The sequence below is a fragment of the Fundulus heteroclitus genome, chromosome 5, assembly GCF_011125445.2.
Source record: "Fundulus heteroclitus isolate FHET01 chromosome 5, MU-UCD_Fhet_4.1, whole genome shotgun sequence".
NCBI lineage: Eukaryota > Metazoa > Chordata > Actinopteri > Cyprinodontiformes > Fundulidae > Fundulus > Fundulus heteroclitus.
This window is the reverse complement of record NC_046365.1, coordinates 34,682,628-34,754,266: the sequence shown is the minus strand read 5'-3', so window position 1 is coordinate 34,754,266 and position 71,639 is coordinate 34,682,628. Positions and strand designations below refer to the sequence as shown.

General features: G+C 39.6%; 5 protein-coding genes across 20 annotated transcripts in view; 3 read left to right on the top strand and 2 right to left on the bottom strand.

Moving 5' to 3' along the window:
- sorbs2a (sorbin and SH3 domain containing 2a) overlaps window positions 1–460 on the top strand; it is an 86,607-nt gene extending 86,147 nt beyond the window's left edge. For all 16 annotated transcript variants that reach the window (XM_036137476.1, XM_036137472.1, XM_036137483.1 and 13 more), the window contains one exon: window positions 1–460. This exon is cut by the window's left edge and continues 1,057 nt beyond it. The gene's annotated coding sequence lies outside the window, so the exon portion shown is untranslated.
- A 6,351-nt stretch (window positions 461–6,811) lies between these two features.
- On the top strand, window positions 6,812–22,899 carry LOC105923499 (PDZ and LIM domain protein 3). The gene is made up of 7 exons (XM_012859501.3): window positions 6,812–7,093; window positions 15,759–15,910; window positions 16,530–16,614; window positions 16,706–16,893; window positions 19,372–19,499; window positions 20,327–20,438; window positions 22,244–22,899. The coding sequence occupies exons 1-7, from the start codon at window positions 7,001–7,003 to the stop codon at window positions 22,431–22,433; spliced, it is 948 nt and encodes a 315-aa protein (XP_012714955.2). The 5' UTR covers window positions 6,812–7,000; the 3' UTR covers window positions 22,434–22,899.
- A 14,847-nt stretch (window positions 22,900–37,746) lies between these two features.
- Window positions 37,747–42,905, bottom strand: npy2r (neuropeptide Y receptor Y2). Its single transcript, XM_012859321.3, has 2 exons — window positions 42,859–42,905; window positions 37,747–39,022 (listed from the first exon to the last, which is right to left on the bottom strand). The coding sequence occupies exon 2, from the start codon at window positions 39,006–39,008 to the stop codon at window positions 37,914–37,916; it is 1,095 nt and encodes a 364-aa protein (XP_012714775.2). The 5' UTR covers window positions 39,009–39,022; window positions 42,859–42,905; the 3' UTR covers window positions 37,747–37,913.
- Window positions 42,906–52,602: 9,697 nt separating this feature from the next.
- On the bottom strand, window positions 52,603–54,995 carry LOC105934042 (lecithin retinol acyltransferase). Its single transcript, XM_012873854.3, has 2 exons — window positions 54,501–54,995; window positions 52,603–53,099 (listed from the first exon to the last, which is right to left on the bottom strand). The coding sequence occupies exons 1-2, from the start codon at window positions 54,984–54,986 to the stop codon at window positions 52,944–52,946; spliced, it is 642 nt and encodes a 213-aa protein (XP_012729308.2). The 5' UTR covers window positions 54,987–54,995; the 3' UTR covers window positions 52,603–52,943.
- A 12,754-nt stretch (window positions 54,996–67,749) lies between these two features.
- Window positions 67,750–71,214, top strand: fgg (fibrinogen gamma chain). Its single transcript, XM_012873881.3, has 9 exons — window positions 67,750–67,922; window positions 68,019–68,066; window positions 68,154–68,340; window positions 68,503–68,587; window positions 69,253–69,383; window positions 69,711–69,844; window positions 69,982–70,166; window positions 70,301–70,578; window positions 70,710–71,214. Exons 1-9 carry the CDS (start codon window positions 67,860–67,862, stop codon window positions 70,895–70,897), a joined length of 1,299 nt encoding a protein of 432 aa, XP_012729335.2. The 5' UTR covers window positions 67,750–67,859; the 3' UTR covers window positions 70,898–71,214.
- The last annotated feature ends 425 nt before the right edge of the window (window positions 71,215–71,639 follow it).

The window sequence follows — 71,639 nt, the reverse complement described above, 5'->3', positions numbered from 1 at the left end:
CCTTGTGCTGTTAGGTTGTTGATACCTTGAGGACTGTAATGATTGATCACATTTCCAATGTGGGATTTATTTGAAGATGCAGGATGAGATAATTTATGTATTGCTGTCAGAGTGAGTAGGTAGTTTATCACTGTTCATGTGTGCGTATTATTTGGAATATTTGCCATTTTCCATCTTAGCTAAATGAACACCACCTACTTGTTTGTATTTGTTTTTCTTATTTTCTCATTTATTGTTTCACAACGAATGGACACTGACAACAGAAACCATTGTTAAAGCACCTTAAGATATGTTATTCATCATCGTCCTTCACGTCACTGCTTGTCATTCACTACGTCAGCTGGTGTGAGCACACTTTGTTTTATGTCTGTGGGGTTTTTGTAAGCTTTTTGTACGAGAGCTGTACTTCAGCCAGCATCCACTGCTTTATAAACTCAGCTGTTTTTCACCCACCATCACATTTGGTTTCTTCTCTTTCTTCACATTTTTTATTTGTCTCTCATCTGTAGGTGGTGCATTCGATTTTCACTCAGAAGTCAGAACCTCCTCAGTTTTAAAGGCAGAAAATCAAATGTACCAATTGCTGCCTGACAAATTCTTAGGTCTTGATGCAAAGTTCATAAAACCTAGTCAGAATTGCAGGAATAAACGGTTTATTTGCAACCAGAGGTGGGCAATGCAGGTTCAGAAAGTAAAAAGCCTGTGCAGAGATTAGTTCCAACCACTTGCATTCCCTGCTCCACAGCACAAACCAGGACTGATGTTTAAATCACCTGGTTAAGTGAAGAGGATGAAGGAAAACTAGGCAGGGGTTTTACTTTCTGAAGCCAGATTTACCCTCCTCTGCTTAAAGGGGACATGGCATGCTTTTCAGTTCTTCCTTTTCACATTGACACCATTCGGTGGTGGTCTATATGAAGTGGAACTGCGAGGGTTTGGTCTGAATTCCTCATTATTGTTGCCCCACAGCCCTTCTTTTGACCCTGTTCTGAGGTGCTTCTGACAGCAACTCATTTTGGTGCTGTCTCTTTAAATCTAAAGCAGGCACCCCCCAGCCCCCCTCCAGCTCACAGAGCGTTCCACTCCGCCCCTAATTGGCCATTTTTTTTGTAGTACGCTATGGGACGGTGTAATGTAGGTTTATACACAACAACCAGACATTTTGACTTATCCACTGGTAGCTTCCGCATCCTTAAGCTTGAACTACAAAATCAATCCAAGTAATAGAAACACCGGATTTGCGGAACTGGTTAGCCGGAACTCCACGACCTTGTTTAGCAGTTCTGGAACAAATACAGTGATGTAGTTGTTAAAAAATAAAAAATAAAGTTATAGGGAATAGAGAAAACTTAACAGTCTTGAAATGTATGAACCAAACAGAACATAAAGATATCTACACAGCACCTGGAAAGACTAAAGTCCACCTTTTTGCATTCCTGGAATTTCGAATTACATACGAAAAAAAAAACGTATTTTACGGCTTAAAAAGTTGATATGCATGGTATGTCCCCTTTAAGGTAAGGATTTCAATACCACTATTTTTTAGGTCTGGAGAAAAAAGGGGATGGGACAAATTGAGTAATGCAAGCATTCCCCTACATATCTTATAAATTATAGTTTTAAGATTACAGTAGCTACACCTCACTGATACATAAAATATATATCTGTTAGCAGGTAGTGACGTTGCAATCAATATACAGAAAACAAATAGGCTTTTTTTAATTTCCTATGGGTCAGCAGTTGTGATCGCATTAGCAAGCGTGTTCCTTTTAATGTTTGAAACAATACAGAAACACAGAAATACGTTATTAATTCCAACAGCTAGCTGCATAACAAGCAAAAAAGTGTTTTCTGACTTTGCAACAAGAACTTCGACTCGAGTATTGTTTTATTTCCAGATTTGACTTCTGAGGCAAATCAAATGCAGAATTTTAGCTGAGCTCACTGGTGCATCTAAATGGGTTTAAGAGCCGGAGAGGTTTTGAATTTGAAGTTACTGGGGAGGCAAGTTAATGTGGGGAATTGCTGCCTTATTTATCATTCACTACTTTTATAGCCATGTACATGTAAACCTCTTCTGTGATGCAAAAAAATAATAATTTATGCGTATGTAGTCTAGAAAACAACACATAGAAATATGATAGTGTGCAGAGAACATAAAGTTTTCAGTGTTTAGACCTCCTGTTTGCCTTTGATAAGAGCAGAACAGATTATGACTCAAAACATACATTGGATTTCTGATGTTTTCAGCTGTAATAAAATTATAAATTGTATGATACTCATAGTGGAATCCAATTTAAGTATTTCTACAATATTGTAGCACTTCTTGGTGGTCTTTTGAGTTAAACTGCTAATAAAACCAGGCTGGTAGATTTTTGTCCAATAAGCTTGATAAATCAGCTTTACTGTTGACTGAATTGGAATGTGTTTAAAACATTTTGATTTATAAAGTTGACCCTCATTATAAACACGACTGACAAACATCTTTTCAATGTAATATAATGTTTCAAGTTTAATAGTTAATATAAGTTAATATTTAGTTGTATAACATTTTTATGGTACAGATTATCCTTGTTTTGCTATTTTTCCATCAAAAACCTGATGAATTCTGGTCTTTTATATCTGGCAAACTTGGACATTTAAATTAAACTGCATTGTGATATTTGACCACATTTAATTAAAACTACTTTTTTGAGGCCTAGTTTCAGTTTAGTTGAATAATTTTTAATTAATAACGTTTGGTAATATCAAGTGTTGATCTGATCTCTTTGTAACCCTGTGGAAAAACATAATGAAGCATTTAGAGACGATGCCTGACAACCACTGGACGTATATTTTAGTCGAATGTGTGCATTCGACCTTAAAGTGTTGCACTTTAAGGTCCTTCCTTATCTATGCCACATCTTGGATCCTGTTCTAAATCTGGTATAATTAGTACATTTAAAACCAATATGCCACATAACTGTCAAAAGACTAAACCTTTCCTGTTTTGAGTCAGTTAAGATTACTAAAGTAATTTATTTGCTAAAACTGTCTTTAAACTGTGTGACTAGGATGAAATGTTTTGGGTATGTTTAGGGTCATTGGAAGACCCATTTGTGCCCAAACTTTAACTCCTAGGCAGATGTGTGAAGATGCTGCTTCAGTATTTCTGCATTATGGTTATTATTTTGTGAAGTGCACCAGTCCCTCCCGCTGCGAAGCACTCACATTGTGATGCTGCTGCCCCCATCCTTAGCAGTTAGCATGTTTTTTCTCACCCTTGTGAGCTTCCCCCTTTTTCCTCCAAATGTGACAAGGTCATTATGGCCGAACAATTATATTTGAATTTAAACACAGAAACTGATCCGTAAACACCATGATATTTTGTCATTTCCATCCCGTTATTCACTTCGTTTTTATACATGTGTAAAATAGTTTGAAGAAATGAACACGACACTTCCAGGCGTCTAGAAATGGTACCCAAGGATGAACCACACTGTGGAGGTCCACAGTTCTCTTCCTGAGCTTCTTGGGATTTTCCCACCATGTCGCATCAGGAAGTTAGCACTGCAAGCATTAAAGGAACTATCCCTGATCCGGCAAATATTCAAACCACGAGTGGTTTCCCCAGGAGAAACCCTCCTTCTCTCCCTCCTGGTTTCCTCTCAGTCGACATGCACGAGACTGAACGCACTCAAGCTGCTACTCAAGCTGCACAATCCGCCAAAGGAAACAAGGCTTCATCAAGGGACTGCTCTTAATTTTTTTTTTACATGAATGTTAAAATGGTAAATTACCCACCAGCCCCTTTATTAGGTACACCTGTCCAACTGCTCATTAACGCAAATTTCTAATCAGCCAATCACATGGTAGCAACTCAATGCATTCAGGCATGTAGACATGGTCAAGACGATCTGCTGCAGCTCAAACCGAGCATCAGAATGGGGAAGAAAGGTGATTTAAGTGACTTTGAACGTAGCATTGTTGTTGGTGCCAGACGGGCTGGTCTGAGTATTTCAGAAACTGCTGATCTACTGGGATTTTCACCCACAACCATCTCTAGGGTTTACAGAGAATGGTCCGAAAAAGAGAGAATATCCAGTGAGCGGCAGTTCTGTGGGCGGAAATGCCTTGTTGATGCCAGAGGTCAGAGGAGAATGGCCAGATTGGTTCGAGCTGATAGAAAGGCAACAGTAATTCAAATAACCACCCGTTACAACCAAGGTCTGCAGAAGAGCATCTCTGAATGCATGACACGTCGAACTTTGAGGCAGATGGGCTACAGCAGCAGAAGACCACATCGGGTGCCACTCCTTTCAGCTAAGAACAGGAAACTGAGGCTACAATTTGCACAAGCTCACCAGAATTGGACAATATAAGATTGGAAAAATGTTTTCTGGTCTGATGAGACTCGATTTCTGCTGCAACATTCAGATGGTAGGGTCAGAATTTGGCGTCTACAACATGAAAGCATGGATCCATCCTGCCTTGTATCAACGGTTCAGGCTGGTGGTGGTGGTGTCATGGTGTGGGGAATATTTTCTTGGCACTCTTTGGGCCCCTTGGTACCAATTGAGCATCGTGTCAACGCCACAGCCTACCTGAGTATTGTTGCTGACCATGTCCATCCCTTTATGACCGCAGTGTACCCAACCCATGATGGCTACTTCCAGCAGGATAATGCGCCATGTCATAAAGCAGTAACCATCTCAGTCTGGTTTCTTGAACATGACAATGAGTTCGCTGTCCTCAAATGGCCTCCAAAGTCACCAGATCTCAATCCAATACAACACATTTAGTATGTGGTGGAACGGGAGATTAACATCATGGATGTGAAGCCGACAAATATGCAGGATCTGCATGACGCTATCGTGTCAATATGGACCAAATTCCCTGAGGAATGTTTCCAGTACCTTGTTGAATCTATGCCACGAATGCTTAAGGCAACTCCGAAGGCAAAAGGGGTCAAACCCAGTATTAGCAAGGTGCGCTTAATAAAGTGGCTGGTGAGTGTATATTTTTATATGTGAATGGCCAACACCCAACTCGTTAGCATTTCTGCTAACGACACAACCTTCTTTAGGATTGCTCTTTAGCAGAGAAAAGTCATCCTGGGTTGTTGCCAGTTTGCTGCTTATTCCTACTATTAAAAAAAAGCCTGGACTCACTCAATCGTGCAATTACTTAGTCAATTGTTATCAAATTACGTCTTTTAACTCGATACATTGCGTAAAAGCCTTTTTTCTTAACCAGACTAAAATAAATGCATGTATAGCTTTTATAATGAAACATAAATCTCCATATATATTCCCTATAGCATGGGCATCCTTCTGTTAACACTATTACCAAATGCTGTCATAATAGATCGGTCGAAAGCTCAAAAAGGATAAAACTGTTTACGGCTTTAAGGCTTCACCTGCTGTCCTTTTAAACAGCTCCCTGAAAATAATTTCATTTGAGTCTTCTTCTCTGAGTAACAACCTTCACACTAAAAGAGAGCGGTGGAAACCACCTGGTAGCAGAAACTATGTTGCACAGAGTGATCAGAAAAAAGAAGGAATTCAAGGTTTAGGGAGATAACGGTAAAAGCTCACTGTTGTTGTTTTTTTTTTTTGTTTTTTTTTTGGAGCATTTCTATCAATAATTTTAAATGTTTAACAATAAGTTACCATCACCTTGAAGTTAGGAATGGATTAAACTAAAGTTTGAGGCAACTTAGGACAATGTTTAGAAAACTATTAACGTTACTGATTCGTAATTAGATTTGGATTAGTAAAAAATGTCATTGCATACAAATGTTCAAGTGTTTGCACTTGTGATCAAGTTCCCATGGCACACCTGTTATAAAATAGCAATTGTAAGATATTTACACACAGGTGCTCCTAAACTTTGCTAAGAAAATGTGGCCACTTGAAAAAGTCAGATTTAGTCAGGAGAAACAGAGGAAGGGGGTTGGATTCTTCCACTCTGTGGCTTTAATATTCTCATCCTAAACATTCAAATAAACAAAATGACCCGCACTGAAAATATTTAGAAAAGATGTTGAAAGCTCCGTGCGGATGTTGCATATTTCATGAATAATGTCATGTTCTTTATTTTTACATGGGGAACATCTGTTGCATAATGAGAGCCTGCAGATCTGAGGTAGATCATCGTTTATTTACTTTTATACAGAACAAAGAACAAAAGTATGTTTTTTTTTTTTACGTTTCATGAGGCTTTGATAAAGATAAAGGCATCAAGGAACCAGCCCTCTGATGGTTCCAATCAGGGTTGTTGCACGCTAGAGGAGATAGTTTTTGTAAAATGGGAAATATCTAATTTAAGTCAACATAAAAGACATGTTCTGATAAGGGCAGAGAACGAAACGCCAAAAATAGCTGTTACTGAACAACCCACGTCTGACAGAAACTTGTTTGCTGTTAAAGACCCGGGTTAAGAGGCTCCATTCCCATCCAGATCCAAAGTGACTGGAATGTTCCTGCGAGGCCTCCAGGACCCCAGAGAGGAGCTTTGCCTGCAGAACCAAATAAGGAGAGGAGCAGCTGGACGCGTGAAGCAGAGCAAGAGGAGGCCTGCCAGACCTCCAGCATCTCGGGATGGACGCATTGGCAGCAACTGGCTCCTGGCCGAGGCTGGTTTACGTCTCCACTCCTGTTTACAAGTAACCCCAAAGGTGGAGAGACTCCCGGGGCTAAACGGAGGTCCGGAATAACACAAAGAACCATAAAGTTGTGTTTTATGAGTTAAAACTCGCGCTTCTGTTGTAAAAAAAAAAAAAAGAAAAGAGAAGGAGAATTAAAAGGCCTTAAGTCAGCTTGAGTTGTTGCAGACTGAACTGCGTTCCTAAAATCTGAGCAATTACCTCACTCCGGGGGTGGGCTCTGTCCACTCCCCTCCCCTCTAAGCCTCCCCACAGCACGGTTCAAAATCTCCATCACTTTGAAACGTCTCTACTCTGTAACTGGGATCCCGGCCGTCTGCTGGCGTCCTAACCGCTGGGAGATATCAAAGGGCCATGCCTCTCAGTGTCGTGCTGGATGGGCCGCCCCCCTGGGGTTTTCGGCTGACGGGAGGAAAGGACTTCAGCCAGCCGTTGACCATCTCCAGGGTGAGTGACGGGATGTGGTAAAATGTTCATTTTTGGAGGTACGCATAAGTTGTTTTGTGATACCAGAGAGAGTTCTCACAGATGTTCTGCATTGTGCATTTAAACCTGCGTTTCCCCACTGCGGGGGGGGGCCGGGGGTTCACTCCAGAGGACTCCCAGTTCGGTTTACCGTCAACATTATCTTTCCAGGACGGTTCATTCTAGAAACATTCCTGCGCGGCTTGGAGCCTGCACCTGTGCCACAGCAGACGTGTGTGTGGCTTAGATACAAATAGCAGCTTACGTTGCTCCCTGGCACGTCCATATGTCAGGGTCTCATGGAGAGGGCTTTTGGATAGAAACTATTTACAGAAATACATGCAAACGCTGAAAACAACGAAAACCTAATAATAAAAAAAAACAAAAGTCTTGGAAAAACAACGATAAGAATGAAATGTTGGATGCTCGGCATTCCTGTTTACGCTGGGAGCCGTGTGAGGACAGAGATATCAGATTTGGACAAAGCTGGAATGATGACGGTGTTTTATTACATGAGTTATGACAATGCGTCTGACCAGAAGACAGCAAAATCCCACTTTGGCATAGCTCAGTATAGAGCAGCTTATCGTCGTAGATAGGAATTCATAGAGAAGCTGCATGAGAGAAAAGGGGTTCTACTTCACAGAACCAAACTTTCAGGTCAAAATGATTTAGGTTCAGTGCTTTGAAAAGGGGGTTTACCCCCTTACAAACCATGAGGAAATAGGAAAAAAAGCAGGTTTTAAGTTGTGATCTCATTTATTAATTAAGAAAAAAGCCATCAACACCAACTTGGTTCTGTTAAAAAGTAATTACCCTCTAAACCTACTGACTGCATATGCCATCCCTGGCAGCAGCAGCTGCCATCATGCAGTTGCACTAACAGAACATGAGTAATTAACATCGCTGTGGAGGAATGCCACCCAATCTTTTTAGAATGATTTTCATTTGAGCACGGCCGGTTCTAACAAACTTCCACATTATGGTGACTGGATTTAAGTCCAGACTTCGGTGCTTTTGGTTTATCCGAGGTGGATTTGCTGCCCTGCTTCTCTTCAGTGTCCTGCTGCTGCACAACCAAAGTCTGCTTGATGTTAGTTTAAGGTAACAAATCGATGGCTGGGCCTTCCCTGGGATTTTCTTTTGATGGAAAACAAATGTCATGATTTTGGCAAAAGCGAGTCGTCCTGGTCTCGAAGCAGCAGAAATGCCCCAGACCATTATACTACCGCCACTATGTTTGAATGTCGGTTTGATCCTTTTTTTTTCTTTTTTTTTTCAAACGCTGTTGCTTTTGTACCAGATGTGACGAGATGGACACCTCCCGACAAGTTCCAAGAACAAAAAACTCCAGAGAAATGCTGTATCTGGAATACAGAAACATCGGCGTGTGAATGAATGAGTGAATGACTGATTGTGGTGTAAAGTGCTTTGGGGTTGAGGCCATTTACCATTTAAAGCGGTTATTAACCACTCTTTACCTGCATGTTCTGCCTCGCTCATATTTTAAGTCCACAAACCACAAAGGCAAACCGTCTGAACAAAAACAGCGATGTCTCCTTTTGTGTTGGGATTAATTTGTGAACCTAATCCCCCAGAGTCGCAGAGGCTAAAGGGAGAAGGGATGAGTAATCCCGGACTCTGTTGGGGTTAGTCCTCATCTATATTTAGGGAAAGACCTCAGGAACTAAATAAAAGTGTAGCTATATGGCCGGCTGCACCCAGTAACCTCACACCTGTTGTGTCAGTGGACACTAAGAGGCCTATATGAGGGCAGTGATGAGAGAGAGGCCTGAGATGGTTAAGAAATAGAGAGGAGAGAAGCGCACGGAGGTTAAAGGATGACGTGATTTAAGGAGCAATTTTTTTTCCAACCTGTTGGAGGAAAACAGAAAATTCTCATAGGCTTTTTTTTTTTTTGCAGCTGCAGCAGCAGCGAACTCTCCAGCTTCATTCAAGCACAACTGAATCCTGCCTCTCCACTCGCTGCCATTTTTGGTCAGGAACATCCTCTGAATGACTCACTGGCGTCCCGGCTGCTTGTGGAAAGTAAACACCAGACGATAACCATCTTGTTCTTCGGCAAACAGCAGTCTCAGAAGGCCACACAGCCATCTGTTTATGCAGAAAGCAGCATTTTCCTCATCACATTCGGTACAGACACTAGATTGCTCTTTTCCTCAACCCATTAAAAGCTTTAGACACCGGCCCCCACGACCAAACTGCACAGAGGAGAGGGTCTAGACCAGGGGTGTGTGCGACCTACGGCCCTTTTGACCACAAAATGAGACTCTTCACTTAAAAATGCTAACTTTAGCAGCTTCTCCTAAACAATAAACACTGATAGTAGAAGGAATATTCTATTTTTATTAAGTATTTCTTTTGTTTAATAGGTTGCTTTTTTCTACAAACTTCGAATATCCCATTGAATAAAATGTATTAGACCTGAAAGCAAAAACAAAATTGTTCTTTAAATAAAAAAATCTGAACAGATTTTCTGCAGTAGGTATTATAAAAACAAGCTGGTCCATGTTGAAGAGACCTGTTGCTTTTGTGGCTCTAAAAAAACTGATTTGAGCTGAACCAAAAGCGAGGCGTACAGAGTTCCAGCAAGCACTGTTGTCTAGTAGCAAGAAGGTCCAGGGTTCAAATCCCAGCCTGGGGTCTTTCTGCATGGAGTCTGCATGTTCTCCCTGTGCATGTGGAGGTTTTCTCTGGGTACTCCGGCTTCCTCCCGCAGTCAAAAAACATGACTGTTTGCTGAACTGGTCTCTCTCTAAGCTGCCCCTAGGTGTGTGTGTGTGTGTGTGTGTGTGTGTGTGTGTGTTGAGCTGTGAGTTTATTGAATTACATCCTTTGTTTCTGCACATCAGATGTTTAAACCTGAATTTACATCAATTTCTACACACAACGGCCATCTTGACATATTGTCTGATTATGATGTTTATTAAACTATTCTGGACAGTTCTCTCCGAATGAATGAAGTAAACTACAAAATGAACGGACGATTACCACGGATCAGAACTAAATAATCAAGTTGAATTTATAACTTATAAATAGGTAAGACTGAAAATTAATGAACGTATTTAATAAAAAAAATCATCCTTTTATGGTTTAAAATTTTAATTATTTAAATGGGATTTACACATTATACATTTATTATCCATATATGTTTCTAGTCACTGCCCAATTGTGTATTTTAACTCATTATAAATAGTGAAAATGAAGAGGCAGGGAGGTTTGTGAATGGGAGGTTTGACATAGAAACACAAGTACAGTATATCTATGGTCTGTAGAGGGATTTTAAATAAATGACATCAGATGCAGTATTTTACCACTGAGCTCTCAGTCTGTTAGAGCTTCACGGGTTTCACTGCTGCCGCTCTGAGCCATGCTGCAAAAAGAGTCACTGAAACCTCTTTTTGAGCGCTGACTCACAGAAACATACTGTATATATCTTTTAATTATGTGCGCCCCCAACCAACCAACCCACACCACATGACGTAGAGCTGATTTAATGATCAGGGTCTCTGCCACTAGGTATAATTTACGTAGCAGAGGAATTTTTTATTATTACATTTTAAACTGAGTTAGTTTTTTGATTGAGTTTAGAATGATTATAAAAAACAAAATTTGCATGGAAATGCATCAAAGCGGCTGTTTTTAATTAAAAACATGTTTCACATAACTTGTCTATAATTAAATTGGGGTTGGGGGGGAATGAGTAAAAGGCAAATATGAAGAGAAATAAAGTTCACAGACAATAAATCAGTGGAAGAGTCTGTCAGCAACCTTCAGCTAATACTCTCCTGTAAATTACTGCTCCCTCTTGGCACCACAGATCCTCCTCTCTTCACTTTCATCCACGGTTATTTATAGGCGGACGACCAAATCTTAGTTTAGTGTAGCGGTCTCTGTGTAGCTCGGTGCGCCATGTCCAGTAACGCAATATGACCGAGGACGGGTCACGCTCTGTGCAGCATCCGCAGGGATGGCAGCTTCAGTTTGAAGGTATTCTTTGATGCCGTGCTGCGAATACTCTATGATCTTCATCACTTCCTGGCCATCGGATTACATGTTCCATCTGGATGCCGTCACCGCCGAAGCTTCAGTTTCTGCCGTGACAACAGACCCGCTGGTTTAGGCCCGTGTTGAACCCTAATCAGGCTGATGTAGTCCAGTAAGGCCTCCTGTCCCGCTGCTGCATCCCAGTGAGCCGCCACCGTTTCGCTGACGGCCATCTTCCAAGGAAACATGCATAAATCGTCTGAATGGTCGGGCTTCACAGCGGAGTCTGGGTTTTGTATGTCGGAGACGTATTCGGGTCAGGTGAGACTCGGGGAGAGGAGATCTCATAAAGCTGTGATCCCAGCAGGAGAATGGAACAAGGAGGCCCCGCCAATGAAGAACGGTATAAATTGACGATGTGCCACTGATGAAGAACAGACAAAGAATTTACAAAAGATCTCCGCCATCTTGAAGGAATTAGAGGACAAAGTGCACAAAACGGCGTCCAGCAGAGCATTTGTTATCTGGATATGAAACATGCGTATCTCATATGTCACTGAAATCCCCAAAATAACAAGAACGACATCTTAAGGAAATAAGGAGGCACGGCATCAGTCCCTCACTCACTCATACATACTTGCAGTTTAGAATATCAAATTAACCTAAAATGAATGTTTTTGGGCAGCGGGTACCTGGAAAAAATAATCTACATCATTTTCAAAGCTTTTTTTAAGGTAGAACATTAAAATGCGTTTTCTGCAGTGACTTGCCTTGTGTGAGTGCGTATGTACACGCCTTAGAAAAGCTTCATTACCGGAATTTCAGGGGGGAGACAAAAACAAAGTAAATTCAATTCCATTCAATTAAATTTTATTTATATAGCGCCATTTCATGAAACGTGTCATCTCAAGGCACTTTACAAAATCAAGTGTAATCATATTATACAGATTGGTCAAAAATGTCCTATATAAGGAAACCAGTTGATTGCATCAAAGTCCCGACAAGCAGCATTCACTCCTGGAGAAGCGTAGAGCCACAGGGAGAGTCGTCTGCATTGTCCATGGCTTTGCAGCAATCCCTCATACTGAGCAAGCATGAAGCGACAGTGGAAAGAAAAACTCCCCATTAGCGGGAAGGAAAACCTCCAGCAGAACCAGATTCAGTATGAGCGGTCATCTGCCTCGACCGACTGGGGTTACAGAAGACAGAGCAGAGACACAACAAGAGAGACAAAAAGCACAGAAGCAACCACCAGCAGACCTGCAGTCTGAGAGTGAAGTGCTCTGTTAGGAACATACGGGGTAATCAGAGCTCTGATGTATGGTGGAGCTTGATTATTAAGGGCTTTATACCTGAGAAGAAGAATTTTGAATTCTATTAATGAACAAATGTGAATTTGTAGAATGTTACATAAATACTTTATGAGCATCAATTCTCAAATCTTTGTACCCATTAGATTGGAATTTGGTCTTTGGACTTTGACTAGGCCATTCTAATAAATCAATGCGCTTTGGAAAAAAAAAACAGTTTTTACCCAGGATTGTCCAATATCCACCGATCTAGTTTACGTATTATCATCTCTGAAAGCTTCTCTGTCTCTGCTGAAGAAAAACGCTCTCGTAGTATGATACTGCCACCACCATGTTTAGCAGTAGACGTTCAGGGTGATTAGTTTTATGCATCAAAAACAGCTTCAACACCTTGGGCATAACATCTAACCAGAACAGCTTCTTCCACATGTTGCTTCATTCCTGCAACTCTCTACTAAAAGCCAGCCCGTCAGTTCAGGCAGACAGACGTGTCTTGGTAGGTTTTGCTGTGCCGCGTATTCCTGAATAGTGTTCAGCGGGATGTTCAAAGTTTGGGGTTTTGTTTTTTACGATCGCTGCCTTTTAAACATCCGTACAGCTTTATCCCTGGCTATTTTGTTCATCGTCACTAATGTTCTCTCTGATAGACGTCTGACAGCTGTGCATCTGATTAAATAACAATCGCGTCTATTTCCCATTTAAAGGCAGTTGTTTGCACTGGATTTTATTTAGGGGTGTCACGTTAGAGGGAACTGAACATTTCCCTCCTTCTCATGTGAGGTTGTTCTATTTTGTGACGATCTGTCACACAAAATCCCTAAAAATCACATTTAAGTTTACGGTTATGAAGCGTTAATGAAAAATTAGGAAACAACAAGCAGCATGAATAATGTTGAAGACAACCACCTCCTTCTTTAGTCATCACAACGTATGTATTGACTTTGATGGATCTTGAGGATTACACAACAACAAAGGAGACACTTGATAAGTTTAGCCTGCTTTGTGGGGGAGTTGAACACAAAGTTAATCAAAGTTTTTTTAGGGAGGATATGTAAGATCCTGATTCCAATATGACTAAGCTTTAATAAGTCACACAGAACCAAAACATTCTGTATTTATTTTCATCAGTTTCTCCTGGCTGTAAAAAATTAGTCCAGAGGTCACGGTCTTCTCATGACCCCTCCAACTCTTGACAGCCGCAGCCTTTCTGAGTAATGCATGCCGTATTTTTGTTTGCTGCTGAAACCCCGTACAGATTTGATCTTCTGTTATTGTTGGGTTTGTTAATATTTCATTCGATTGATAAAATACTGAATAACCAGAAGTCAAAGATCAATGTTATAAAGGCCCTGCTTTGACGGCAGATAAGACGGATACCAAGTGATTTGTAGGGTTTTTAAAAACAGAAATCTGAAAAGCACATTTTTATTATCCATGATGTGAGTTCTCCAAAACAGTGATTTCATAATCTATTATTAATGACTGTGTAGTTATTATTGGATCTGCCTTGCCGGAGTTACTTTAATAGTTAGAGATGCTTCGTAAAAACATAAATATGAAATGTTATTTCTAACTAGGAAGAGCAAAAAAAACAAAACAAAAAAAACCAAAACAGGATATATCATCATAAGACCAATTTTTGGTTTAGTAAAGCTCTGTTGTCAATGAATGTGTCTTGGTTAATTTATTTTCCAGTTTAGCACGGATGAGTAAAAGGTGTAGTAAAGTGATTTAAAGCGATCCCCTGCTTAACATCAACACCTCTTTGGGGCAATGTGGTCAGATTGAACATATCACCTCTGATTTAGTTTTATCAGAGCAGAAAGTTTGGTATGGTATTAAAATATTTGTCATCCTTGCTAATATTATTTGGGTTGTGGGTTTCTCCTTTCTATTTCCCCATCAAAATGCACATAAATAATAAAGGCAAATAAATAAACCAAGCCAGTCCTTTACTTGCTGGTGCCCTCATCCAAAGGACGCCTTCCCAAATTGTAGCTTTACATAATTTAAAACTTACAGGCTAACATGTGCAAAAACATGTAGACGGGATGCATGCAGACACAAAACACATCATAAACCCCACTATAGTTTATCTCCAGGGAGATTCAGACTTAAAGTAATATTACAGTTTTTACTAAAATGTTTTTTTTTCTGACTGGGACTAATATTGATGTTATAGAGCCTGAGACTCAACTTGAATCTGTTGGAGAATCTGAGGAAGGGAGCAAAAGATTAGGGTGACGGAAGGGAGGCCTTCCAACTTCAGAGACTTGGAGTTCATCATCAAAGAGCATATACCCGACGAAACGTGCAAATGTAATGAACAGAACCAGAGGACCCAGGAATCAGCCAGACAAGACAGGAAATGTTTAAAGACAGTGTATTAAAAGGAAGGCGATGGTTTAGAACCGGGATGACATAGGCAGGGAGGATGACGAAGGGAAAAACACAGTCCGAAAGACAGTCCAAATCAGAATCCTAGGGCGGAGTCAGGGTAGATAGAGGTCAGGGAAATGGGCAGGTAATCAGGTAAAACAGGGATCAGACTGGCTCAGATAATCCGGAGGCAAAATCGGGTCAGATCACAGGTAGGAAGGCAAACACAAACCGCTGGACTCGCCTCATCGAATGGCTCGAAATGATCTGGACACAAAGAGTGGAGTGAGGCAGGTATAAGTAGAGGAGTGAACAGGTGACCAGAGTGAAACTAATTACTGGCAGCAGGTGGAACTGATCTGAGGAAGGGAAGAGGCACGACCTGATTGGTTAGTGAGTGGTGGCTGAGAGGCGGACTGACCTGACTGATTACTGGCTGGTGACAGAGGAGTGAACAGGTTAAATAAAGAGAAGTCCAAAACTAAAAAACTATGACAGCAAAAAGCTGTTCAGCAGTTATAAGACAGGTTTGGTTGCTGTAATTTTAACAAAGACGTTTTTTTTTTCCACTGAATGTTTAGAGAAGTATGAAAAAATGTTTTACTTTTAATGTAAAACATTAATAAAATCAGATGTTTCCCCCCCCCCCCCCAAAAAAAAAAACTGCCGACTATTTTATGTTGTTTTATTTCACTGCCTGTCTCATTTCCTGTCAGAAATGTTATTTACCAATTAAAAATGATTTTAAAACAAAATTTGCCAGTTATGAATCATGTTGGTCTGAACCATATTTGTTTCCGGTTTGCAAGGCGACCGGTCGCACCATGCTTTGCGCTCAAGCTCCCTGGATAGGACACACACCGAAAAAAACAACAACTTCCACTAAGAAAGGCTACGTGTCTACTTCTTCACATCCATCTGTTGTAATCTGTTCACCTGGTCCCCTCCAGGTCACTCCCGGCAGTAAGGCATCCGGCGCCAACCTGTGTGCCGGGGACGTCATCGTGGCCATCGATGGAGTCCCGGCGGCAGACATGCTGCACAGCGAGGCCCAGAGCAAGATCAAGGAATGCTCCCAGCAGCTGTGCCTCACCGTGGAAAGGTGAGAAACACAAACACTGACGTAAAGAAACACCTGCTGTCATATAAACGCATGAAATGCAGCCAAATACTGTTTGTGGAGGAGTTAAACAGATTATGTGAAGGTATTTGATTACAATACATCCTGAAAGGACCTCGTTTACGGGCTTCGCATTGTGCCCCAAGATTACTTTTGTTGTTAGGGCCATAAAAATAAACTGAATTGAATCAGGAAATATTGTTCCAGCCCAGTCTGTCAAGGGTGTTAACTGTCCTGAGAGGACAGCGGTTTCAGGATATAAGCTGAAGCTCTCAAGGTGAACTTTAACAAGGATTGTTGTATCAGTCCTCATGCCATATTGATTTATTTATAGATTGTACTCATTCCTTTTTATGATATTACAAAAAAATAAGCAATGAAGAGTGATATTTTTAAGTTGTTACAGTCTGAATTACTAATGTTGTTGTAACTAATGCAAGAAATAAGACGCTTTAAAGAAAATCCAAAAGAAGGCACCAGATATTTAATGTTCTGCTGCAAATAGAACGTGGTTTAAACTCTGTTATGGGTTCCAGACACATCTGGCTCTAACAGATTGATAAAACGTGTTACTCTGAGGGGGTTTGTGTGTGTCTACCAGGAACGAATCAAGGCTGTGGTCCCCACGGGTTGTGGAGGAGGGACGAGCTCACCCGTTTAAAATAAACCTGGAAGGAGAACAGCAGGTTTGTGAGAAGTATCCCTCCGTCCTCCGCTCCATCATGAAATAAAAAAAAAAAGAATTCTAAATTATTTCTTTTTTTCTCCTTCCTGAAGGAATATAAACCGATCGGCACTGCTCACAACCGAAAGGCTCAGCCGTTTGTGGCAGCAGCGAACATTGACGACAAGCGGCAGGTGGTCAGCACCTCCTACAACACTCCCATAGGCCTGTACTCCTCAGGCAACATCCAAGACGCCATGGAGGGCCAGATCCGAGGCCTGGTCCATCAGAAGCCAGAGAGGTGCTCGAAATTTACTGTAGAGGAGCTGGCAAATCTGTTACGAACAGAAAACTCTCTGAAATAACCTGAAACTGACAAAGTCTAATGGAAATCCACAGACTAGAAATTACTCTTCCATATTGAGTTAGCTGAACTTATTTAAGTGATAAATAAGAAATGCATGGACGATAAAGTTGGTGCCCTCTGTTTGAGATGTGGTGTTGGCATCTTTTTTGCAGGGTTAAAATATCTGCACATGGCAACGGGTAATCTGACCCCGAGTAAACTCTGTAACCTATCTCAGGTTTGAGCCACTCTTTTAGATCTTTGCTTCAGTGCTCGGTGGAATGAAGGTCATAAAGCGGGTCATTTCCAAACAGTCCAGGGCTTTCTCAGCCATTCTTGGTGCTTTTAGCTCCATCTTTCTGGTCATTACCCTGTTGGATGACCCCCGACCTGGGGTTGAGGCTTTGCGTTCTGACAGTGGCCACTATTTTTAACTCCAGGAGGCCTTGGTAGTCTTCAGACTCCATTGTGCTCTGCGCATATCCAGCGCTTTCTGCGCCCGATGCAGCAAAGCAGCCTCAGAACACCAGCCAGCTTCCTCCTTGTTTCCCCAAAAAGGAACGGTCTCCTGGGAACTGATGTGACCGTCCAAAAACCTGCAGGTTTGTGTCATCGGTTTAAAGGATATTGTCCCAGGAACGTTGAGGTTTCGTCAACAAACGTTTTGGTGAATTCCTGTTGGATCTTTTTGGTCAATAGTGGGTCTGGGTCTTCTGGTTAAATGTGACAGATGGTGTGATCAAAATCAGATATACCCTGACCTTGGAGTTCAGCATCACTGGTCGGACCGACCTAGGGTTGCAGTTCTCATCCACAGACTGGGAGCTTAGAGTCAGTGCTGTGAACCTTTTACATTTCAGTAATAATGGCAACTTTATGCTAAATATCATGAAGCTGACTGCTTTTTTTTTTCCTTTCAATATGACTGTCCACAACCTTTTTTCAGAGCCCCCACAGACTCTTCTTTGTTTCCTCAAGGAGAAAGTTTCTACAGGTTCCCATTGAAGAGGAAAGGATAAACGAGAATGTTTTTTTCTGAGAAGGGAGGCAGTTCTCCTAAAGATGTAGCCATAAACAAAGAATGAAGAGGAAAGCTGAGTGAAAAGCCAGAATAAAAATGTAAAATACAAAGATAAAATACAAAGAGATAAAGAATCTAAAGCTGGGAATAAGCTGTGAAGAAGAAAGTGAAAACTATGACACGTAGCCTTGAAAACCTTGACTGGTTATTTGTGTACTTTTGAATAAAGTACAATCCACATCTCAGTTATTTATTTTTGTTTGAAAATAACTAGATTTTAGTTATGCTCGTGAATTACAAAAATTTCAAACTTTTGCTGAATTGTGTTCATAGTTTCTTGTCAACATACCTCAGATAAACCAAATCTGTGAGCCTCAATTTTAATGTGATTTATAAAATAATATTTGTGTTAAAAGGAACCCAGTTTGTGATCATATACTTTCAATGACCACTCCTTCATTTCAAACCACAGAGATTAGTACTGACTTTAGTCTCTGTGACCCTTTGAAACAAAGCATTTGTAGTTTTGTTTTTTTTTTTCATATAAAGCTCAGTTGAGGAGCAGCTACTCTATGCTTACTGTGGTAATTAATAAGCAAATAAAAAAAAACTAGGGTGAAAATAGGTAATTTGTTACAGAACATAACTGCAGGGTGTGGTTCACTTTAGACTCTAGGTTTGAAACTCATAAAATGACTTTGAATGCATTCTTTAAAGCTAAATAAATCAAAAGTGATTAACAGTGAACGCTCTGTGTACAACTGAAAGCTCTGGAAGTAAATCAGGATTAAAACGCTCGCTTTGGTGCCACCTTAAGGCCAAATTTTGCATCTCGATAACTGGAACTTAAAACTACGAGCTTCGCCACGTTCTCAGGGGGATTTTATCTGGTTGTCATGAATAAAGAACTCTGAGAACAGCAGGCAGTGAAGAGTCGGTCTTTTTAAGCACGAGACAGAAAATACAGCCCACAATGATTTTCCTCTGTCAAAATAGAATGCGATGCATTTCAATAATCAAGAGTCTTTAATGTTATCATGTGAAAGTGAAATTCTTGGTGAGAGACCGGCCCAGAATTCACGTATAACACACAGACACAAATCAAAAGACATCCACAGAAAAAACGGAGAATGAGCATTCATAGAGCAGACCTTCAAAAATGCAAAAACACAAAATTAAAAATAAAGAAATGTAATTGTATTGCAAACAATTAGAGGTATTCATCAGCAACAAAGAATTAAAAATGAAATGTATTGCTTCAAACTCTTCTTGATGAGAATAAAGTACATAAAAATATGATGACTGATTAAATAATGAGGTTTATAAGGCCGAGTGTGATCAGTAGAGCCTCCCTCATCTTTGCAGTCCGTATTTGTGCCTAAATCTCTCTCGTCTCTGAATGTTCTGCTCAGTCCCAGGACGCTGACCAGCATTGAGGAATCTGACGTGTACCGAATGTTACAGAGAGACCAGGACGACCCCCAGGAGCCCCGGCAGTCCGGAGCCTTTAAGGCCCTGCAGGAGTTTATTGACAGTGATGGTGAGATGATGCGTTTCCTTCAAATCATCGAAAGCATTTTCATTTCCGGTTTAATTAAGATGCGTTAATGCCACTCGGTTTGTGATTTGATAGGTCTTCTAAATATGTGAGAGTTTTTAAATTAAATCTATTAATTATTTTAAGTTTTACTCATGCATTGTTTTATTGGTTATTACTTGTATGGCTTATTTGATGAAATCAAACGTGCCCATGAACATATATAGAGTTGACTTTCACAGATGCAAATCAAAACCTTTTGTTGAGGTCTATATAGACACCTTTACATGTTCGATTGTTTTATTAACAACTATTTGAAGAAATAGTTTTAGGATTTCTTCCTCAAACCACCAATCATTTAAACCACATTTCCCTTTTTTTTCTCCTTTAACCCCATAAATGTTTTTTTTTCCAGGAGTTTATATACAGTGTTAAAGAGTAAAAATAGTCTCTAACAGTAATTAGATGATTTATTCTGGACTGTAAACATGAACCAATAAAGCCAAACAATGTGCAACTGAAACACATTCTAATGTGTCCTCCTTACTAATCAAGTGCTGTGTTCTTAAAGTTGGTTATTATGTCGACACAAAAGCCCTTCCTTGTGTTTCCTTGGTTGCATGGGGGAAAAAAAAGGTGTCCTGGTTGAGTTTCCGTATGAAATATGCTTAGAGCCCCAGAGGACGCACCAATTAGGATTCAAGGGGTCATTGTGTGTTCCTGTTCTTGAGGCGCTCCTGCCGTATATGCCTCAAGTGTTTTTGTTTTAATTTATGTGATGCAATCACAAAAGCTTGTTTTGCTGAGAGGTTTCTGTCTCATGCATGCAGGCACTCGACCCATTGTGACTCGCACAGTGAAAGCCCCCACGACCAAACCCACTCCGCCCACAGGAAATCTGCAGAAGCTGCCCGTCTGCGACAAGTGTGGGAATGGGATTGTGTGAGTACAAAAAGATCAAATCGTCTGTGGTTGTTATTAAGACCCAGCGCGGGACAACAAACGGGCAAAAAAGATCAGCCCTGTGACAATGTCACACCGGTAATAGCGTGTAGAGAGAGGGAGTTACATGTACATGTACAGTGATTTATTGCTTGTGCTTATGTGTTCTGCTTTAAATTTACCAATAAAGATTTGTTTACATTCTTGCAAATGGTTTAAACCAAACATAATATATTCATACTTCATTCCAAAACTTTATAAGCTGCTAGCGCTTCCTCCTCATTGCGTTATACTATGTCAGGGCTTCTATTTGACAATCTGAAAAAACAGGCTTTTCAGTATCCTGTATGTATGTGCAATTTGGAGGTGTGCGCAATTCTATATGTGTTTTTGTTTTTTTGTTTTAAAGCTTGTTAGTGTTGTTGTCGCTACTTAGTCAGCTTGGGTTGTTGGTTTCCAGCCATGGCATGAAGCCACTTTGTTTTGTGTGCATTTGTGTGTGTATGTGTAACTTTATGGAGAAGCTACCAGTGCTAAAACCATGCTCCCCGTGCAGTTTCAAGGACCAGGATGTGCTGCTCCCATGATACCAAACCCCCACAAATCTCACCGCAGATGTTTTATTTATGCTCAAAACAGCCGAGAAGCTTTCATGGTGCGTCATGCCCGAATGGGGAGTGGAGCCTTGACGATGCACCCAAGAAACCTTTGTCAAAGCTCTACGGAGACTTTTCACATTTGGCAAATGTATTTGGGGTGCTAAATCAGGGCAAACCTGTTTGCACGTGCTGCTAGTTCTGAACCTGGACACAAAAGCAGTTGTAATAAAACAGCTAGGCTGAGCAAGAAGCATCTGTCGGCACTGACAGGGTATTTAAATTAACTATTAGAAGTCTATTTAGAGGGCAAACTGCCTGCATTCATATATACAGTATTCATGTGAAATACATCCATGGCCAACTTCTTGGCATCTTTGGTGACCAGGACATGTTTATTATCTCGGTTGTGTGGAAAAATGAAATGTCTATTGAAAGCTGGCTTTTTTCATTTTGTCACCTGAAAAAAGAAAGAAAAAGAAAGCAGCCAGCTTTTCGTCTGGCTTTTTGAAATATGGGTTTCAAAACTTTCTTTTTTGCTCTTATAAAACTGCGAGTTAGTAGAGTTATCTACAGTATCTATGTAAAATAGTTATATATTTGAAAGCATATCTAACTTTAATCAATGCTTTTTATCTTAAAATGCTGCACCATCTTCCTGTTTCGCAATCTGCCGGATTCCTCATTTCAGACGTCTGAATGAAAAGTATATTTTCTTTGAGCTCTAAAGAGAGGAAGACTGCAATCTGCCGCAAAAACTGTGCACCAATTGTTCCTTTCAGCTAGGCTTTATAGATCAGGTGTCAAGGGAACACAAAGCAAGATACAAAACATTAAAAGTGGAAAGTTTGGGAAAGTAAAATAAGATAAAACATTAAAGAAAACATAGATAATGACTCCAACGATGAGGACGATGCCTTAAAAGAAACAATCTGACAAGCTTGTTTTTCCAGTTTCTTTGGTTTCATGAAAACCTTTTTTGTTCTATTAAAATCTCCTCTGTGTGAAGTCACATGTTATCCTTTCTGTCTCATAAATATTACAGAAGCCACTGTTTTACATGACTTTTTATTCACTTACTGCAAAGTAAATGTGGTGAATTGGTCAATTAAAGGACATAGAGCACAAACATCAAAGGTCTGCCTGTGAAAACTTAACAAAAGGAAATCCTTTTTGTCGATCTCCCCTTCTCTGTGTTTGATGCTGCAGTGGGACGGTGGTGAAAGCCCGAGACAAATATCGCCACCCCGGTTGCTTTGTGTGTACCGACTGTGACGTCAACCTGAAACAGAAAGGCTATTTCTTCGTCGAAGGCCAGCTGTACTGTGAGATCCACGCTCGAGCCAGAATGAGACCGCCGGAGGGCCACGACCTCATCACCACATTTCCCTCTGCGTAGATCCTTCCCCTAATTAGCACAGGCAACAAACACTTCGGCAAATCCTCTCAGGTCCTACATCAGTTTCATGTTTTCTTCTGCACTTTGTTGTTGTTGGTGCAAAATAATCAGAGCCGTGTGACGCTTCCCTATGTAACATTCTGACCAGTAAATCACATTTAGCAGCTGATAGCGGCACTCTGTCGTCATTTAAATGGTGCAATGGTAATCGCTATAAACAACCTTTTGTATCTTCCAGAAAAGAGTTTGGGGAGAAGTTTTATCCCATAGCATCCATAAAAATATATTTAAAAAAACAAAGCAATGAATAGTATGTATTAAAGCTGTCATGCTGGCCTGACAGTAAATGAAACAAATGTAAAAATCATATGTAAAGAGATAGCTAATTTCTAATTTCTAGCTAAGGCCAAATGTCCTGAATAACTAATGATGAGCAAATCCCCTTCATTAAAGTTGTTGCAACTTACAAGCTGAAGAATTTTTCTTGTAGCTTCCAACTGTTTGGTTGTGTCTCTAAGATGCTACAATGTTTGACATTAAAATGCAATATATACTCCAATTTTATTTTAAAAGATAATGTACACTTCTTTAACTTACTAAATAAACTGAACTCAAGTGCAACAGAACAACTGTGATAAAACGTACTTATACCCAGAGACAGTTTGAATGCACAGCCTCACTCAGCAGCCAAACCCTTTTTTTTTTACATTCTGTGTTATTTTTCCCAAGTTTTATCCCTAACATAGTCACATTCTACTGTTATGATTTACATTTTACAAATTAAAAACATTAATTTATCTTAGGGGTAGACAGCAGAACACAGTCTGTCTCATGCTTAGTTATTCTTCCTCTTTTAGTGAGAAGTCAGAATTTGCGTTCCCATTGATCAACAAGTTGCCCAAATTGTAATTACAAAAATAAATTTGTTTGATGAAAACACGGCAATTTCGAAAAATACTCATATTTTTCGCAACATTTTTTTTTGCACTAGGATGAGGTGTTTTTTCACCCATGTCGAAATTGGTATATTTCGCAAAACTGCAATGGAAACAGTTTATTTTCGCATTACACGAGTCACATGATCAACAACCGGATGGTACTACTGGTGAAGTAGACGAAGAAGACCACAGGAAGTAGTAGCAGGATGGTGGCGTGGGATCCAAGAGGAGATGGCATATGTTTTACATTTGGCCCCTGGCAGGTATTTGCCAAACTGTTGCTTTGCACTCTTCACAGGTTTCATGCCGCTCAAACATTGTTAAAATTGCGTGCTTTGTTTTGCCAGCATTGCCTCTGTGGCTTCGCATAACGTCATGTCGCTCCGGTGTGGCACCTGTACACAGGTATGTCATGTAAATGTGTTGCTCGACCTGCCGCATTCGTGCTCAATGTGAATTCATCTTCAGGAGTGGTTCATAGCAACAGTGATAGAACAGCACAGTTTGTGCTAGACTTTTAAAACAGTAAGTGAGTAAATTTCTAGCGTTCATCCTTGCCTGCCTGCCTGCCAAGTTTTCTGACCAGGTTCTTGTTTCTGGATTTCCCTGCTCTCGCCTTGCCCTTGTCGAACACCTCTTTAGCTTCAAGTTTTCTGAACACAACCTTTTCTGTTCTCACAACGTCGTTTCTCGTCAAACCCTTGGATTCTGTCAGCAATCACGCCACAGATCCTTCCCAGAACTACTAAAGCGAATCTGCACAGAGTTGCCACTGAACATCTGCCCAGAGTTTCCTGTGTTCTCCTGCCTAGATCTGCCTGTGATTACCTGCACCAGGGTTCATCTTTAAATAAACCTTTTTAAATGCAAACACCGTGTCTTGCTTGAATATCAGTTCTCTGGTTTCTCTTAAGGTCTTAGAGAACCTTGCTTTCTTTCCTGGGGCACTGTCATACTTGAAAAGGTAAGAGGCTATCCACATACTTTTCGCATTAAGTTTGGAGTATGAAATTACCATACCATGATATTAGTCATTGTAAGTATTAAGGGATGCTTTCAATGGAACTAATGATTAATGCAAAACCCAACACTGTTATCCCCTCTGCCCCAACCTTTACAGATTCATCATCTCGCCAACCTTGGACCCTAGTTCATGGATAATGGTTTTTCCCAACCAACAGACCTCAGAACATCAAGACAGGGAACCTGACTTCTGACACTGGTCCATGCAAAAACCCTTACTGAGTAAGGATTCTAGCCAAAGTGGAAGTGTGTCAGCGGTCGCCATGATAAGTTCTGTCCAAATAGTGCAGTCAGTAAGAAAGGAGGTGGGAAAATGAACCTGAATGGTTCCTCTCGCAGATAGTTTAGCCTAGGAACCTTGAAACGTTCCTTACTGGTGCTAAGGAACTACAAGGTATCCCACAATCCTTTGTATGACATGACGTATAAGCATACAAGCCCACCTTACAGACATCAACTAAAATGTCCAGAGAGAAGAGAGTGTGCACTTCGTAGTTCATGTTCGGAAGGCTGTAGGCCCGGATTTGACTCGCATCATCCATGAGCGTTTCCGTCATGTAATGATGAGTCGGGGTTAAAGGCTGTCTGAAAACAACACACCAGCCCCAGTCTCCTTTCCCTCCCATGATGGATTTCTTACTGTTGACCCCATGAAATGTAAAGGGCTTGTACTTGTACTGCGCTTTTATTGGTTCAATTTCACACTGACTCCCCGGCTGCTGTCAGAGAGGAAAGCTTTAGGTGTTCCACAAGTACGACCTGCTTTCAGTGGGCACCTCAGTGACAGCACCCCGCTGTTCCTCCAGGGTGTACTCAGGCTGAAAGGTAGACTGCCGCTGTCTTTAACGCATGAGGTGGATGGATTGACACTTCAGAGGCAAAACTTAACAGCTTTCAGTGTAAAATGAGAGAAACCCTCGATAAATCCGCAGATCTCATAAAGCATGTCTGCGTCTGAAAAGCAGAAGTGTCCTTTTTCTTTTCTTTTTTTCCCCCTTCAGGTGTGGTTCAGAGTTTGTTAACAGTAAAATTATATTTCGGTTTGACTCGCTCCGTTCATTGTGATCCTTAATATTAATGCCGTGGCTCTTCAGTTTTTCTGGACTTCCTCGGAGAAAACCTATTCATTTCCCCACGCCCCTCGGCCAAACACTGAATAGCAGTGTGTTCACTCAAAACTCCTCTCGTGTCAGCTCGGTTTGACCCGGCTGTTGAGTAGGCCCGGAGAAACCCGGGTTTGGCCCTGAAAAACAAAAACTACTCCTGAAACACTCATAAGGGGGCAGAGCCGAGCCGGTTGAACTGGGGCTTTTATCTTATTGCATTTAGTTTATGTTTTGTGTGAGGTTTTCTGCTTTGTCAACCTACCTTTTATATTTATGCGTGCCACTCAAATTTAGTTGTAGCAATACAATGTCAAATAAACATCCTTATGTCCTTCTAAATGTTTGATGAAGCAGTCTGCATGTCCAAGTGCTGGATTTCATACAAAGTTGGACATAAACAGTTTAGTCCCTGTACAGTCGGACATTTACGTTGAAACTAAAGAAGTCTAGTCAAGGATTTACTTAGCTTATGCCTTTGTTAATGTAATGTTTGCTTTTCCAATGTAATATTTTCTTCTGTAATGTTTATTTTTCTGTTCATGTACAGCACTTTGAATTTTCTTGTTACTGAAAAGTGCTAGATAAAAAAATCCCTTGCTTTGCTAAAAATGAAACACCTGAATTCAGTGTTTTGCAAATATTTTTTAGCAATAAAGTGCATTGAAGTTTCAGTTTGTGCTACATTTCTAAAGATGGGCAATGTGACTTTGATCAAATAAGTTGAATCAGCTCCTGAAGTTTTTGTAAAAGTAACTCGAACCAAACATCTTTTTGGCCAGAAAAGAATAAACAAGCATTATCGGCAATGCATTTAGTCAGTTTATCAGTATGATTATTTGTCAATTATTTAGTAATTCTATAAATCCGCTGGGAGGTAGTGTGTCATTTTATTTGTTAAATTAAGAAATATATCAACATTTCTGATCTCTTCACATCAATATTGACTCTATAGTAGGAGCTCACCAGTGAGAATGTCTTCTTTTTCTTCTTCTGCTTCTCAATCTCAAATCAATATGCCTCTCTTCTGTGTTTTACTACTGACTCCATCTAATTATTGCACAATCGAGTACATTCAGACAAAATCGATGCTTTACTGAAAAAGGGGCATTAATCTAATATTAATATATATGGGCTTAAAGCCAAAAGAGTTTTTGGAGGAGGATTTCAAGCGATTTTATCCTTAAAAGCTCACAAACAAGATCCATTAGTGATGAGGGGAAAATTAAATTTACTTTCTAGGCTTTTGTTCATTTTAGTAGATCAGTGAGTGGACTGCTCCCATCCTGAGGGTTAGCTTTGTATAGGGAGCAGCTGCTCAATAATGTCGGACAGCTAAAGAAACAATTATTGACTCAATGCTGAATACGCTATCAATAGCTTTCTAAAAATGGAGAACGACATCTAATGTCTTATTCCCTCAGCTCCTCACGTACATGCAAAGTTAATCAGTGAGGACATAGTCAACAGGAAGAGCTCTACAAAACCTGAACACTGGTGTGATCACTGTAAAGAGTGGCCATTAAAATGCTCAAACAAAGACGAGGCAGGATAGGGGAGGGACAGCGTTCTTCGGTTTTCCAAGAAAGCCCGTTGCAGTTTCCTGTTGTGTCCATCTGCTCTTTTCTCCGTGTACAGACTCCTGCATATGTCAAGGTGCAATCTAGATGACAGATAATTACATAAAAAAATGTCTGTTTTACCTAAACACACCGATTGTTAAAGCCAACCTGTTTGTCTGTTTTTTTTTGTTTGTTTATTTGTTTTTTTAGCATGCAGAAAACTCAGATCTCTTCCTTTTAACCACTAGCTCAAACTATTTCAGGATAGAAGATGCCAACTAGATTATATAGATAAAAACTGTCTGCCTCCTGAAAATAATTCATACTATAACTAAAACAAGCTACCTTGATGACAATGACTCCCACAGAATAATTTTCAGTATGAACGGTGGGTCAAGCAATGGATTCTGCCTTTTCCCTGACCCTATAGACCTGTACAAGTCCTGGATGAAGGCCCCGATGATCCTCTCTGCAGACCTAATAATTCATTGTAGTTTTACCCGTCCTTTTTTATAGATGAACCAAACCGCACATTGATGGACGAACACAGAGCTGGCTGAATGACGACAGTTTTGCAGATGACTATGGAAGAATGTGCTTCTTGAGTTGCTGCAGGAAGAACAGTCTCTTCTGGGCCTTTCTTCCAAACAGGGTCTATGTGTGAGGACCAGCTCAGGTCCAGAGAAAGGATGGATCCTAGCACCCAGAAGAGATCCACGGCAGACATGGTGTTGTTGAGGAGGATGAGACATGGTGGGACAAGTTCTTTGTAAGTCCACCGTCATCTCCACAGTGTTGAGCGGGTTAAGCCCCAGGTGGTTCTGACTGCACCAGTGGGCCAGTCGATCCACCTCCTATCTGTATCCTGAGTCAGACCGATGATAGTGGTGTCATCTACGAACTTCACAGACCGGTCTGCTGAGTAGCAGTCATTTGTGTACAAGGAGATGAAGAGTGGGGGCAGAACACCCCTTGAGGGTATCGGTGCCGATGGTACTTGTGCAGGAGAAGATGCTCTCCAGCCTCATCTGCTGCTTCCGGTCAGTCAGGAAGCTGATGAACCACCGACAACAAGAGGAAAAGCCCTGGGTGAGCTTCTGGGAGAGGATATCTGGGTCGATCGTGTTGGAGGCTGAGTTGAAGTCCGCATACACCACAGGTGTCAAAGTCCAGTCCTCAAGGGCCGGTGTCCTGAAACTTTTAGACGTGTCCCTGGTCCGACACACCTGAGTCAAATAATCAGGTAATTCAGGACTCTGAAGAACCTGACTGCATACTGAGGAGCTAATTGTGCCATTTGATTCAGGCGTGTGGTACCAGGGAACCTCTAAAAGTTGCAGGACACCGGCCCTCGAGGACTGGAGCTTGACACCCCTGGCATACACGATCCTGGCATACTACGTCCCTGAATGGCTGACGTGGTGCAGGATGCTGTGCAAAATGCTTCAACAGCAGTGACTCAAATGATCTCATGCCCACAGACATCAGGGCAGGATTTCAGGCAAAAGGGGCACTGACATCCTTTTTTCGGTGGTCTTTAGTGCAGGTAGGGGGTCTTGGGGGAGAGGGTTGGAGAGTTGTTCATGGGGGTGTAAGTAGTCCTCTTATGTGGGGGTGACATTGAATGGTTGGTTTTCAAACCCACAAACAAAACTGCCGAGGTCATGAGCCAGTAGTCGAATCAATTACTGCAACGTGTTTTCACGGGTGTGCCTAAAAAGTGTCATGATTTGGGTTTTTGTTTGTTTGTTTGCCTGTCGCCTGTGTCTGCATGCTGCTGTTCTGCCAGTTTCTCCCAGAGTTCCAGCCACTCGCTCTGCCCGTTCTGGTGGATCCCCGGTCCACATCGCCTGCATCAGGTTCACCACTTTTTGTAATCATTACAAAAAGTGGATCAGACAGTTGCAGCTGATCCAGAATGCTGCTGCCTGCGTCCTCACTAAGACTAAGAAAGTAGAGAACATCACCCCAGTTCTAAAGTCCTTCCACTGGCTCCCTGTATCTCAAAGAATAGACTTTAAAATACTTCTGTTAGTTTATAAATCCCTGAATGACTTAGCACCTAAATACAACACAGAGTTGTTATCAGTGTATCAGCCCTTTAGACCACTCAGGTCTTCTGACTCAAATCTACTCTGCAGAACCAGAACCAAATACGGAGAAGCAGCATTTAGTTTTTATCCTCTTCTTATCTGGAACAAACTTTTAGAAAACTGTAAAAGTGCTGAAAGCCTGAGTTCCTTTAAATCAAGGTTAAAAACCAGTTTTTTCTAGAGTTGCCTTTAAATGTTAATGTTGAAAGCTTGTAGTCCATCTTGTCCTATACTGTATCTGTCCAATGCAATGTGCTTGCCTCTGCAATGTTTTCTATGCTTTTCTGTTTTTTGTTTTGTTGTACAGCACTTATTACAATCAATAATCTTATTACTGAAACATGTTTAATAAATAAACTTGCCTTGGATTTTGATTTGTGTTTTAGTCTTTAGCTTTTCTTTGGGTAGATCCTTTCACCCGTAGTTTAGTTTCTCATCATTCTAGGCATTTTTTTCTCAGTAACCTTGATCCATCTTCATCTGTTGATTTGAAACACCAGATCCTTGTACCAGCAATCACTCTTTTGAGCACTTAAGTATCCTCAAGCTTCCAGTGAGTTTCTGTGAGATTTTTCAAATCTGTGTTTCAACTCCTGTAAGTTTTATTTTCTAAAACCTTTGCTGCAACTCATTGGCCTGTCGCACTGCATTTGGGTCCTCACCACAGCAAAAACTAAATAAGATAAAAGTGAGCATCATGGTGTGAGAGTGCATTTCTTCATCTGTTCCTGGGAAGCTGGTTAGAGCTAAAAAAAAAAATGGAAATACTGGAAGAAAAACTACTGGAAACGTTTTGGCCATGATAGAATGGCCTAGTCAAAGTAAAATCCTAAATCCAATTAAGAACCTGTTGCAAGATTGAAAATTCACAGATGCTCTCCATTCACTTTGACTTAGCTTGATGTGTTTTGTGCAAAGACTTCTTGCAGAGACAAACCCTTGAAGCTGTAATTGCAGCAACAAGGTTTTTTTTTCTCCATAGTAATAACCTAGGAGGTGTGAATATGTGAATACCACCCTTCAGATTTTTATTTGTGGAAAAAAAAAACAATGCACCACTGTGTTTTCCTATCACTTAACATTAAAACAAAATACATTGAAGTTTTTGCAATGTGACAAAACGTGAAATTCAACACAATCCAGTAGGGTATCAGTGTTTTGTGTATTATCAAGGTTTTTCTGTCGATAAAATTCTCCCTCTTAACCCCTCACAATTATAGCAGACCAAAAACAATGGCTCTATGAATGCAGTCACATAAAAGCTGCACAGATTAATTATGTTTATGTATTCTGTCGTGTCATCCACTTGAAACATCTCAAAACAACGCTGCTATGAGCCTCCAACGAGGGCCGTTCAATATTCAAAGACCACTAATGATAGTGGCCTTTTACTGTCATTGGGAGGTAGACCCTCTGAGAATGCGCAGCGGATTCTCCTCTGACGAGTTATTGCAAAACCACATGCCGACGCCAGGTGGGTCACATGACTTTTTCAATCATAGCACCCCCTCTGTTTGAACCGTGGCCAGAATACCTTGTTCCTTTTAGGATTTCATGGAACATGTGTGCCGGCACTGTGACCATACCCGGGGGAGGAGGGAGGCACTGTTTTGTAATCTGTAAGAATGTTGCTGTTAAAAACTGGTTTTGGTTGCTAATATTCTATGAAACCACAATCGTAATTGCAAGTTCAACTTGTGCAACACCGCCATCACAGAGAAGTGCTTGAGAGCGATATTTTGGTCGGCTGTTATACTTCAAAGGCCATGTAATCAAACGCTGCATGTTTTTGGCCAGTTCAGCTGATTTTCACAGCCTTTTTTTTTAGCTTCATGTATATGAAAAGGACTTCTAAATATTCACAAATACTCTGAACTAAGATTATTTGTAATTAGATAAAAACATAAGATGCTCGCTGGTGATATATATCCTAGTGACCAAGGAAGCTCCAGGAGAGTAGTGATCACATTGTGGTGATGGGAGGAAAAGAACCTCTCTGGAAATTGGACCTTGACCAAAATCTATATTGCCTTCAACATTTTTATATTTGTTTCTTCTTTTTTTTTGTACCAGTGTTGTGCAGCGCTACCACATTTCGATCAATAGGGACCCAATAGGGAGAAGCAGCACTCTTCTCCGGGCTTCTACTGTCTCGTAATTGGTTGATGCTGACTGGATCTGTCAGTAGGCTCCGTATTGGTGCTACAGTCCGCTGCCAGTTGTATGGAGGTGAGGGGAGGGGGGTCACTTCAAATATGCTTTCATGCCTTCCCGATGTCCAGCAAGCATTCACGGTGAAGCCAGCTGTGTCAAGAATAGCCTGCAGTTTGACCGCCTGCTGTGTCCTCTAGCATGCCGTGCACCTACCACTGGTCACCTGCTGCCATTTTATGAAGTCAAATGCTTTAAAGGAAGAAAAAAAAAAAGTAGATGCCCTCGCATTGAGACATGTCCAACAGCTTACTTATTTCTGTTTCCCTTGTTGGGGCTAAATGACTGTAAAATTTCCCATTTTTTTCAGGTATCTTAAAAATCCTGTTTAATTAAAATTTTGTTGTCTGCATTTAAATACAAGGATCCACCAGGTTGCCCAGCAGACAAATGTGTGCAGAAAAAAAACGTGTCCCCACCTGCAATGGATATCCGGTAAAAGGATGATAATCCTTTTTTAAATCGTGCTATTAAATACAGGCCAGCCTAAGGAGCTTGGGATTGGGCCCCCCGGCAGAGGAGGGAGAGCAACACTGATTCCTCCTTCAAGGAAAATACCATGAGAGGAGACTGCAGTGACGCAGCTGACCCGAAAACGATCTGAATGCAGCGATTTGCATGTCAGCTGAACCCCTCAGTGACTGTTTCTCATGGGTTCTCCTGAGCTGCAATGGTTTCCTTACACTAACCTATTTAATAAAGACAACTGCTGTGTGCTCACGTGCCGTGCAGTCCTCTAAACAACTAAGATGGGGGGAAAAAAAAAAAAAAGACCATGTGTGACGGTGGCTGTATATCAGCTTCCAGACAGCTGGGCCAGCATCGCTCTGAGTGAGAGGTAACCCTGGCGAGCCTCCAACCTGACGACTGCAGAAGAAAGCAGGAGCTTGTCGGTGCGTGACACCTGTGCCAATCAGAACAACCCTGCAGCTTCTCACTGAACTAATTTCCACCAACCGCCGCTGCAGCTGAGCACCCACACATCTTTGCTGTGCGAAGGCCGGGCGTTCGGTGCTGTCAGATCACTCATACATGTTGGAGTTCACCGTGGATCGTGTCTTTTCATTCACAATGCTGGAAGCATCAGTAACCGTAGTCTGTAGAAGTCAGTCGCTGAAGTGTGGTTAGGTTCTCCGTGTAACTGAACCTCCAGTCTCGTGTCATAACAGTAAATTGGACCAAATTAATAAGCCGTTAAGGAGTGGCTGAAACACAAGAACAACACAGTCGGTACAGCAGGAAAAATAAAAGTAAAAAAAAAAAATTCCTATTGATAACAGTGAAGATTTTGCACAAACACGGATATATTTGTTGAGTCTCTGTGTGCAGAGCATGCTATAGTAGCTCATCTGTTGGATTAAATCACACATGCCAGTCTTCGCTCCCTCCTTAGCTCACATAACCCCGTTGCTGCTTCGCACTTCTTCCTTTCTTCCACCACTTTTGATAGATACTGATCTCTTACAAAGTTCTTTTTTTTTTGCAATCTTAAACTCGTAATGATTTTATTGCATGAATTTGCATAATGAATTAGTGGTGTTGGGTAATTTCCTCAAGACTCCACAATCAAGAAATAGTCGGGACAAGAGATGATTTTTTTGTGCTAAATAGATCCTTTTCAAGATAATTCTTCTTTCACTTGAGATTTACTGTGTAATTAGATGATTAATCTGATGGAACAAAAAACTAGAGCAGCCATGATGGGGCACTACAAAATTAATTTCAAGAATAATACGCACTACATGAGATTAATGAAAGTATATAAATCATTTACTCTTCAAACACAGAATAACAAGCGACTCAATTCTAAGATACAAACTTAGCCTGAATGATCAACAGAGCAATCATTAGAAATAATGTTAGATTCAGAAAGACTTCCATATTTTATTTTATTGTGTTCTCGTGATTCTTTACACTCTGTGGACCCTGATGCAAGAAAAGAAAAAAAATTGTACATTTGTAAATCTGTGAATCCTGAAATCATGTTCTAAGAAGTAATCGCTCACCAAAACAAAACAGCAAAACAAGCTTAATGTACATTAAGCTGCCGTATAAAAGTTTTTTCTAAAAATGCGTCAAGTGTTTAATATCTCTAATCTGATACAACGTGCACTCTGACTTCTGCTGTCATGAGTCAAGTCAGAAAATCTTGACCACTTTATCAGTACACCTTGCTGGCAACAGGTTGGACCCCCCTTTTAGTTTCCAGAACAGCCTGGATTCTTTGTAGCTTATATTCAACCAGGTGTCTGAATGATTCCTGTGAGATTTTGATAATATCATCCCTGTTGCTGAAGATTTGTGGGCTTAACATCCATAATGTGAATTTCCCACTCCACCGCATTTAAATGTTGCACTAGTGAATTGAGATCTGGTGACTGTGGAGCTCACTGGAGAGCAGTGAACCGAGGCTTATGCCCCAGAAACCAGTTGGAGAAGATTTGGGCACCAAATTCTGTACCAACAAACTGAATGTTGCAGATAAAATTAACGCTGCTCTCACCGTAGACTTTGAACATGGCTGAAAGTCGCAAGAAGCGAACCACATTCAAGTTTATGAGAAGAAGAGGAAGGCCTCAGTAGAAAGAAATAAGACCAGAGTGGATTTGGGAGATTTTTAAGACTCGATCCACCAGTTATTCAAAAATGGACTCGGAGGACACTTCCGGAAAAATCACAGACTCTAGCTTTAAATACTCTTTGTTCCCAAATTCTTATGCCCGGTTCTAACTTCAACAACTTGCTTTCTCTGCAACTAGATGCCTCAAAGCAATGAGTTGCTGCCATATGATTGGCTGATTTGCTTTCTGAGGTAACAAGTAATTGAACGGGTCTTCCTAATAAAGTGGCAACTGAGTGTATTTAGTTTTGTGGTGGGAGATGGAAATAAAATTTTCCATTTATCGAAAACAACCAGGTCTACAATTTCTGTCACCAGCAACAACATGTATTAAAACGAAATTCAAATAGGATGTCCAGTTGTGACCAAGCTACATTTATTACAGCCTATTCAAAACAAACTGGATCAACAAAGTGAAACAAACACATTTTTTGACTAATTACAAAAATTAAGTTGTGCCATTATATTATTTTTTGTTAATTTAGTGAGGCACTATTTCTCTTTCCCGTGCACACACGACCAGCTGAAGATCATAGAAGTCTGCATATTGCTACCTTTAAGTACTCCTTTTTGCAAAATGAGCATATGTCCACAATGAACATATTGCATATTACATATTTTATTTATGTTCTGTAATATCTGTTTTCAAAATCTGGGATTTAACCCTTTCTTCTTCTTAATCTGCATTTGTGACATAATTAACATGTCAATGTTTTCTTTTAAAAATCTAGACAAAATTAAACCATTTCGAGCTGCTGTATATAATAATCATGACACACAATTCACTTTTACACTCAAAGAAAGTCCTTTCCAACAACCCTGTCAGCATTCAGCTATTAAAATCAATAACTCGGGTGATGCTGCGCATCAACTATGAGCCCTCTTAAGCCTTTCAAAACAATTAAGTTAAAGCAAAAGTTGTTCTAGTGTTTTCTTATAAGATAAATATATTAACATTGAGTAATCTGTTGGGCAGTCTGCCAATCATTAACTTGCATTTTTATTCCCCTTAAAGGGTCCAGACTTTCTTGAAGTATTTTGATGTGCCGATGATTAAGTTTTTCAAGCTTTCTGAAGCCCTTTCAAAGTTTTTTTTTTTACTGCTATAATTGTGTTGAGCAGAGTGTTTTCAAAGGAGTGTGTCAGGCTTGGAAAAACTACCACCATCACATGAACAGAAGGTTACATCTTTAAGAGGTCCTTCAGCAGGTCATCTAAAGGCTGAATTTTCCCAGTCAAAATGTGTCTTTGTAACTCACTGATGGTAACAAAGTGCATAAAGATCCAATTTAAAGCCAGTTCAATGCTAAGTTGTCCTTTATATGAAGACATAATACTGATTTTACTCTTTAATCTAGAAATCTTTATGTGCCTGAAGGAATTAACCAAACCAAATGTCCTCTTTAAAAGGTCAAGTTCTGGACTGAAGAGTGAAAACACAACAAAACTCCAAATTGAAACTTCTAAAGATTTTAAAATGACTGCAGTTCCAAATTCCTTGAAAGATTACAAAACCAAAAGCATCCTTGAAAGAAAAACACTAATAAACGTGAGATCTTTGCCAGACTAATTCCTCTTATAAAACCTCCAGCTGCATCTCTGATCCTGCAGTTTGCATCCAAACACAAAAACTTACATTTTGAACGTTTTAGATAAAAAAAACAAAATCCTCATCCATTCTGCCAATAACAGTGGTGATAAAATCACGCAAAACTTTATTTTAAACATCAACTATTTTAGGTCATTCTCATTGTCACTCACAAGACACACAGTGTCCTGCAAAGTTGTTCATGCCCCTTGAGCTTCTCCACATTTTGTCATGTTACAACCACAAACTTGCCTGTTTTTTGTTTTTTTTTTTCGTTTTTTTAGCAGGATGTTATCTGATAGGCTGACAAGACGTGGTGCATAATTTTAAAGTGGAAATGTAGTTTTCAACATTTAAAAAAATGTGGTATGCATTCGTATTTAGCAGCCCTGTGGAGGACCGCCTTTTGCTGCAATCCTTTGGAGGATGTCTCTCCCAGCTTTGCCCGTCTACAGACTGAAATTTTGTCACAATAGCTCAAGATCATCTGGCTGGTTGAAAAACATTCCGTGAACATCAGTTTTTTTAAGTCTTGCCAGTGACTTTCAGTTTTATGTCTGAACTTTGACCATTCTAACACCGAAATATGTTTTGATTTAAATCATTCCACTCTGGATCTGGTTGTATGTTTAGGGTCTTTGACAGACTCCTGGAAACGTTTTCAGAAAGAACTGAACGAAAGTCCGGTTGCCTCCGATTTAAGCCCATTTGCTGTTGTCGATGAGAATTTGCACAGGCATCTAGGATCTTGGTTCCATTGGAATATGAACCTCTACCTCAGTCTCTAGTCTTTTTTTTCATTCTCTAACAGGATCTCCCTCAGGATTTACCGTGTGTTTATGCTCATCAGTTTAAATCTCATGAGACACTTCCCCACAGCATCAACCTGCCACCACCGTGTTTCACTGTGAGGATGGTGTGTTGAGGTTCATGTGCAGCATTATTTTTTCTCCATACATATGGTTTTGTCTGTTGGCCACAAAGTTCGATGTATTGTCTTTGCAACATATACTCCTACTAGAGGCATGGATCTCTGCAGAACCTCTAGAGTTACCATCATCCTCTTTGCTGCTTCTCTGAACAATGCTTTACTTGCTTGCCCTGTCAGTTTAGGTGTCCTGCTTTTCTTTACGCTGAAACAAAGACACACTGGTGAACCTTTTGCCAACCCCATGAATGCTATTGTCAGTTGGTTCCACAGGATTTTATTTAGAGGACTCGGCATATAGGGGGTTCAATACAAATGCACACTTTTCAGATTAGGATTTGTAAGATTTTCTTAAACCGTGTCTTATTTTCCTTTTTAATTCACTATTATACATTTCTTTACCTTGGTCTATCCCAGGGGTGTCAAACATACGGCCTGCGGGCCGGATCCGGCCCGCCGAAAAATTTAGTCCGGCCCGGTGGCTAAATGCATTATCATTATTAAAAAAAAAAAAAAGAATAATAATAATTTTTCTTTTTTTTTTTAAATGTCCTGTCTTACAATATGGCAATAAGAATTGTTGTCTTAATGCAAAAAAAAAAAAACTCATCAGATTTGACTTTCACAAGTGGAGCAGTATTGCTTTTGCCATAGTGCTCCGCTTGATTTATGAATGTGAATAGTTTTATTATGATTCATGCGGGGAAGATCTCAAATGATATGGACACTACAATGGGAAAGTAGGAGAGCAAAGGAAGAATAAGAAGAAAAAAAGAAAACGTGAAAGAAAGAGGAGATAAAAGGAAGACAATTATTGAAAAAAACATGTACTTCGTTTAATTGAAAATCTGCAGTTCCTATATTGTTGTGTTTTAATTAGCAGATTAAGCTTCAGGTGTGGAAAAATTAAAATCATTTCTTAATTTGTATCTGTTTGATGTATTTTGTCATGTAGGACAGTGTTTTTAAGTTCCAAAAAATGTGAATAAATGTTTTTCAACATTGTACAATCACTGTGATCAGTTCTTCTGCATAATGCACAAGTAAATGTTTAACTGAGTAAAAGTATTGTTGAAATTACACATACTTTTCTTTAAAACGCTGAGGTTATTCATAATATATTGTGTAAAAGTGAAATTAATTTAACATAAAAATCAACAACAAGTCCACATTTATTAGTTATATTTAATCTTGCAATGAGTTTACTCGTGAGGCCCTCTTGAGATCAGATTAAGCTGTATGCGGCCCCTCAACCAAAATGAGTTTGACACCCCTGGTCTATCCAATGAAATCCCAATAAAACACATCTATAGAAGTTTCTGACTGTAACATGACACATGTATGAAAGGGACATAAATAGTTTTACAAGGCACTGTATATTTTGAGCTAGCAAATAAACATTTCCCTGTTGACGTTATAGATTTGTTGATCGGAAGTCAGTGCAGTCCCTGTCGTCGTCTTTTTGTTTCTCTCTGTTCTTCGAGGATCTATATCGGACACCGAGGGGCCTGTAACATTTGACCACGGACAAAAAGGCCGTCCTGTAGTTGTTGTTCATCCACCCGTACAGGATGGGATTGACGCAGGTGGAGCACATCGCCATGATGTGGAACACGGTGAAAACCAGCTTAAAGTCTTTCATATTCAGCACCGTGTTATCAATGTCTATAGCCAACTGAAACGCATGGAAAGGCAGCCAGCTCACGGCAAAGACCACCACCATGGTCAGCATCATCTTGGTGGTCTTACTCCTTCGCTGGTTGTCGTTGCGCCCGCACTTCATGTGCTTCTTCAGCTTGTTCCATATGCGGATGTAGGCAACGGAGTTAATGAGCAAAGGTATAACAACCTGAACCACGAGCATTGAGAAGCTGTAGATCTTTCCGTTCATACTGCTGTCCGGCCACTTCTCGGTGCACACCTGCAGGGACTCCTCCGGGGAGAGATTAAAGGAGCCATATTCCCTGAAAATGGCGAGAGGGCTAGCCAGTAGGGCGCTGAGGGCCCACGAGATGGCGATAACCACGGCGCACATATGTTTGGACATCTTGGTCTCCATGTGGTTGACGATGCTCCTGTGCCGGTCCAGAGCAATGATGTTCAGCGTGATGGTGGAGACGTGTACCGTCATGCCTTGAGCGAAAGGCAGCAAGAAGCACAACACCTGGCCGAACATCCACTCGTCATAGAGCAGGTAGACAAGCGTGAAAGGCAAACACAGCGTGTTCACCAGCAGGTCAGCCACAGCCAAGTTCACGATGAAGAAGTTGGTGACCGTGCGCAGGTTTTTAAACTTATAGACGACATAAATCACCAAGGAGTTTCCACTGACTCCAAACAGGATGATGGTGCTGTAAGCGAGGATGAGAGCAACCTGAACTCCGACCAGTTTCGTGCTGTCATCTAAGGTCCAGATGTTCCCGTCGTTTATGAACGAGCAGCAGTTGAAACGTCCATCTTGGAATGGAGGGTCGTCCTTTTGGGTCATGTTCAGTTCATCCGCATTCATGGCTAACAGCCGACCTGTCGGATAAATACAGGATCAGTTGGACCAGGAAAGATTTACCTTCTCTATTTTTATATTCTGTGTGAGCGAACATACTGGCCAAAGCAGATTAAACAGTAAATAGTTTAAAGTTAAAACAACAGAACCACTCCAGCATATTGTGATTGATTTCACTTTATTTCAGATGTCAGCCCAAATACATTTTCACACCTACACAAAACATATATTAATATTAAAAAAACTGTACATAAACGAATGTTTGAAATATATCATCAATTTTTTTTATACATTCGGCAAATGACTAAAAGTTTACTGCATATTAAAACCAAGCTGCCAGGGGAGTGAGCGCTCTGCTGCACAGCATCAACCCTTCTTCTAAGATACCTGAGAGGGAGAAAATACTAGATAAATGTTTTCTCTATTACTTTTATGTAAACATTTCAAGCGGTGGAAATTCATCTTGGTAATGTTGGTACCCTCATGACAGACTTTAATAAAACTATGAATATTTATAACCTAGAATATACATGGATAGGCTTCCGTGATTAGCTGTTAGTATGCCAGCAATGGTGACTGTGCCGATAAAAATGTTACCAACGCTTCAGTATGTTCTTTGTTTTGTTTGGCTAAAATTGTAAACTGTTTTACCGTTTTAGTTACAGCTGGGCTTATGAATAACTAATGACCTGTTTACAACAGAAACGCTTTTCACAGAGGAGTTGTGTCACAAGACGTAGAGGCTGTTCAGACAATGTACTGAATATTTACACATATCAAAAAAAAAACTAGTGTTGACAGAAGAAGCCTTTCTTAATACTGTAATCCAATTAAAAAGGTTTAGTTACAGTTTTTAACCACTGTTACCCTTTTCCTCAGTCTCAGATATACAGAATTAGCAGCTCTATAGGATAATAATAAGATGGCCATGAAAGGGTCGCTCCAAGCTTCCGTATTTATCAGTCATAAATAATTGGCAGAGTTAGCACTTATATAACTGATGATGGCTGTTATGTTGTTTAATTTTAATCATCTTCATTGGTTATCTTTGTTTTTATTGCAACTCTTTGTGCATTCCAAGCAAAATTGGTTTTCTGCATTCAAAGGGGACATATCATGCAAAATCCACTTTTTTATCTTTTACATACATTTTGTTGTGTACTTGGAGTCTCTAAGTATGCAGAAAAGCTAAATGCAGTCTCTTCAGGTACAGCGTAGATATCTTTATATTAGAAAGTTATCCATTAATGAGTTAATCTAAAGTTGGTTGATCTTATCGATCGACTAAAGATGAATTGATGAGCGGCCATTTTATTAAAAACGCGAGTTTTCTCTTGTATCAAGAGGGTCTTTCCTGGACAAGAAGGGCTACATTTTGTATAATATGCTGAATTTAATAAAAGAGGCACATCAATATATTTTAACAATTTACAGTGCCATCTGTATTAAACACTGACTGAATCAACAAAACAAGTTTTTTTTCCCACACATTATTAGCTTAGACACATTTATAAAATACAGGATAACAAAACAGGAACCTATTAAAAAATATGAAACACTTAAAATCCTCATGGAAGCTCCCACCAATCACGTGCTTGTTGCCATCATGTCTTCTTCTTCTTCTTCTTCTTCATATTAGAATTTATTTTGCGTAACGCCCTCCACGTCATCACATCCTCACCGTCGTCTGTAGGTTTTGGTTGAAACGTTGACGACGCTCCACCATGCAGCACGGCTAAACAGCACTAATTAGTTGATAATTTAAGGAGCTTATTGGGTGTTTACATTAAGAAACCGCATAAAGTGCATTTTGCATTCTTGCCGTGACTTAACAATGTGAAGCAATCCCACACCAGACTCCGTTTGGACCGTTTCATGTTCCTTATCTGGCATGCCCCCGCCATGATTATTTATCTTACAACTATCATGATCTGGCTCCGTTTATTGATGATGAGCAGCAGCAGCAGCAGTAGCAGCAATACTAAAACAACAACAGAAGGTTGGTTTAGGAAGATGTTTTCAATTGATCGGCTGGAACTAATAAAGCATTTATTGACAATTAATTGGCCAAGTCAATTGTTCGTTTGCAACCCTACTTTATATTCTATTTGGCTTATATTTTTCAATCTGTTCAGTTTTCTCTATTCCCTATGCATTTTATTGAGCAATTATGTCACAGTATTTACTGTGAACAAGGCCTTTCATATGTGGAATTCCAATTTCACGAATCTGGCATTTTTGCTTTTCGTTGCAAATTTGTAGTCCAAGCTCGAGGATCCCGAAGCTATGATTGGATGAGCGAAAATGTATCATTACAACAAAAATGACCGAACGGGGTGGAGTGGAAAGCTCTGTGACCTGGAGTGGGGCGGGGCGTGTAGTGCCTAATTTACATTGAAAGAGACGGCACCAAAACTATTTGTCCTCAGACGCACTTTCAAAAACGAGGAATTCAGACCAAAGCATTGCAGTTCCACTTTATATTGACCACAACTGAATGATTTTGATGTGAAAAGGAAGAAATTAAGAGCATGATATGACCCCTTAAACCCCTCCTTAGGGAGCAGTGGGCTGCAAATGTGCGGCATCTGGGGGAGCATTCTGGGGCAGGGTCATACTCAGGGAACAAGTGTGGAAGTCTGTGGGATTTGAACCGGGGACTTTTGCAGCCTTCCCAGAATGCAAACGCCCTGCTCTAAAGCCACTAGACCGCCACTCCCCCAGTTTAATGGATTGGCTGAATTTATATGCCGTTTTCAAGTCACACTAACCACTCAAATCCCTTTATACTTGGAGCCAGATTCACGCTCGCAAATGTGCACACATCCATAAATTGAGATCTGTAAATTGAGATCTGCTTCCAACTTGGGGTTATTTGCCTTGCCCAGGAGCACATCTAAATTTGTCAGGAGGTAGCCATGAACCCATCTTCTGATTGCAAGACAACCATCTACCCACTGATCCACAGTTGTCCTTATAATTATTATTGACATTGTTTTTTTAATATATTCACTTACAACCCCAGGTCAAACACAACACCGAATGCTTTAGTAAAAGTGTTCTTTGATGTGATGGCAGATATTTAAATGCAGATACTAGGAATTGATCCTGGATCTCAGCATCCCTAGAGTAAACTGCTATAGATTATGATCATATTATCATTCTCTTGGACAAGTTAATGCATTTAGTCCAAACTTTTTTTCTTTTAACTCATTTTAACCTCAAAATCTTTATGGACTTACTGTACTTTCCTTTATCATTAAAGAACTCTTCTGAAAATGGTAATTGTATTACAACCAATAATGGCTTACAGTGTAATTAATTCTCATTAACTACCTCACATTTCAGAGGAACAAATATTCTTAGACAAAACCAAAAATTGTTACAACCTGAAAAAACAATAATAAAAAAATCCAAAGGTGCCTGTTGAACGTTTCACCACCAAGATAGTAGTTTTTTAAGTCGTCATAAAAACTCAATTAGGTTTAAATTACAGACCTCAAAGCACGTTATTTGGGTAAAATGTATTTTTAAGATAAATTAGGTTATCACTCTAAACAATTATTAGGAGATCATTAATGTGGTCACCATGTAATTAGCTTAACAATTAGGTCAGACCAAAGTCTGTTTCCTGAATCTGTAATTGTGCGTCAAGACGACTGGTTCAGCTCGAGAATCTTAAAAAATGCCGCATTCTCCATCAAGACTTCAAAGTAAAATCCAGCCCAATAAAGTGTTACCCGACCCCAATTCCTGGTATCGAAAAGGTTATAGCTGCAAGATAATACACGAGTCACGTGGTCATTTGTCACAATTATCACATAAATTAATTTAACACTCGCTCGAATCCACTTACCTCAGCGCACAGAGAGAGGTTTCCCGTTTAGATTCGCGCCATTGTTTCTACGCCTCTTTTCAACTTTTGTCTTAGTTCCACATCAGGTAAAAAGACGAGCAAGACAAACACAAACCAGATTAAACAGCAACCGAACTACCTCCGTCCTCCAAGGATGGACATGGTGCGCGCAGCAGCGGAGCGCGCAGCGTTTCGCCTGTGCGCACTGCAGTCCGTTTGGCATTGACGGTGCCTCGGCTGCCTTGTGTCGCTGACAGGAAAAAGATGAGGCTGTTTGAATAACAGAATGGAAACTCGACTGGAGAAGTGATGGTTCTTTGCATCACAAAGGGTCGCTTTCTATATGCTCCTCTCTGTGCGAGTTAGGAATATCAAGAGTCTAAAGCCAACAAGAGGAAAAGCTGATGCAAAGCACAGAAACACCACATCAGTGAAAGAATATTACAATAAATGCATAGTATGAAATTGTAATATTGCAGCACAATCACTTTATTCATGATTGTGAGCAAAGGATGCCTAAAAAAAGTACTAAATCAATTACAGATGTTTTGTTAAAGATTTGGATTTCCAAATATTTTTAAAAAAAGAGCAGTTTGGTTGTGCCATTTTTAATTTTTATCCGACCACGGGGGAAAAAAACATAAAAAAAACCAAATATAAATATTTCATATTTGAGTGCCAGTTGTTGTGGGCATTGTAAAACTGACCTCTTCTCAACAGGATAGCTCCTGAGGTAAGTAGTTAAACAGGAAACCATCCCTAGTGACTAGCTCCTCATTTCCTGCTAAAACAGCCTCATATTCTCTCATGAGGGATGATTTGAAATATTTCCCTGTACCACAGTGTGGCAGCAGGTGGTCAATCTTTTCTGCACCTAACGAGAATAGTTTTATGAGTCAACAATAGGAATTTATTACATAATCTGAACTGTGTTGGATTAAGTGTAGTTTCATTATTTGAGAGAAGGAATCTGGAATAAAGCAACCAGTCTTTCTTGACCCAGACATGGAAGAAGCATCTCAGCTCTTAAGATGTGGCACGCCAGATCTTTTTATTGATTTAAAGGTGCAAAGCCACACTATTTGACTTTTTTTAATGTATGCGTCTGTAGCTCACTTTCGTTGCATACAAAGTTTTTATGAGAGATTATTATGTCCTGCTGCCGTTTTGGTTGTTATATTGGTGTTTTAGGCTTTATTTTTGATCAAATTGTTACTAATAAAGCCTTTTATGTTTATTTGCGATTTTAACAGAAGTACGACACTGCACGTGCTTAGCAGGGGTTAAAACAGGGAAGCGGCTAACTGCTATTAGCATCTCCCTGCGAAACAATGAAGAAAGTTCCAAGATCTAATGGGGGGAACAAACGGGGAAAAAAAAAAAAAAAGTTTCCAAGGGGGAAAAGACTGGAATGTCGCTGGGAATACAGAATGAATGTTGGTGTTCACTGAAGTGGACAGTAAACCTGCCGAGAGATTATTTACAATTGATTTATTAATTAAGCAAACCATAATTATGATAGTTCTGCGATACTGTTGCTAGATGGCGCCACGTCTGTTTATATCTGCTAATCGAGCCAGGCCGTGGGGCTATATTTATCCACAAAAAGGACCATAAAACATTATCAGGATGTTCTTTTATGTGAATCTTCCCTTTGTTCCTGTGTGAAAGACATTTGCTTCTGCATCTAGGCTGCCAGGGGTGTGGCCTTGATCAACAGTTTTTATGACATAATCTGATTGGCCATGGTTGCAGGGAGCTGCACCCGAAGAGAATCTTAAGTAACCAATAAGAGACCAGCATGAAATCACATGGAAGCCAAAAGTTTACACAGACACGTACGCTCTCATTTATCCCGCACCATACAGCATTTAATCATGATACAGAGAAGGGCTCCACAAAAACCCTTAAATAAACCCAAAATGGAATGGCAATGCTGAAAAATTCCAAAAAAAGGTTAAAAAAACAAAGCAACTGGACTTGCCATTACAAGGCCTTTGTTTGCCAATTGTATAAAGCTTGTTACTCCACATTACTCCAGACTTTTTGAATTGAGAAAGCTTCCTGGAGAGGAAGCGAAACGTCTTCAACTACGGAAAACAAGTCCAGTCGCTTTGTTTTTTTTTACCTTTTTTTGGAATGACCATGACCTGGATGACTGAGAATCTTCACCAGCACAATGCTGAAAAACCTAAACTCAAGACATATTTGATGAGAGCACCGATGTGATAAAACTTTGTATTTCGAAATTTATGCTTACTCACTTTTTTCCTGCAATTTTGATAGGGGAGGCGCCTGAGCGCCCCCCATTGACCAGTATGACCAATATGATAGATTTTTATGGTTGTTGAACATTACTCATGGTCATTCCTGAGTTTGAAGGGAATTACCCATTTTACAACAAAATTTTGCCTTCAATATGGTATAAAAATGTAACTTCAATGGAAAAAAAAACTTGTGCAAAAAGAAAATTACTCAAGGTGATGTTGAGGTCTGTTATTAAAAAAAATATTTTTGTCAAAAAAATGCTTCTGTTCCTACTGAAAATGGCGAAAAGTTGTCCTTCAGTAAGAACATTTCTGAGACCAAACTTTTTCCCTTCTTATTTTGCTGTTGGGAAGGGGACCGTAAAACCCAGTGAACAACTCATGTGAAAGTAACCTCTGTCAGAGTAAATATGTCTCAAAGTATTATTTGACTGGACAGAAGTCACATTTAGACCTTTCATTTATGGCTCTGATATCCTTACATCACCCATGATTCAACACGTTTCTGATAAGCTTTTAGCAAAATAACAGAAAGCTTTGTAGAGTTTAACTGAATGAAATTTAGGCAGCTAAGAATATATTTGTCATGTGAGTTCTCAAACAGTGACTTACAAAAGTATCCCTACGCCTTGAACTTTTTTTATTTTGTCATATTTACTGTGAAACTCAGTTAATTTTAACGGGATTTAATATAGAAAGATCAACACAAGAGTTGCACATAATTGTGAAGTGAAAAAAAAAATAATACATTGCTTTGAAAATAAAATAAAATAAAAAATGTAAAAGGAGTGGCATGGATTTGTTTTCAGCCACCTTCACCCTGAAACCCTTAAATAAAATATACTGCAACCAATTGTTTAGAGAAGTCACCTGATTAGTGAACAGAGCCCATAAAGCATTGAAACATTAAACAAAGCAGAATTGCAGGTGAAGATTCTCAGTCATCCCCATCATGATCAATCCAAAAAAAGGTTAAAAAAAAAAAACAACGGTGCTTCTAATCCGAAGCGAAAGATCTTCAGAATAGATATCCAGTTGTTGTTGTTTTTTTTTTTTACCTTTTTTTTGATAAAGCAGAGTTACATTATAAAACAACTTCCTAATTTTTCAAAATCTCACAGAGCACTGCCCAATCCTTCATCCGAAAATGGAATAGCGAGAAGAAAATGGTCTGAAATCCCATTTGCAGCAAATGTGGACTGAACGCTGATTATCTGAGGCCGAAGTGGAAAGGACACATGCTCCTGAACACATCATCCTCACTGAGCAACATGGTGTTAGCAGCATCATGACGTGGGGATGCTTTTTGTTTAGCAGGGAAAAAGAACCTGATGGATGATAGATGGAACTAAATACTGGTCAATCTGGGAGAAAAATCTGTTAGAGGCTGCATAACCTTTGAAGCTGAGGCGGAGATTCACCTACCAACAGAAAAAACGACCCTAAAACGAACATCCAGGTCTGCAGTGGAACGATGAAGATCAAAGCAGGTTCAGTATCAGTCAAAGTCGAGACTTAAATCCAATTAAGGTTCAATGAGAAGGATTTAAAGTTGCTGCATACAGACGCTCTCCATCCAGCCTTGCTTAGCTCAAACTGAGTTTAAAGAAAGAAGAACGGGAACACATTTCAATTTCTAAATGTGCAAAGCAGGTGGAGACATAGCCCCAAAAGATTTGCAGCTGTAGTTGCAGTTAGCAACTACAGCTGCAAATCTTTAATGACTATGGGTGACTGGTTACAGATTAGGGCTGGATGATATAGAAAGAAAGCACATCGATACAATATAAATCATACTGATTGATATCGCTAATTATCAAAAAAAAAAATCAATACATATAATTTAAGTGGCCAGACCTGGCCATTTTATGCTGTTAATAAAATAAGTGACTTATTTTTAGATACAGAACACACAGACACTGAATTCAAACTCAACTATTTATTCAATCATCTTTTTGCCAGAACTGCAAGATTTTAAAACAGACAAAAGGACACGTGCTCTCTGAACTCTTTGAAGGGAGCGGAGCTCGGGGAGCGTTCCTGGTTCTGCGTTTAGGAGGATGTAATTATTAATCTACATGGCTAGAACGCAAAAGGAAGGAACATTGTAATTATTCAACGTTTTATTGACACTTTTTTCCCCTATCGCCGATATACGTCTATCGATCGATATACGTCTATCGATCGATATATATTGTCATTAAATTATCATCCAGCCCTAATACAAATATACTCCTTCCTTATTACTTTAAACGTGAAAAATGAGAAAAACATTTGAATGCATCAATAGTATTTATTAAATTAACACCAACATAACGTATTAAAAGTAACATAAGCCCAATAGGCTATAATATGCAAAAGTATATAAAAAGTAGCCCTGCCAAGTACTCAGTGACAGGTCATGCTGTGAAGGAATATCATTGTCTGTGTGCTGGGCAGGTCTTCTTTTATCTCCAAATAAAAGAGGCCTGGGCTTGATACAGATGTTTCGTAATCCCTGTTGGTCTGAAATTGAACCACAGAGTTTTATATTTTAATTCTGGTGCGTCTGTTATTTATCAACGCTCATATCCCGCTTAAAAAAACATATACAGGATTTTGTTTTGGGCATCTCTATTCAAATTTTGAAACCAATTTTAAAAACTTACTGGGTCTTCCAGATGTGTCAGTCTATGCCCCTATATATGGCACAATCCTGCATTGATACCAGTTATGATTGATTTAATTATTTTTACGCTGTAGGGGTTTAATGAAAATTTTTTATATATTCATATGATATTTCCAACATTCGCTAAGCTGCGAACAGACCTCGATCTCTCACCTGGACAATGTTTTAGGTACCTGCAGCTCAGGCACTTTGTTGTATCCGACAACAAAGTATTTTACCTGCACAACATGTATCGTGTGAAACTTTGAGAAGGTCCCCCACATCCATAAAATTTAATATGTGGATCTTTTCTTTGTGACATCTCCTTCTGCCCATATCAAACAGGCCTGGATAAAAGGTGCAAATGTTGCTATTTTTTCCTCTGTTTCAACAAAATGTGACAGATGTAAAGTGTGTGATGGGACGTGGGGTCATCTATTCTTGTTTTTGTTTTATGCTTAAAAGCTTTTGGTTTGATAGTTTTCTATTGTACAGTACCATATATAAGAAAACACTAATGCCTGATGCCTTAGCAGGTTACTTGGTTGTTCTGCTCAGACATTGTCCTGCCTTCATTCAGCGCAGCAGACATGTTCAGCATGAGTTATTCTAGGAGAAAGGAAGTCTGTAGCCACAGGGTCAGGGTTACCTCCCTGTTTTCATAAGAGGTCAAATGAAATGGTATATTGCATATACATTAAACAGACACAATAAAAACCCTCTGATAATCACAGCAAGTGTGAGGATTTGGGAGCCGTTCATGGACTACATTAAAAAGAGGACTCAGCCTGATGCTTTGCAGCATTGAACTAGAAACTGTCTAACACAGTTACTAAACCTGTCATCTATTTTCTGTTTATTGTGCAGGAGCTGGCGTGTCACGTCTTATTGTCCAACATGGCAGTTTTTTTTTGTTTGTTTGTTGTTCCTTTGTTTCTGTTATAAACGAAAAGGTTAATAAAAAAAATGTACTATTAAAAAAAAAGAGAGAGCTGTGCTTGTACTTTGCCCCTACAGAAAAACAAAACCTGATTTCCAAAGAAGTGATGAACAAATAGGATTATCGTCTGTAAATCCACCCTGAAACTTAGGTGCCAATTTTGAAGGCTACCAAACTGAGTTACCTTCCAGTCTCAGCCAGCACCGTGCACCTGCACTCCGCTTAATACAACTTATGATGTTAGACTATTACATTAACCGCTTTAAAATCAATATAGACGCCATCCCTCCTGGTAAAAGCCCAATTAAACGGCTTAATTGATTAGTCTTCATAAGCAATGGTCTGTACAAGTCTTACTGCAAATCAAGGAATATGAATTTTGGAGCTGGATTATTAACAAATCTGACCCTATGATGGAATTTTGATGGCTTCAGAAACCCAGAGCGTTTCCAGACTTCACCTCTCTATAATTATAACCCGGTGTTCATTTAGTGGGTGGTGACGGGCCGGTTATAATTATGACCCCCATGAGAACAAGCTGTCGCTCCTAAAATGCCAACAGCCGCCCTGAACAAATTTAAACGTTCCTCTTAATGGCGACCACTTAAGTTCTGTTTTTTTTAGGATGATGAAAAATGCAAAACCCAGCTTTGTGTCCAATCCCCCACCCCCAAACACCTGCATCTGTTTCTTTTCCAACATGCTCATTATATACATGTACTCGTTAAAAGGACTGTTCTGCATTCAATTCAATTTATTTATAAAGTGCCAATTCACCAATTCACACCACATGTCATCCTAAGGCTTGTTACAAAGCCAGTCATTCTGTCCTCGGACACGACCTTGTGTGTTTCAAACTCTTTTATTTCCACAGCAGTTGTGCTCCTAACTCAGGTGTTTGCCTCCCGTAACATGGAATAATCAGGTTTTCTTTTTCTACTCAATGTTTTCTTTCATTTTCCCAAAGGTCCTCAAGATTTTGCGGCCTTAGATGCCTTTTTTTACCATGCATATACGTTTAATTTAAAGGAGCAATAAGTAAGAAATTCACAGTAAAATAACCAAAATCATTCTCATTTGTCATCTGTCCCTCTACACAATCGGTCCTCTCCATCCACAATGTCTTAGTCAAGTTTTCCTCCTTCCAAAATTAGAGGTATGGTCCAGGACCACTTCAGCTCACGTGTAGCCCGTGTTTACTTCCTGGTTCCTGAGCCAATCATATGAGAGTTCCTAGGATTGCCAAAACAGAGGGCAGCTTTTGGTATTTTATGTTTGGAAAAGATCAGGAGCCTGCAAACATGGAAGCCGGTAAGAGAAGCAGGCAAAAAATGATCTGAACAACACCTAAGAAGTCTTGGCATCCTTTAAAAAGGGCAACGACCCAAGGTGGGGTAAAATAAGGATTAATATTGGTGACTCGTTTGAAAGATGGAGAAGTTTGAGAGGCCTAATGAATTTCAAAACAGATGCAGAGCTGGCATTTCTCCAGTAGTTGTTTTATCTCATTTTTTTAGAGTTTTACCTAATTTACAAAGCAGTGCAGTCTAACAACAACTTACTTTGGCTGAATTGTCTTCTCCTGTCATCTTGAATTTAGCTGCAACAATGTCCTCGTCTCTCTTGACCTGGCAACCTGTTCGACTGGGTGTCATTATTACTTATTGCTCCTTTAAAGATCTAAAAAAGTACCGTTATTGGAAAAATAAGATCTGTGTAATGAGAGAATTATACAGTACACCCCTGGTTAACTGTAAAAAAAAAAAAAAAAACAGCAGTAGCGTCTGACCCTGAAAAAAAATCCTAACTTTAATTTCATTGGAATCAATGCAGTTTTTGATTTTTTTATTTCAGGGTAAAATCATAATAACACATGAATAGGTCAGTATCTTGTAGCTACTCTTCAAGATAGTAAAAATAAGAGAACGTGCAATTTCAGTGATGAAAAATATGTGTTCATTTTTATTGGTAAAGCAATGTCTAAAGGAAAATAGCAGCTCAACAAAAATCCCATATCTACAGTCAGAGCGGTAATTACAAAGTTTATAACAACATGATAGTAAGTTACCCGAGTCTGGTTCTCATCTGAAGGCCCTGGGACCTAATTAGGCTGCAGGGCATCATATACTCGTTGAAATTACAGAAGATTTTAAGTAAAAATCTGATATATATGACCAAATCAACACAGAAAAGGTTTGCCACTCACAAATCCTCAGTCCCTAGTCCCCAGAAACCACGAAGGTGAGTTCAAATGAGACGGTTCAAGAGAAGGCCCAGGACTCTAGCTGATGATGAGAGATTATGCCAAGAAGAATAGACCAGGAAAGCCTCTCTCTGTGTGTTTTAACCATGTGAAATCTTATTAAAAACTAAATCTACTCTAAATGGGTAGAGGTGCTTTCATAATATAATAACAGCAGGTGTCTCAATATGTGAGGCTTTTGTGACATTGTTAAAAACTAATTATTTCCCCACTGAATAAATGTATAATTAAAGGATTTTTTTGTAACATGCTCAGTTTTAAATTATCCTAGAGGAATAAAAGGTCATTTCTTTTAATGCTTTTTGCACATCTTTACCAAGGGTTAACTAAATCATCAGGGGACACGGTATGTTGAAGCTGTTGTTATATTTTTCTGGTTTATTCTGGTTCTTGTTATTGTTTCACCGTGTCCCGTCTACGGTGAAGCACCCTCGGTGGACCCAGCTCGTTTTACCCAGTCAGGCGACCCCCACTTACTTATTACCTTGAATGTAGGACGCATAAAACAGACAAGTATGCTTTTAGTTATATTTTATCTACGTAAAAACAGAGAAATAGTTACAGTCACACCAGCGCTGATGGGCCCCTGATCGGCAGGAGGCCTCGAGTGCTCATCACACAAACATTATATAGGGATCTTGGGACACACCTATACAAGGGCGGTACACATCCAAACTGTGACATCAGCAGGGAAGCTGTGTCACCTCCGGGGTGGTATCTGATAGATATGTGCCAATCTTTTGGGTCAGTGCCATCTAAGTGTGCCATGCAGTTCTGGAATAAACAGCTCGTTCCACTTGACCTTGTTGATATCCTAACATTCTCTTGAAGTACCTGATCCCCCATTTTTAAGGTAAACTATGCAATTGTTTACTTGAAATATCTGACGTCTTTTTTTTGTCATTTTGTTTCAGACTCAGGTGGAAAAACTGGCTTCATGTCATGTCACTGTGGCTCAGTAGGTAGAGTAGTTTTCTTGCAATCTGAAAGTTGTGGGTTTCTTTCCAGCTTCCTCTTGTCAATGCACCTCTGGGCAAGGCACTAAGCTCCAAGTTGGCTATTAATCTACGTGTCAGTGTCTGATTGTTGTGTCTGATGTTTGTGATTGAGTGACTGTGGCTCTAGTGTGAGGTGCTTTTTACATTATTGAGCACCTCACATAGTCCAAAAACATGACTGTTAGGTTGATTGGTCTCCATGTTTCCCTTAGGTGTAAGTGTGTGTGTGCATGACTGTCTCTGTGTTGCACTGAGATGGCGACATGTCCATGGTGTACCCCGCCTCTCGCTGGATGGATATATCCATCCATCCTTTGGCTAAACCCACTTATGCGTGCATGGTCACGGGGGAGCTGGTGCCTATCTCTACTGGCGTCATTGGGCGAGAGGTGGGGTACACCCTGGAAAAGTTGGCAGTCCAGTACCGTGCCCATTGGAGCACTCGGGGCAGTAACCCCAACTCTGGAGAAGTGGCTCCAACAGATACCTGGAGAAACATCAGACATCTCAGTCCAGAAGAGAGAAACCTTAGGATCAGCTAAGATCCTAAGAAGAGCCCTCAAGCTTCCAGGCCACTGGTAGAGAACCCAAGCTGGAGAAGTGGAGAGCCACCCACCCGGCTACCGTGAGCCTTATTGCAGTCCTCAATGTGTTGTGACTTTCTTAGTGTGGAAATCAATTTGTAATCCATGACTGCAACTGATAAAAGAGTTCAGTAAATATTTTAGCACAAAAGCAGAATAAGTACATCCACAATTTAAGAATATATTAAAATCCGCACCACTTCTTGTTGCAAATTAATGTCAGTCAGTACAAGGCAACAACAAAATAAATCTAAAAACATATTAAAAAAAAACACCTTGCTGTAATAAACAACCACTAGGACGATCCTGTCGCATATTATTTAAACTTTGCTGGGCTTCATTTCTGTCTGTCATTGCAGTCTTTCATTCCATTTCACAGGATGTGCCTAGGAAGCCATCCAGATGGTGAAGGAGATGAGCGCGGTGAGGAGAACCGTCAGCGGCGTCACGCAGCTCAGGTACAGCATGAAGCAGACGCCGCACAAAGCCGTCAGGTAGGAGCTCGTTCTGCTGAACACGATCTTACGTACGGTGGTGCAGAACTATGAAAAACAGAAAACGTGCAGATCAGACGTGGTTATGGTGTTAGTGAAGCAGTGGAGGTCATGTAGTCTATAATTGTTCATGGATTAACACTAGATGGAGCTGCTCGCATCATGAATAATTTAAGTTAGTTTCACTTTGATGGACTGAAGCAAACAGGCACAACATGACAAAGTAAGAAACTGCTTGACTTAAAGTTGTCAGCTCAATTTCCCAAGATAGAAGGTTGTTATTATTATTTATTATTTTTTTTACCAGTTGGCATTATAAACTGAATTTAACTGTTTCATAACCAGATCAAACTGGAATGCATGTAACTGAATTTAATCCTGCCATAATTAATGGCTTGATTTGATTATTTATTACTGTACATCAATAGAATTTGTTTTGTAAAAAGTTTTAAAATGTCATTTATTGTGAAGTTTAGCTGTATAAATAAATTAGGGAATTTAATTTCAAAGTTGCATATTACAGGATTATTTCACCTTTGTGTAGAAATATCATGCTTTTGCTATAAATAATTAGATTAGATTAAATCAGATCAGATTTTGGTGCTTGTCTTAGTATATATGCTTCTTTAAAAACAGCTTAATAAAGGATACTTTGCTTTCACACCAGAAAGGTTTCTAAAATCCCAAATTGTGTGTTTAGGAATCTTTGCTGAGTGCCAATTTATCCGTTTAGAGCCTCAACGGATGTTTAAACATTCTGAATCGCATCAAAAGCTGTGGAATAGCTCTTTGGTTTTGCAGATTCAACGACATCATTCAGCCGTCAGTCATAATTTCTCACAGCAGTACTTACACCAAACAAAACAAGGATCATGCACAACATATGAAATTTTCTGTTTTCGTTTTTTTTTTTTGGAGGTTGGCTGCACCATGACAGAAGGCCACCACAGGCAGCAAACCACATGTCCAGAACCAAAAAACACAGCTGTTCAGAAATATCAAAGATTATTTGTTTAGTCTGTGATGTCTTAGATCAGGTTTGAACCGCCTGAATGTGAAATATAACCGAAGGTCACATGCCCGTACCGTCCCCAAAGTGTTGAAATCCTGGCTGGTGACCCATATCGCCACGATCAAATCAAAAATCACCTCTGCTTGGACACAAAGTAAAGCATAGTTTTTGTGAACAGAAATGTTTCCCATCATAATTCTCAGTAACTCTACTTGGTTTCTGAAATCATCAGCAATACATTTTTTTGTAAGTCAGCAGCCTGACTCAGAAAAAAAAGTTTCAAACCCTTAATATTTACTCTATGTCTGTCCTTCATATGTCTTGGTCTAAAAAAAAAACAGTTGAGCAATTTCTTGAAAAAAAAAAAATAATTATGCGTTTGGGTTTAAAGCATTGCCTTTGCTAATGTAAAACTGTCAATATTACAGAGAATGTACCTGGTATGTCTGGTAGCTAATGGCCATGCCGTATCTGCAGTACATGACGTAATGTTCACAGTTGTACCACAGCAGGCTGTAGGTGACCGATCCCAGCAGCTTCTCAGCCCTTCGGGCCACCTCGTCCCCATCCAGCGGAGGCTGGCTGCACACTTTGTCCATGTGGTTGATCAGGATGTCAGAGCCGTACGCAAAGTCTGCCACAGAGTCAACTCTGACGCTGGCCACCTTGGTGATGACGCCCATCAACAGGCGGTTGTTTGTCACCATCTTGGCTATCGCAGATTTATCCTTGGTGATGGCAGGCAGGATGTCTGGAATGAGATGAGCCACCCGGTTGTCGCCCAGGTAAATACCAAAATGTGTGAATAACGTCCTGGGCACCTCCAACAAGTCTCCACGCTTGTACAGGGACAGGTCGTAGCTGGAGTCCTCCTCCTTTTTGGAGGCTGCAAAGAAAAAGCTGAGCAGCTGGTAGAGGAACATAATGGCAGTGTGAGCCAAACATCCTGACACCAACGCATTTATTAATGCTGCAAAAGGGCGGAGCCAGAGTGTTGAATGGTGGCGGATTAAATGCAGGTCAATGTTCAGTGTCTTTAGCAGGGGAAATAAAGGAGCTTTCACTAATCACTTTGCTGAGTTTCGAAACTCAAGCATTTTTTGGGTGTATTAAGGTCCAGGATCCTAATAGGCAGCTGGCTCGGCTCCAGGTTTCAGCCTCATTTAAAAGGTCTCAGACTTTAACATCAGACCCAATAAAGACCCTTTGTTAGGGCAAGAGTGGTCTGCAACTGAAGACTGTCTATTTATAGTTAAGTTTTTGTACATTTTAAATGAGTTGCTGTTAGAGAAGTTGAGGTCATGTATTTATTCAGCTTTTTAGCTTTATTTTACACTCTTAAGCAAATGTTATTGCTAATCTTCATATTTGTGCAAACCAACAACGAATCTCCCTAAAAACTCAAGGACAAGATCGCCATATTGCAACACACAGCAACAAATAATGTCTGTAATATTTCAGTTCTTCATGTGCAGAATAATTTCAGCGTAACAGAAAAACAATATTGGATCCTTCTGAGCGCTGTCTAGTGTTTGAATAATAGACCTTTTGCTATTAGTCTAATTTATGGTAACCTAAGCCACTCTAACTATAGGAAGGTTTTAAGCCTAAACTAGACAGGGTGTCTGCCTCTAACATTTTTAAATCTGTTAACTTGTGCTATGATTTATGAAAAGATGGTCCCTAATTTTATCTGACTGCATATACCTGACGAGTGTTTGTACCAGTGAACCATTCCCAAGTCACCATGCGCCGTAAATGTTTTTGCCACATTTTAGAGTTTAGGATGGAGCTCTAATTTAAATGCTTTTATTATCCAGGGGTGGATGGCAGAAATTATTCAGTTAGTTTTACCAGGTGACGTTAGAATCATAATCAGTGGGGATGTCCGATATTATCAGCCAGCTGATAATATCGGCCGATATTTGCATAATTTTGTAATATCTGTCCATATCCTTATCGGTTTTCCCCCCGATAATGAAAAGCCGATAATAAAATGCCTAGATTTTGTGAAATATGCTGAAACAAGCGCTTGATGGGTTATGCTTAAATTTTGTGACGGGCATGATGTGAAATTAGTTTATATCGGTATCGGCTTATATCGGAATCGGAAATTCAGTGTTTGAAATATCGGCAAAAAAGGGAATATCGAGCGTCTCTAATAATCAACTTTAATTGTCAAAGCGGATTTCTGTTTGTTGTTGATTAAGACGTTTTAAGTAAACATATAATGGAAGAACCATAGAAATGTATGTTATAAATACGTATGTATGGAGTGTTTCTACAAAAGAGGAAGACATGGTTGGATTGGGTATTGATCAGAGCTCTCTGACTGTTAAGTGATAATCAAATTGACAGCCTGGTCAAAGAAGCTGTCTGTGTGACGCCGGCCTGAAGGTACCGGTCTGTTTGTGTCCAGGATGCGTGGGGTCTGCAGAGATGTTAGCTGCCCTTTTCCTGACCCTAGATCTGTTTAAGTCGTGGCAGGAGGGAACGTCAGCCCCAAATGATCCTTCCTGCAGACCTAATTGTTTGTTGTAGATTGAAACTGAATTTGGCTTTTTGTGTTATAGTTAAGCTGGAGTTGGACTGCATCTAAATATTGTGTGAATTTGATCATATTTTTTTCACATAAGTGCCTGTGATTAGGAGCTGTTTGTTTTTGTGCTTTGAGATTACATTTTTTGGTGAAATGGCATTATAAAGTTTTTTGAATTGAATTGAATCTATAGAAAACAAATTGTCAGATCAGATATTATTACTAGTGAGTCCCTTGTAAGAGTATACTCAAGACTTTTAACTCACTGATACCTAAGGGCAATAACGAGAGACCAATTACCCAGACAGTCACAGGGAGAACATGCAAACTCCATGCAGAAAGACTCCAGGCTTGATTTCAAACCCACAACCTTCTTGCTGCAAAGCCACAGTGCTACAACTGCTCCACTGCACAGCCCTACAAATACATGTATTTGTAATTTTAATTTTAATAAAAATGTTTCTGGTAGTAATAATAATTATTAACATCTGTTAGTGTGTTATTGATCCTGTTTGGCAGATGTTTTAACATTTGGGGATATTCAATTAAGAGATGTGCATGAAAATAGTCTCACTCCAATTAACTGAAAGTGTTTTATAAGAATGTGTCCCTTCTCTGTTAAACATGACGCTGTGGGGAAAATACCCAGAGCAGTTTCTCTGGGCAGCGGCTGTGCCTGCATCACCTCATCCATACAATTAACCTTGATTTGGGAGTCATAGTAAGTCCTTCAGAGTGTCCACTTAGGCCGTGGCACACTTGCACATTGAGCCAAGGATGAGTCTCTTGAGAGTAACGACTGAGCTGGAAGATTGGATATTACATCTGTTCATTAATGTTGTTTTTTTAAACGTTGGAAGATGAATGATTTTATCTGCTTCTTCTTTATTCCTGGACTTTAAGTTGTACATTCAACAAATAACAATATCCAACCAAGTTAATATGAGTAAATACAAAATGCAGTTTTTAAGTGCACATGAGTTTTATTATCTTCAGTAAACAGACCTGATAATGTGTGTATGAGAGGACAACTGTTGACAACTGAGGACAACTGTTGATTCCAGGTACTGTTAAAATTTTTGAATATCATGAAAAAGTATATTTTTGTCATTAATTTTAGAAACTGAAAGGCAGATTTTGTTTTGAGTTAATTAGCTAATTAGGGTGTAACACCTTGACATCACAATATTTACGTTCACAATATTCTAATTTTATGACACTAGGAATTCAGGCTTTTCAACATTTGAAGCCATAATCATCAAAATAACAAGCAATGAAGGCTGTAAGCATTTCACTCTATGTGTAGTAAATCTGTGTAATGTGAGAGTTTTACTCTGAAATTAGAAACAATTTTGTGATATTCAAATTTTTTTAGATGTACCAACCTGACCCTTGAACTTCATCATGTGCAGGTACTATGTGAAGGTTATTTTTATTCAGCTGAAAAATTATATGTACTGTGACACATTTATGTTGTCGTTGCCATGTGTTTCTGTTGTGATTACCAAAACTATTCATATTTGGTAAATGTCATAATAATTTTATATATATCAATATCTATATCTATATCTATATCTATATCTATATATATATATATATATATATATATATATATATATATATATATATATATATATATATATATATATAGATATATATATATATATAGATATATATATATATATATATATAGATATATATATATATATAGATATATATATATTTGGTTTATTTTTCTATTTCTTTTTCAAATTAACATGTTTATGCTCTTCCTTAGTACCTGAAATACTTGGCTTTTAAACTTTAAGACTTGAGTTAAATGTTTTGAGTCTGTTTCGACAGACCCCACACAAATAATTTGCTCGAATTTTGGCCCATTGCTTCTGATAAAACCAGTGTTACTGAGTCAGGTTTGTTGGTCTCCTTGCTTTAAAACACTTGGGCTTTCTCGTGGCCTCTCCAAAGCACTGACTTTGCTTACCTTAAGCCACTCTGTAACTCATTTTGACAAATTCTTAGGGTCATAGTCCATTTGAAAGACGCATTTGCCTCTAAGGTTTAACTTCCTGGATGATTTATTGAGATGTTGCTTCAATATTTCATGTAATTTGTAAAATATATCTGTCCTTCCAGTTGCAAAAATCCCACACAACGTGATACTGCCACTCCTGTGCTCCAGAGGGGGCATGGTGTTCTCAGTTTTGCGAACGTTCCTCTTTTTTCCCAATAATGTCAAATTCCTGCAGAAATAAAGGTTTTTGTCATTGACTGAAATTGCAAACTGTCTGTCTTTTTTATGTTGCATTTGGAGTTGTGGCTTCTTCCATTATGAGTGGCCTTTCGGCCCATGTTGGTATGGGACTTGTTTCATCTCCAGGACACAAAAACGTCTGGGTGTCGAAATTTCTCTTTCTGATGTGGTGACTGATTACCTTCGGTTTTCCCGTTATGTCACATGAGAAAGCAGAGTGTTTGCTGAGTCAGAATATATCCACAGGTGTGCCTCTTTTTAACTCAAATATTGTGAATCAGAATCGTACAAAGTCGTGACATCAGCGTCTGAGCTTTCCTGAATATATCTAAGTGTCTGAAACGTTCTGAATCTGAAGAAAAGAACGGATACTAGCAGGGAACCCATAGTAGGCTGTTTCTTTCCAGGTATATAAAAAACAAAGCTGAGATGGGGCGCCTATAGCAGACTCATCATTATGAGATCTCAGCCTGGAAATATCTTCTTGCAGGAGAAACTGGAAAGCTCTGTAGAGAAGAGAGATGCCCAACCCAACCAGCTTGGTCTGTTATCACCTACGCCTGACAGACTGGATAATAAAATACATCTTGTGTCAATTCGTAAATTATTTTGTGTCATTGCTTTCCCTGAAATGTAGGATTTAATTCTGGCACTGTAGATTGTAGGCTTAACAATACCTTACTAAAAGTGTCTTTAAATACATTCAAACACGACTACGTGTAATTTTTGTTTTTAGTGTAAACCATCAGTAGTATGGGTCAAATTTTTTTTTTAATAATGGCTGAAAATGGGCAACATACAATGAAACTTTGTTTTTAAACTGAGGTATTTTAGTATTAAGGACTTTGTTATAAAAATTTAATTTGACACTTGATTTGAGGATGGTGAGGGACTCACAGTTATTAGTTATTTGCTTTTTGTTATGGGGGGTGGGGATTAATCATGGATATTCATTCTCTTTTTTTTCTGGGCAGAATGTTGCCTCTTTCCCAGACAAACTACAAGATAATACTTTTGTTAATCCTTTGGGATTCAATTACACGGTTGCCTTTTAACCCAGAAAGGGTTTTGAGAAACATTGCTGCCTTTTTAAGGGGTCTTTGATGCACTGGTTGCAGTTACGTAGTGTGTGCTGACCTAGATTTTATTAAATCCTTAAGAAATGGATGAATAATTGCAGGAATTTGACTTCAGACGGTTTCCTTTTCAATGTGTGAGAAAATCATTTTGACCCACAAAGCACGCCTTACTTTTGAGGAACTCTGCGGTTGGGTGTGTGAATAATAGAGCCCTTTACAGTAAAACATTAATAAATTACAGGCAAATAACAGACTGGTTATTATGTATCGCTGCTTATTTAGGAGAGACGCCAACAAAAACAGAATAAAAACAAGAACCTGTAATAAAGACATTTTAAGCACAACTTTCATGCATGTAAGTGTGTGTATATGAAGCATCAAATAAACTAAGCAGGATAAATCTGAACACAAAGCCACACAGAGTAATGCAACAGGAAAGAGGTCATCACAGAAAAGCCTCTTCATATATGGTAAAAGATTCTCCAAAATGTGTAGATACCAAACTGTCAACTTCTTCTGCATGTTTTAGCATGAATCACGTAACATTCGTCCGAATCTGTTCACCATCTCTGGCCTCCAGCTGAACCCTGATGTCGCAATAAAACAAACCTTTGCCCTGCGTCCTGGAGAGGATTAACAGCTCTGGATCTATAGCCGGGCCTAATAAGGGACCCCGCAAAGACTCTTTAGGTTTAACTCCTCCTCAAACCAAATGTAAACTGTGGAGTTTTTGTTTTGTTTTTTCAGAAAGAAAAACGTTGTCGTTTATGGACAGAAAGACGTTCTACTCAAAAGCTTCCAGTAATAACAGTGATGCTGCATTGTTTTATAATGTATTGGATAAAGATTATGAAATTAGTGGCGCTACTACATTCTAAATAACATTGCTTTTGCTTAATTTTTGATTTTTTTCCTTGTAGCTGGATTGGTCTAAGAATGTATCCAGGTCTTTGACGTGCTGTCCAGATGAAGTGTCTATGACTTTATGCCAAAGAAAGAAAGAAAGAAAGAAAGAAAGAAAGAAAGAAAGAAAGAAAGAAAGAAAGAAAGAAAGAAAGAAAGATGGACAGGTTTCCACCTGTCATTTCCACACCATTGGGGAAGTTGAGAAAAAGTTCAGCACTGTTTAGGTTTATGGGCCTTGCAGTTCATTCTGAGGTTAGATGGTTTTATATCCATCCTGATTCCACATAATAAAAGCAGGTCAATTAAGGTAAGATTTATCAATTAATGTCAACACAGAGCCCACAGATGAAGCCTTGTTGTTTGATCTGATCTCATAAAAAGATGTGTGATTACCAGGAGGCACCAGGAAGAATTACAGCTGGGTGACCGTTTATTAAAACGATAGCTTGTCGAAACTCTGCAGAAAACAAAGCAGTGCATAGATAAAGTCAGTGTACGTCGGGCTTAAATGGAATAAAATGGGCTGGAAACAGTCAATCTGTGCAGAATCAGGCGGTGATAATTACAGATGCAAGGTGTTTGAGACAAACCTGTAAATAAAAGTATATTATACTTATAAGAGAGCAGAAAAACATTTCTATATTAAATGGAGTGACTCCTTGAACCGACAAGTGCATCTAATTCTGATGTGTTTTTACTAGAGTAGAGAAACTGTATGTAACAGTGTTGCAAACGTTTCTCAGTTATCCCATTAGGTGGCAAAAACACATTGACGGAAAAATAAAAAGAATTAAAAATGTACAGTCCTGCTTTTCCAACTAGCTGAAGAACTGGAATCCAGGACCAGGAATCTGGACGTGCAGTGAGCGCCTTGCAGGGACGTGCAGAGACCGTTGGAGGGGCAGGTGCTCAAAGTTAAAAGAGGGCACATGGGCCACGGATTTAAAACACGATACAGAAACATACCTTGCTATACATCCGGCTGAAATGTACCAACCTATACTATGAAGAATGTAACATGGAATCAAGGGTGTAGGTTTAATTTAAACTTCAACCCTAGGGACACTTCATTGGTCTGACATCATTGGTCCTACGCAGTATGCATGCTCCTATTTCTTTATGCTTGGTTTGAGCGTCAGGACGCGTTTCTTCTGTCTAAAGAAAAAAGCAGTATTTCTTGCTACATTTATACAAATTTTATAAGCACGACACACACCAGATGCTTTTTGTTAATCTGGTGGCCTAGTGGTTAGAGCATTGAGCTTGGGTCCCAGAGGTTCTGAGTTCAACTCCCACAGACTACCACTCTGGGTCCCTGAGCAAGACCCTTAACCCCGATTGCTCCCCTGGCACCGCACAGGTAACCTGATTCACGCCAGATGTACGCGAGTTCACTCACATATGTGAGTGAAGCTACGCGGAGCGACATACATCTGCCGTGAGTCAGGTTACCTGTGCGGTGGCAGCCCAGTGCTCCCCCAGGGGATGGGTAAAGATGCAGAAGTGAATTTCTCCATTGTGAGATCAATAAAGTTCAATTATTATTATAAATTATAAAGCAGCGTCCGATCTGATGAACGTTGAATTGGGGCTTTTTTCCCACTTTGAAAAAGTTTGCATTTCAACTTACCAGCAACAGAGACAGATGGTAAAAACTTATCAATTAAACCAAATATATTCAAAATATGTCTGTTATCTAGATATATCCTCTATTTTCTTTTGAAGATATGGAAATGTGGAGAGATAAACCCCACCCTTATTTTTTTAATCTAAGATACTCTGTCTGCATCATAAAACAGCAAAATTATACATTCAAGGGACTGCAAATACATGTACTGTATTTACTTTGCACTGGAAGTAGAAGCGTCACTGACACTGACAGCATTTCAAATACTAAATTCAAACTTCAACAAATGTACAACTGGGTTGTAGATGTTCTCCTTAGCCCATTTTATGTAATTTATCTTAACATTCCAAACACATTTCTTACATCATATATCTAAAGTGTAGACAACAGCTTCTCCTTACCTACATCCTCTGAGACAACTAATTATTTCCCTAACAATAGTGAGTTATCAATGTTTAAATGTGCAGTAAACCTTAATACATAAGGAGCATGGAGGACCCAATACAGTACTTTGAGTAAGATTAGTGACACTAAAACTGATCTGTTACATGAGTGGTTGTCCATTTCATCACTCAAATGATAACAACATACTATTGGTATATACTAGTAAGACTATTAAAGAACAGCAGATTAAACGTTAAGATATGTTAAGGCCTATATTAAATAAATTTTACGACAACATCAACAGATTAAATCATTTTTACTTTTTTGGTGTACCAAATTACCCTCGTAATGAAGTAATATTTTTTGGGCTAAGCCCCTGATGATAAGAATGTCTAGCTCTGCCCCTGGTTTGTATTAATTTACTAATGGACAGTGTGGAAAGCTTTGTACGATAAAAAGCAATGTAAATGGTGTTCCTCGGTTGTATTTGTCGTAATTCTAATTCTAGAAGTAAAAATAGAGAAATAAATAGCACTATCATTTTGTGAAATCCTAATTATGCTATTATAAATAAGCAAAAGTCTAAACAAAATATAGCAGTTGTTTAGGCAGCATATAGTCTTGTTGTGTTGTATATCATGTAAAAGAAATATCACCTGCTATTTATACCTGAACTGCATCAAAGGGTCAACAAAAAATGAAAGCAATAATGACAACGAAATATTGGTAAAAGGGAAACCCTCACCTTTTCTTTTTCAGGCAGCTGTGGCTAAGAATCAGAATTTTTAATAGTCTACAGTCTTTGCTTTTCCATCTTTCCAGCAGTCTTCAGAACTCCTGCCTGGCACAGAATATTTAGTTTTAGAAAACAGATTAGGTTTCTGTTGATAAATGCATTCTACTTCAGAATTAGATGCTATTTTGAGATGCTAACGTTGGTTACTTACAAGTTCCATAAATCAAAACTCTCCCGCCTGCTTCTTTACAGAACTGCACTCAGCAGCTTTCACCTATTTTACTGCAGATAATATTTAGTTTCTTAAATGGGACTAGTTTCGTAGCCTAGTATTGATTGTGGTAACCGGCCGCGGTATCCCTGTATGAATCAAAACTGAAATCTCAGCTCCAAGCAAGCACCCACACAGACACACTAGAAAACAGCCAATCAGAAAGAGGGAAGGCGGGATTTAAAGCAGTATAACCAATGACAGTGGAGTTAAACAGCACAGAGCACAGTCAAGTGTGCTGCAGATTTAAAGGGGCAGGACAGACCAGGCAGCGCGAGGCAGCGGAGAAGGGAGCTGCCAGAGGAAAAGTAGGGCAGAGTGAGGGCACGTTATGTGGATCATGTAACCAGCCAGGGTAGATCTAAATTATTATTATTTTGGACATGCAACATGCACACACACACACCAACAAACACACACACATAAATAATAATAATAATTAATAATAATAATAAAAAAAAAAAAAAAAAAAAAAAAAAAACACTGACAAAAGGGCACTTTGGGCACCAGGGGGCAAAGGGGCAGGTGCTCAAGCCCCCTCTGCCCCCCCTCTGCACGTGCCTGGCGCCTTGTGTCTATTACATTTTCAAAAGTTGCTGGCATCATGTTTTTTTATACACGCAACCGTCATGATTCTTTTTTTTTTTACAGTTTGGAGCAGACATTTGATTGCATGTATAGTTTTTCTCTAATCCTTGTACATCTGTCCTCCAACATTAACGTACAACTCAAACGAATTGGTTAAATGCCTTCTATCAGGTTCCACCTCGACTGCGAGTTTCTGTGGCCACCAACAATCTACCGATCATTTGACGACACCTCTAGGCAGAATTAGTTCACGGTTTCCTGACTCGGAGCGAACATTTAATGGTTGTCCCCAGATTTTCAGTGGGGTTGCGTTCAGGGCTTTTGGAGAAGGTTAAAGGTATCAGTTCAGAACGTTTTTTTCATGACGGTTTGGGATCATTGTTCTCTAAGAAAGCCCCGCTTGTCATAGTTTGGGTTTTGTTTAGTTTTGTTTTGGGACTTTTTGAGACTTTTCTTATGTAGTCTGTCACTTCTCAGCCACCAGCCACTACCCAATCAGCCACCACCTTTCTCTAAGATCAGTTCCACCTGTTGCCGCTAATTACTTTTCAACTCCGGTCACCTGTTCACTTACTTATACCCGCCTCAGCCTACTCTCCTCTGCCAGATCATTACGAACCTTTCTTCTCTTCTCTTCTCCCGACCACAACCCTATTCATGATATAAGGACCAACCTGACCTGTTCAGAGCCCATAAAAGTTAAATTTTTGTTAACATGACTTCTTGCAACCTTACATTAAATGTACAGGATTATAACATTCATCAATCTCTGTAAACTCAGCTTCAAAGTTTCTGGATTTAGTTTTGTCAACAGCTTCTCAGCTGCATGTGTGCTGCTTATTAATCAACTTAGCGTCTCTGTACAGAAAAGCAAGAATGTCTTGCAGATTGTAGGGGAAAATATCTTGTGTAATCCTCTGTAACGTGTTCTAAACTTCTCCTGAACAAGCAACCAGTGTTTATGCTAATACACAAACTGTTCAAGCAGTGACTTATTTAGCTGACGATTAGCTTGCGTATTTCAAAGTATGAAAGCAGGTAAGGCAGCACTGAGTAAAGTTATTTAGATGCATAGCAAGGAAATTGTGTTTTCAGTGTTTTATAAAAGGGATTGACATAAAGATAGTTGAACTCCTTGGCTTGAGACAGAAACTAACCCTCAACCTGCAGGGAGCATTCCTCCTTTCTCCTGTTGACCCAAACTTCAACAACCTGACTCTCTGCTCAGCTGTGAGCCCACTGTAAAATGCTCCAACACAGCCACATCATTTCCAGCATACAGACGGAATATAGTCAATAATTTTCTTTTTATTTCATATCTGGGGATTGTACAGGAGAATGTATCTTCACTTTCTTTTGAGAAAAATAAATCAATTATTGCGTCCCTCTTAAAGCTTCAGGGCTCTGTAGTTTTTCTAGGTGCGTTAAGTTATAGCCTGTTTTATTTTGTACTTTTACTCCCACTAGTGGTTAGAATAATTTAGAGCAGCCAACCTGTGGAAAAATTACCCAGATAAAACATGCATCCTCTCCTGAGATCCTTCTTTTTCTCTTCTTAATCTAATAAAACGGATCATCTCTGTTTGTTAAATGAACAATGTCACTTGATAAAGCAATAATTAGTTTGTACTGTTGACACTAATCCTTCTAGGTGTTGTATACTTACTGAAAAAAAAGTTATTCTCCCAGTAATAAAATAATAATATGACACAGAGCAGAAAAACATTTTGCTGCTGGGTGGGGATCAGGATCAGGGTTTTGTTCCTGGTGTCTCTTTGACCTGTGGGCTGCTGCTGTACTTTGCTGATGCTGTAAAAGTCTGTTAAGTCCCCATCTGGGACTGTAAGGCTATAGTTTTTCTGACCTGTGAAGTATCCCGGCTGAAAATTAAAATAAATAATATATGTTGAATGTCTGTGCAAATTCTTGGTCATCACAACAGCAAGCAGGCTTAAATGGGAAGCAACCAGAGTTTTACTCAGTTGTTTCTGAAACATTTCAACACCTATCCAGGAGTCTTTATCAGTTCTGGTGCCTCGCTCTGAGCAACCTGCAGTTGGAGCGTTGCTGTTTCTAAGGACATGGAGGCCCATCCTCCTAGGTGCATTCTCAGTCAGATGCAAATCAATGACCCACCCGTCACTGTCCTGGGTCATTAGAGACTATTGCTTGGTGTGAGTGGAGTACTTGGTCACCTGAATCCTGATGAGATGCTGATGTAATCTCTATGGATCGTTTTCGAGGACCGACCTGTAAACACTGGAGAGTTGGATATATGTTGAATTATTCAACTTGGTGCATGAGAAAAGGCCAAACAGAAAAAAAAAAACATATACATCTCAAGTAAGTTTACAGTAGATACTCTCCGCTAGTGTATTGATTCTTTAGAGAGTAAGTAGAAGCCTCTCAGAATTGGCCGATTAATGTTTATTTTCACGGTTACACGTTTGGTCGACACTTTAATCCAAAGCAACTTTTTTAAGATGGACTTTGTTTTGAGCTCTGAGAAGTTTTAAGATCATTAATATTCTTGAGAAGTAACTCGACAAAATTACAATATTTAATTGAAGTTCATCATCAGAGTTTAAGGAAAAAAAACTCTCTGGCAAGTTTTCTGGAGATTATCTGCTACAGTACAGATTGCCAACAGTGTCTAAATGGCAGAAGAAATCACAGACAAATAAGATTGTTAGTCCTGCAACAGTTCAAATACAGCAATATCTTCTCAATTCCTGCATAAACTCATTTACTGAATCTAAAATCCACAGTAGACCGTAAACCGAGGTATCATCTCTTTAAAAAGTTGCTGTCAGTTTTGCCAGTTTACAGTTAAATGTTATTATTTTTCTTGCTTTGGGGATAAATTGGATTTAGGTGGGTATAATATGTACAACAAAGCCAATCTGAAATTCAGATTTTACATTTCCATAAACTTGCTCCTTCAAAATTGCGCTCTTTCTGTATTAAATTCTTGATGTTTCACCCAAAGATGTGACGTTGTGGTGAACTGTGATTGATTTTTAGCCAGTGATGAGTCAGCAAACGGGATACCTTGTGTTCCAGCTTTAAAGGGAACAAGTCAGCGTTGCAGACAGCTAAAAAATCAATGCAGAGTAAAAATCTTAGTCAAGGTTTTCATACTTTTGTGTTCATCAGCAGACCTGGGAGAAACCAGATGCACCCTTACATGGCCATGTTCCTAATTTGCTAACAGCCGCTGTCAGTCAGACGTCGTCATGTCTGGTAATCGGCTCCCGTCGTACATTTGAGTCACAGTTTGACAACAACAAAGTGAGTGGGATGTTTGCACACGGATGCTTTATCAAAGGACCTTGTTCAGATAAATATCCGCGACTGCCGAGCGGCTCTTCACTACTCCGGGACACCAAAACTCACAACTGGTGGCCAGTTCAACATGGCTCTGTCACTTTTTGCCACAGCAGGATTTATCGTCCTACTTTTCACCTCCTCGTCAGCTGTAAGTCAGGAAGCTCCTGCGGTTTTGTTCTGTTATCAGTACAAACAATTTGCTGAATGTGGAAAGATTTAAAATGACCCTTTTTTTTATGTGCAGCAAATCAGAGGAGACAACCATGCAACGTGCAACATGAATGACGGCTTTGTAAGTATGATGCAGTGCTGCAGATGTGCATGCTGCTGTGTCACTTTTACCTAAATATAACTTTGTTCAAATGTTGTCTTCAAACAGGGAAAGTACTGCCCTACTACGTGTGGAGTTGCTGATTACATGTTCAGGTATTTACCAGGCGTGGATGAAGACCTGACTTGGATGCAGAATGAACTGGAGACCATTGCCAATTTAACTCAAGGGGCCGATGAAACGATTACATACATGAAAGACTCGGCAACAGCAGCCCAAAAGTCTTCCCAGCCTGGTAACTTTTTTTTTTTGTTGTTGTTTTTTTATTCAGGTTCATATTCTGTCATATTATTAAATAACTGTGTGCTATGATTGTGCTGCTAAGTTAATATAAATATGTTGTTTGCTTTATTAGCTCTCAGAAAAAGACTTTAACCGTTCGGTGCTTTTCTCTCAGATCCGTACTACAAGAAGTCCTCCAGTATGTTGGATGATGTCTTGCGGTTTGAAAAAACAATAATTGCACAAGAAGAGCAAATGATGTGAGTTACTCTCAGCCTTTAGATTCGTTTCCAAGAATTTGCGTTCCACAAAAAAATAAAAAAAATCCTCATGAGTAATTTTCAATTATGTGACTCTTTTTATAGGATTTTATTCCCATTTATTCCTTTAGATCTGTCCACTGGAGGAGATTAGTTTTTAGGAAATATTTTAATAGCAACATTTTTATAAGCAGCAGCATACAAACACATTGCTATATAATCACAAACGTTTAATCAAAAATTAATAATATATTTCCCATGAATTCTCCCGTAGATACTTTAGCTGACAAGTGACACAACTTTTGTTTTTTGATAATCAGTTGTTGTTATTTTAAATTTTTTACATTTTCTAATTGTTTACTTGTAATAATAATAATAATAATAATAATAATAATAATAATAATGATGATGATGGTGATTATAATTATTATTTTTATGTTATAGATGACATTATTTATTTTATTAATTAGATTAAATAGTTATGTGAATCATATTATTGATATTATTACTATGAATATATTATTAATGTTGTTTTTATTACATTTTTTATCTTTTTATGTATTTTAATAGCGCATACTTTGCGACGTTACATCATGTTGACTCTGTATTTTTAATTTGAAATACTCATGACCTCACATGATTCCCGTTCGTCCCCCTTTTCTCAGTGAACTTCAGAATTTAATCTCAGCCAACGAGAGGAGGATGGGAGACTTGAGGAAACTGGCCCTTCAGCTGCAGCAGAAATGCAACGAGCCCTGCAGAGACACGGTCCAAATCCAGCCGATCACAGGAACAGGTAGAACACAAACAGAGAGAGAGAGAGAGAGAGACAAAAAAAAGACACTCTGACACTCTGACCCTTGATCCCTTCCCATTTCACAAGAAATTTCTTAATCTGGCCTCTGCAGAACATGTGTCCTTGTTCAGTGTTTGGTCAGAGGGGGAAAAAATCGATGCACTGCTTCAAAAGCAACGGATCCGTGTTTACTTTGGATATTTGGATATTTTTCTTTGTGGTTTTTAAAGACTAAATCTTTTTAAAGTTTTGTTGTTTTTTTTGCAGTAAACTATACCTGTTCACAGAGTTTATGTTGACTTCTCTGTTTGTTTTTTTAATGATCAGACTGCCAGGATATTGCAAACAAAGGTGCCACCACCAGCGGTCTGTACTATGTGAAGCCGGCCAAAGCAGAGGGACAGTTCTTAGTCTACTGTGAGATTGACGCCTTTGGCCGCGGCTTCACTGTAATACAAAGGGTATGAATCCATTCTGTTGCTTTTTAATCATATTTTCAGTCATTCTTGCGGATTTAAAAAAAAAATAAAAAATTACATCATCAGTCCTGAAAGAAATAGTGTAAGTCTTGACTCTTTCAAATTGTCCCTGTCCACAGAGACGTGACGGCAGCGTGGACTTCTTCAAGGACTGGATCCAGTACAAGGAGGGCTTCGGCTATCTCTCCCCAGATGACACAACGGAGTTTTGGCTCGGCAACGAAAAGATCCACCTGCTGACGACCAGCTCAACCCTCCCCACCGTGCTGCGGATTGAGCTTGTGGACTGGGACGGTAACAAACGGTACGAACGCACAACCACCCACACACTCGCGCGTTACGTAAGCAGCGATGGCAAACACAACCCCCTAGAGGACAAAAATCAGCCCGTAATACCAGGTGACAAGAAACCAAAAACAAAGGCCCGTTTGTCTGCAGGTACGCCGACTACAACATGTTCAGAATCGGCTCGGAGGCCGACATGTACCGACTCACCTACGGTTACTACTTCGGCGGCGACGCCGGCGACGCCTTCGACGGCTACGACTTCGGGGACGACCCCAGCGACAAGTTCTTCACGTCGCACAACGGCATGCAGTTCAGCACGTCCGACAAGGACAACGACAAGTACGAAGGCAACTGCGCCCAGCAGGACGGCTCGGGCTGGTGGATGAACAAATGCCACGCTGCGCATTTGAACGGAAAGTACTACCAAGGTGAGAGCCGCTGACCGGAAACCGGCTGCAATGGCGAGAGGCGAGAGGCGAACGCCGCCGAGCAAAAAACTCTGTTCCGGGGAAGTTGAATCTGCGGAATCGTTTCAATGTTCTCTTCCGTGTGCTTCCAGGTGGCAGGTACACAGAAAAGGATGCAGGTGAGCACGGCTTCGACAACGGCATCATTTGGGTCACCTGGCACAATCGTTGGTACTCCCTGAAAGAGACCACCATGAAGATCATTCCCCTGAGCCGCATCGCCGCAGGAGGCGGACAGCAGGCCGGCGTCAAACAGTTTGGAGGACTCGGAGGGGTTTAAACACGAAAAATGTCCGCAGTCTGCTCTCCCCCTCCCCCTCTCCCACCCCCACAACTCTCTTATCATCTCAGAATTTAAAAGAGGCTTAAATTATCCTGTATCACCTCTTTGATGTTTGTGTATTATTCTCATTAGTTAACAGATGAGCAGAATATGTCAATCTGATCCAGCAGACTTCTGAGGCATATTTTACCTACTGAGCGTGATAGATGCTTGTTTTATATGAGGTCTTTAGACCTAATTTCTGTATATCTAAAAAAAAAAAAAAATCCAGCCACACTGTTAAGACGAGAATGTAAAAGCCAAAGTGCATGCAAGAAATAAATGGATGACATTTTATTCCTCTGTTTGGATTATTTCGCTGTTTGACGTCATTGTTGCAAATCAAACGTTCCTCGCTGTTTAGTTTATTAAAACTGTTAATAGTTTAAAAGGAATGTGCAAAAGGTTGCATGAAGGAATAAAATCACTGGAAATGCATTAAAATAAGCCCTACACTTTTTAGAATAGAAAACCCTGACATCATCAGAGTCATTCATAACTCACACATCTGATCTTTAAACATTTAAAACAGACCTCAAATTGAGATAAAAAAAAAGACACTGGAGTCTGTGATACCATTACTGCCAATACAGTTTGTGTGAATAACAAAGTACGCACTTGCTGCTTCCATGAGATTTATGCGATAGTCACCAGCTGCTAATTAAATTAACTTGAGTAGCCTGATACTAATCACCTTTAT

Excerpts from the sequence above, each read along its gene's own strand:
- LOC105923499 (XM_012859501.3), top strand. The coding sequence starts at position 7,001 with ATGCCTCTCAGTGTCGTGCTGGATGGGCCGCCCCCCTGGGGTTTTCGG. Across the intron at positions 16,615-16,705 it reads ACCTGGAAGGAGAACAGCAG|GAATATAAACCGATCGGCAC; the intron begins GTTTGTGAGAAG and ends TCCTTCCTGAAG. Across the intron at positions 20,439-22,243 it reads AAGTGTGGGAATGGGATTGT|TGGGACGGTGGTGAAAGCCC; the intron begins GTGAGTACAAAA and ends TTGATGCTGCAG.
- npy2r (XM_012859321.3), bottom strand. The coding sequence starts at position 39,008 with ATGAATGCGGATGAACTGAACATGACCCAAAAGGACGACCCTCCATTC.
- LOC105934042 (XM_012873854.3), bottom strand. The coding sequence starts at position 54,986 with ATGTTCCTCTACCAGCTGCTCAGCTTTTTCTTTGCAGCCTCCAAAAAG. Across the intron at positions 53,100-54,500 it reads TTAGCTACCAGACATACCAG|TTCTGCACCACCGTACGTAA; the intron begins GTACATTCTCTG and ends TGTTTTTCATAG.
- fgg (XM_012873881.3), top strand. The coding sequence starts at position 67,860 with ATGGCTCTGTCACTTTTTGCCACAGCAGGATTTATCGTCCTACTTTTC. Across the intron at positions 68,067-68,153 it reads GCAACATGAATGACGGCTTT|GGAAAGTACTGCCCTACTAC; the intron begins GTAAGTATGATG and ends GTCTTCAAACAG. Across the intron at positions 70,167-70,300 it reads GACTGGGACGGTAACAAACG|GTACGCCGACTACAACATGT; the intron begins GTACGAACGCAC and ends GTTTGTCTGCAG.